Here is a 71,151-nt window from a genome sequence, read left to right on the forward strand (position 1 = left end):
TCAATATTTTATGTAAGGACAAGCATAGGCTTGTTTATAAAATCAATTTTTGTTCTTAAATGGGGTTTGATGGAATGAAGATGGTATTTTGGCCAGACCCAGAAATAACTGAAATCCTACTTTAGGCTACACAAAAATCTCTGAAGGAGATATACCTAAAGAAATAGTAGACAAATGTTAAAAAAGATAAAGTAACATTATATCACAGGTCTTGTTTCTCTAGTCTCTACAGACTTATTTGTAAATTTGGTTGGAGCAGTGACCAAGGATGGAGACCCTTGGGACATTTTTTTCTACTCCTTAGCCTAAATCCAAATCCTGAATCTTATCACTCTCTGGCCTGCAAGGGCAGGGATCTGTAATAATGGGAATGCCCAAGCATAAATGAGGGGGCCGCGATGTCTGGACTGGTTTCCTACTGCTCTAGACACACGGAAGGAGGGAATTTAATAGAAGGACCATGACTATGGCCTTTTAACACACATTGATCCTGACCACTAGCAGGGAGGGAAAGGGCGTGCAAAAGGTAATCTTGTGTGCATCTTTTCTCCTAGAATTTCATGGTTCCTTGTGGGGTTAGGACCAATGAAAGATTACAGTTATGTTGACTCCTCATTGACTTTGACTAGATGACTGATCCATACACAAATCTGCATCTTAATGGTAAGAGTGGGGGTAGAGAGAAATGACTCTGCCTAGTCAAATAACAACTATGAGTGACACAAAATAGAACTTTCATTTTTAATAACCTCATTTTAAACAATATCTTATTGATTTGAAACTGTTTTTGGATAATGTGGATATAGCCTCCCTGATATAGATAATGGAGGTATGAGTCCTTTGAAAGCTGATGGTAATGGGTATACTGAATGAGGGGTTACTTCAGTAATTAGTTCATTCCGTTATCTAATTACTGAAGTAAATAAGTTTCATATAAACTATTCTCAAAGTGATAACATAGTTTTGGAGATGTCATCTAAAATTTATTTGATTTCTGTCTAATAATATATCAGAGCAAGTCATTTTAAACAATAAAGGTTAGTGGAGCCAGAAAGATTTTGTTCTTGCTGTGACTCTGACATGTAGAGCTCTGTGGATCGGGGTGATTACTTAACTTCTATGAGCTCTATTTACAGTTTCCTTAAAATGTAAAATGGTGGCAATAATGGTGTAGCCTGAAAAAGTAAAAACTAACGTGAGCAAAAAGAAAAGTGATGATGGGTTTTTTTCAGATTCACATATCTGACTGCCTATTTGAAAAATGTGAGAGAATTTCTATAGCTACACCTTTGGGACCAATGTTGTTCTAGTGACCCTTCCTTAAACTTGGATTTTGGGGAGAGGAAGCATCTATTATTAAGTTTGTCAATTTACCATAATTCATTGATACCAAGACTTATATAAAACCTGCACATTACTGGAATATATCAAAGTCGGTTGAAATATTATTTCCCTATGTAAAGTCCCAGTAACAGAGTCTCTGTTCATCTTTAATTATTGCTGTGGTAGAGGTATCCTAAAACTATTTCTGAAGAAAACTCTGGCTGTGCCTTAAGATTGTTCCACCTTAGCACAGGCATTGCACAGGAGAGAAAAAGGATTAAGCTTCTCAATTTCTGCTAAGAAAATACACCTCAACTTATTCATCTGCTTTGTTTAATTCTAAACATTTGTCTTTGAACTTTATAAGCACTACAAAAAACATGCACCCCAAACTCTTACCAGAGACCATACCCTTGTCTTGCGTACTTTCCAATTTTTTTATTTTTTATTTTTTTTTTGGGCTTAACAAGAGGAATTTATTTCTCACAGTTCTGGACACTGGAAGTCCAAGATCAAGGTATCTGCTGATTCGGTTCTTTGGTGAGGGCCGCTTCCTAGCTTGCAGATGCCAGCCTTCTCGCTACATCCTCACAGGGCTGGGGTAGAGCCATACTTTCCAATTTACACACATGCTCTAGTTGAAAAGAGTGATTCTCATGAAGGGTTGGTTGAAAGGAAATGTAGTCCTTTCCTTCCTAAGGATAGTCAAGGCTTTCCAAGACATAATGGAAAAGAAAATGAGTTATGATATCAACCATGGGTACCAGAATTCCTCAGAGGGAGTGAAATGTATCGTTTGAATAAATAACTTGATGGGTTCTCCAAGTTTGGAAAATTTGGGGCCATATCTCTTCAAATACTTTTCCTGTACTCCCTTTCTCCTTTGAGGACTCTAGTGACACATAGGTTGTTTGAAGTTGTCCCACACTTCACAGATGCTCTTTTCATTTGTTTTATTTATTTTTTCTCTGTATGTAATTTTGGATAGTTTCTATTGCTATGTCTCCAAGTGCACTACTTTTTTCTTCTGTAATATCTAATCTGCTATTAATCTCATTCTTCCAATGTATTTTTTATTTCAGACATCGTGGGTTTCATTTCTAGAAATATGATTTGGGTCTTTTTTAATATCTTGAATGCCTCTACCTAATTTTTGATCATATGGAAACAGTTATAACAACTACTTTAATGTCCTTGTTTGCCAATTCTAACATTCTTGCAGGTCTGGGTTGATTTCAATAGATGAATTGTCCTTACTATGGGTCACGTTTCTCTGCATGCCTCATAATCTCTGGATGCCGCACCTTGTGAAATTTACCTTGTTGAGTGCTGGATATTTTTGTTTTTCTATCAATGTTTTGGGAAGCAATTAAGTTATTTGGGAGAAGTTTGATCCCTTCTGGTCTTGCTTTTATGATTTGTTAGGTGGGCCAAGAGCAGTACTCAGTCTGGGGTTAAGTATTCCCCACTATTGTGGCAAGGCCTTCCTGAGTACTTTATCCAATGGGCCTATGAATTTTTAATTTTTCCAGTCTGGCTTATGGGAACAGGCACTGTTCTTAGCCCTCCTTTGAATGCTAGACACTGTTCCCACTAATCCTTTCAGATGATTTCTCTCTGGCTTCAGATGCACTGATCCGTGCCTTACTGAATACATGCACATTTCTGGGGTTCTCTCTGTGCAGCTCTCACCTCTGCCCCATGAACTTCCGCTGCCTTGGTTTCCCTGGACTGCCTCCTCATCCCACATTTTTTGATATGTTGTATTTTCACTATTATTCAGTTTTAATTATTTCCTAATTTCTCTTATAACATATGAAAAATGAATTCCAGGAAGATTAGTGTTCTAACTGTGAAAAACAAAACTTGACAATTTTAGAAGAAAATAGTTAAAGGAAAAGCTGCAGCCAAAGGCTTCAGGAGACCCCTTTGCAAATCCCTGTTTTGTCCCATAACTTTGAGCTGTGTTGGTCACCCGGACACCAACTTCTTTCTCTTTAACCTAGACTGCTGGATTGTCCCCCTGCCCTGTACTGCCAGTTGTAACTCAGCCCAGGCAGTAAGCGGGGTAATCATAGAGTACACCTCATTTCATTTCCTTCTTTCAGGAATCATCATCTTGCACTCCCTTTCTCCATTATTTTACATGTTTTGTCTGTTTTTTTAGTTTTTTAAGGTGGGAGAGTAAATCTGGTCTCCATTATTCCAAGTGGAAGTAATCGTAATATCAAAGCATATAAAACAATTTTTCCTTATATTATTATATTATTCCTTATATTATTTTATGTACTTTTTCTGTGCATCAAATATTTTATAATAAAAATGTAAAGTTGTACAAAAGGGAGACTAAGTAAGGAATATTAATTAAAGGAGCATGCTAGACAGATAAAGAGGTAAAACAGAGAAATTAAGTGTGTCTGCAAGCCACCTAAGCCAGAAGTGCGTGGGGCCAAGATGGTAGCAAACAGAGATAATGCATCTCCTTCCCTCATTGGCTGGATCTCCAGAAGGCCTGTGATTTCCCTGCTGGTACTTTCTTACGGGTACTTTCTACTCCTGGAGAGACTTTTCTATGATGAAACTCTTTAAAACTTCCACAAACACCAAGAAGCCACAACCACGCCTGGCTGAGTCATCTGTCCGCCCACTGCTGGGTCACTATCGCCAGTTCTTGAAGACTGGAGCTCTTGGGTCACTGTCACACTTTTCATTATCCACATAGATGATCTCTCTTTGACTTCAGCGTCTCAGTTTCTTGCACTACTTTCCTCCAAAGGTCATCGCTTGCTTGGATTTTTGCAGTAACCTCCTGACTGGTCTCTGCTTTATCATCACCCCCTACTACATCTGTTCTTCACACAGTGGCTGCTTGCACTGATCCTTTTAAAACACCAAATCTTGTTACTTCTCTGCTCAAAATCCTCTCATGACTCCCTGTGGGGACAGAGCCAGGAGCGCAGTTTCCAGGCTCTCAGCCTCACGTGGAAAGGTACAGGCTCGGGTAGTGGATGGCCGTCGGCTGTGGCTAGTTGGCCGTCAGCTGTAGCCAGTTAGCCAATTGGCCACTGATATAACTGCCGCGGCTGCGCTGCGGAGGGGGAGTCGGTCGGTTGGCAGAAAAGCTGAAAGCAGGTCGCACGTCGTCGTGTGACTCCAGCCTCCAGTGAGAGTATAGTGGTATGACTCCCCTGCCTATGGCTCCGTGGGTGTTCCTTTTTGGCCTCACCACATCCTGCGTTCTTATGTGGGGAGCGGGAGCAGAGACCCCGCAGGCTGCCCCGCACGACACATGGCGCAGCGAGCAGGGTGTGGTGCCGCCCAAAACCTACCGAAGCATGGTGGAGCAGTTTGTGCGTGTGAGAGTCCAGCTTTGGGAGGCCCATGAGGAGCGACACCGGGAACGGGAGGCACGGTCTGCCTGGGAGACTGAAGCCTCCAGATGGCACACCACCCTCTTGGCCATGGACGGCGTTGCCTTCATTTTGGTGATGTGTTGTGGCCTTGGGCTCCGAGGGTGGTGGACATCTTACACGGAGGCCTCCACCCACTCAGACACCTGACACAGTGACTAGGATTCCGACCAGGTAGGAATGGAGTCTGACTCTGGGCAGGAGGACGTGTGGCCACCACACAATGTGTGGTGTCCGGTGGCCACTGTTCTCAGGAGCTGGACCCCCAAGGAGGGGTGGGAGGATATGGACGGCTCTCTGGCCAGCGGGGAGAGGGCCCTGCAGGCTCTGGCTGAGCAGTTGCCAGAGGAGGCGAAGGCTACAGCCGGCTGTGTGGGCTGGATGTTCCTCACGGCCTTAAGTCTCAACACGGAAAGTGCGCTTAATGAAATGGCCAGGGTGCCGGACCAGGTGTCCCGGTTGGAAGCACTGGAAGCCCGGGTCCGCCTGTTAGAACAGGGGCCCCACAGTGGAGACTCTGAGGCAGAGGCGGAGGAAGCAAGTGGAGACAATGTAGCTCCCAACCCCCAAGCCCAGCCAATCTTGAAGCAAAGGGTAAAATGTGAGCAATCTTTGGGCCCCCAGGGGTTGCTGCCGGCAACCCAGCTGTGACTGAGTTCACAACCTACACCCCTTACACTCCCCCTGAGTTGCAGGAGCTGGGGGGGGGGGGGCGGTAATGACAGCGCCCTGGAGAGCCAGTCTCTGCTTGGCTATTACGTTTATGGGATGAGGGAGCAGACAACATTCTCTGCTCCCCAGGTGAGATGGAAAAGCTAGACTTCATGACAGTGCATCCATCCCTGCAACAAAGGTTACAGAACTGCCCTAGGTTGGCCCAAGACCAGGGCAACCACACTCTTAACGGAGTGGCTCACTGCTGCGGTACGCACAGTATAGGGACAGGCTGGCGAGCTGCCAGACACTGTGAGTCAATGGCAGTCATATATGGAACTTACGCAAATCATCCGTGAAATGGGTATGAGACATGCTATTTCAACCCTAATATGCAGGGGTCGGATGACGAGCTTTTTACAGCCAGCAGGAGAGATCTGGTTTTGGATACTGCACCTGCGAGTGCTTTTGGATCCTTGGTTGCCATTCTTACATCCTATGTGGGGCGGCGGATCCATGAAGTTACAACTGCCATGGACACCCTAGGGGATGTTGAAAGCTGGAGGCAAAGGAAGTTAAGACGGGAGGTCCATGCAGTTGAGACCTGGATGCCCAAATCAAAAGTAAAGGGGCGAGGTCGCGGGCCTCAGAGAGTAACGCGCGCACAGATGTGGTGTGATCTCGTGGCAGCAGGGGTTGATTGGAAGAAAATAGACCGACAACCCAATGCACTCCTGCTGGAACTTTGGAATCAGTTGCGTCCGGAACTACAATTCCGGAGAAACATAAAGGAGGAGTCTGGCAAAGCGCGACCCGAGTCCCTCCAGGATTTCATGCAGCCATTTGAGGCAACTCCTTTCAGCTTGATTAGGGGTGGGGCCAAGGTACCTGGTCAGAGGGGACGAGCAGGGACCGAAGGCCCCACGTGGAACTGTCCATACATTGGTCCCCTTCGAATGTACAGAGGGTTTTGGCTCTAGTTGACACTGGCTCCGACTGCAGTCTCATTTATGGGAACCCAGAACTGTTCCCTGGACCAGCAATCTGCATTGATGGCTACGGGGGGAAAGACTGTGACTATAAAAGCCGTTTCCTTACCACTGGGTATAGGAAGGCTTCCTCCTCGTACCTACAAGGTTTATGTCTCCCCCATCCCGGAGTATATTCCAGGGGTGGACGTGCTATATGGCCTCAGCTTACAGACGTTGGTAGGAGAGTTCCGTCTCTGGATCAGGGTGGTGAAAGCGGTGACACGCGGGCATGCTCACCACCCTCCTCGAGTGTTGCCACAGCCCTGGCGCATGGTTACAGTGCGACAGTACCACCTGCCAGGAGGACAGGAGGAGATTGGTTGTACAATATTGGAATTGGAAAAGGCACATATTGTGAGGCCAACGCACAGTCCCTTTAACTCCCGTGTATGGCCTGTCAAGAAGCCAGATGGGACCTGGCGAATGACTGTGGACTATAGGGAGTTAAATAAGGTGACGCCACCCTTGCACGCTGCAGTGCCTTCAATTCATGATTTAATGGATCGTCTGACTGTCCGCCTGGGAATGTATCACTATGTAGTGGACTTGGCCAATGCTTTTTTCTCCATTGACATTGCACGCTTGTGTCAAGAGCAGTTTGTTTTTACTTGGGACGGGTGGCAGTGGACTTTTCAAGTCCTTCCGCAAGGATACTTGCACAGCCCCACTATCTGCCATGGGCTCATGGCCCAGGATTTGGCACAGTGGGATCACCCATGCTCTGTGGCCTTGTTTCATTATGTTGATGATATTTTATTAACATCAGATTCTCTTTCAGATTTGGAGCAAGCAGCTCCCTCTCTTCTCTGCCACCTGAAGTCACGTGGCTGGGCGGTGAATGAGGAAAAGGTCCAAGGCCCTGGCTTATCCGTCAAGTTTTTGGGTGTTGTGTGGTCAGGTAAAACAAAGGTCATAACTGAGGCAATTATTGACGAAATACAAGCCTTTCCCCGGCCGACCAAGGTCTCCCAACAGCCGACGTATTGGGGTCTGCTAGGGTATTGGCGGGCGTTTGTACCCCATTTAGCATAAATGGCAAGACCCTTGTATAACATGATAAAAAAGAGGGTTGCATGGGATTGGACAGAGGCCATAGAGCAAGACTTTGTTGCCACAAAACTGGCAGTGCAGCAGGCACAGGCTCTGCAAGTAGTGGACCCCGGCCGCCCATTTGAACTTGATGTTCACGTAACCCAAGACGGGTACAGTTGGGGCCTCTGGCAACGGCAGGAGCGTCTCCAATTATGGAAAGGAGCGGAGGTCCGCTACTGTCTAATAGAGAAACAGCTGGCTGCTGTGTACACAGCCCTAGTGGCCACAGAAGCCATCACAGGAACTGCACGGGTGTTGGTTCGAACAACCTATCCCATCCAGGGGTGGATCCATATGTGGACCCAGGGACCCAAAACGGGGGTGGCACAGACCACCACCCTCGCCAAGTGGGGTGCTTACTTAGAGCAATGTAGCACCCTTAGTTCAAGCCCTTTGAGCACAGAGCTACAACAGGACCTGGGGCCTGTGGAGCTTATAGCCCAGGCTGAGCCAAGCGCTCTGCCTAGAGGGGAGGACTTGGAGCCCTCGCCCTACAAAGAAGAACAGCCCCCAGTACCTGAGGATGCCTGGTTTACCGATGGTTCTAGCCGAGGGGCTGCAGCTGTTTGGACGGATATTGGTGTGCAGCCCAAAACAGACACCATTTGGTTTGATACTGGGATGGGCCAGAGTAGCCAGTGGGCTGAGTTACGGGCTGTGTGGATGATAATCAGCCACAAGCCTGGGCCCCTAGTTATTTGTACTGACAGCTGGGCGGTGTTTGGGGGCCTAATGTTGTGGCTCCCCACGTGGAAACACCAAAACTGGTTGGTAGGGCACTGTCCACTGTGGGGTCAGGCCATGTGGCAGGACCTCTGGGACCTAGGGCAGAGAAAGGAGGTGACCCTAATGCATGTCACAGGTCACTCCCCCTTAGTGTCCCCAGGTAATGATGAAGCAGACGCCCTAGCAGGGGTCTAATGGTTAGAACGGGCTCCTGCCACTGATGTGGCTCATTGGCTACATAGGAAATTACAGCACGCTGGAAGCTGAACCATGTGGCAGGTGAGCAGACGCTGGGGTCTGCCTTTGAAATGGCAGGAGATAGCAGATGCCTGCTATGATTGTGCCATCTGTGCCCAGGACAGCCCCCAAAGGCGGAGGCTCCCCTGAGAGACACAGCAGATTATGCGAGGGAGGGTGGCCCTCACTCGCTGGCAAGTGGATTACATTGGACCCCTACCTAAGGCCCGCAATGCGATGTATGCATTCACAGCAGTGGACACTGCTATGGGGTTGATGTTTGCTTGGCCCTGTCCGGCTGTGGATCAGCGGCATATAGTGGTCACTCTTACACGGCTGTGCGCCCTCTATGGGCGCCCCCAAGTCATTGAAAGTGACAGGGGTACCCATTTTACGGGGCAAGAAGTGCAGCGCTGGGCTGCCAGGATGGACGTGCAATGGTTGTTTCACACCCCGTACAATCCGCAAGCAGCTGGCATGATTGAACGCTACAATGGCCTTTTGAAGCAAGGTCTCCAGGTATCAAAACACCCTCCCATGATCGCAACTGGGCCTCTTGTCTATGGGACGTCCTGAGAGTCCTGAATGAGAGAACACGGAAGGAAGGGCCCACACCAGTAGAAGCTCTGCTACATCGAACGGCCGCTCCCATTCAATTACAAGTTACCACCAGTGAGACTCTGCTAAAGCCAGGCTACGGCAGAAATGGGAACATTTTGCTGCCAGCACCCACATGCTTAAAAGCAGGGAAACGGCAGCAATGGACTTGGCCCTGGCAGGTCAAAAGCCCCCACTCTCGATGGTTGGGCCTGATAGCCCCATGGGGGGCTGGTTTGTCTCATGATTTGCAAGTGACGCCAGGGGTGGTTGCTGAGTGGCCACCGCAAGTGACTGTAGTATACAGAGGTCCCGATGCTGGGATGATTTTGCGGGGAACCTATGTACTCTCACTATGGCCTATTATGGGGTCCCCTGTTCTGTTACATGTTGAAACTACGCAAGGGACCCCAAGCACTGCCATAAAGTTCTGGTACCACAAACCGGGAAAGGTGCCAGTGGCAGCGGCCCTCCTTCCCCAGGACAAAAAGCTAGCATGTATCCTCCCAGATGGAAGGGATTTGCCATTCTTGGTTCCTCAGACTACTGTTTCTTTTCGTCCGTAGGTGCCTGTAGGCTAATATGGAACAACGACCCTCCCGGAAGACGCTTGTCGCGTAGATTGTGAGGCGAGACCCTGTAGGGGTGGAGTGTGGGGACAGAGCCAGGACTGCAGTTTCCAGGCTCTCGGCCTCATGTGGAGAGGTGCTGGCTCGGGTAGTAGATGGCAGTTGGCTGTGGCTAGTTGGCCGTCAAGGTGTAGCCGGTTAGCCAATTGGCCACTGATATAACTCCCGGGGCTGCGCTGGGGAGGGGAATCGGTCGGTTGGTAGAAAAGCAGACAGCAGGTCGGTCGTGTGACTCCAGCCTCCAGTGACACTATAGTGGTATGACTCCCCTACCTGTGGCTCCATGGGTGTTCCTTTTTGGCCTCACCATGTCCTGCGTTCTTATGTGGGGAGCGGGAGCAGAGACCCTGCAGGCCACCCCGCACGACACTCCCCATCTTGCTCAGAGGAAAAACCAAACTCCCTTTATTGCCTTCCAAGCACTACACTCTCTGGCTCCTGTTCTTCCTTCTCTGGCTGCTTGCCCTCGTCTCACCCCTGCTCATCACTCAGGGGCTTCTGATGCTTCTGGCACCTGTCCGGCATGTTCCTGTCTCAGCTGTACTTGCTGCTCCCTATGCCTAGAACATTTTTACTCAAGTTATCTCCATGGCCTGTTTTTATTCTCACCTCCTTTGGGGCTTTTTCCTCCGTTGTCACATTGTTCATGGCCTTCCCTGACCACTTTATTTATGGGCATTTCCAAGACTGGGCTTTGAGTATCAGCCATGCAGGGTGCTGCAGATGTGTCCCTAGACCCCAGCTGTATGACTCCTTCAGGTCTGGACAGCCTCTCTGTGACTTCCCTGCGCTCTTGGGGACACAGAAATCATTTGGTTGCTCCCATGCCATGAGAGGGCCCAGTACTCTTCAAGGCTGTCTGAGGTTCCATCTGCCAAGGAGCTCCCTGCAACTATTCTTACTGAGCTCTCATTGTCTTTCTGAGGCTCAGTCTAGCTCTCAGATACTACAGCTCTCTCTGGGAAATGTATTGCCTCCCTGGGGCTCAGCTTTGAATCAGGGAACAAGGACTCTCTCTGTGGGACCCACTGACATCTTCTCAATGTTTTCCAGTGCTTTTTCTTCATCTCTTTTTCTCCCTTCCCTCCCCCAAGCTGGAGATTTTTTCCCCCCTAGTATGGCTAGGAGTGTAACTTTGCTTTGCTCACTTCTTGTCTATGTTGTGAATCCTTTCCATTTTTCTAAGGGTCTGGGGTTTTGAAATCTAAAACTAGGAGGAGAGACCCCTTCTCTCTGCATTTCACTGTCACATGCTCTTTGCTGAATAGAGAATAACCTGACTGCTTTAACGGGAAGAATGGCCAAGGGATATGGGAGAGGGAAAGGCTTGGGTGGGGAGGATTGTAAAATATTTTAAAAACATAATCGTACTATTGATAATGATATCGACAATAGCAATAATGATATAATTAACATCTATTGAGTACCTAGTGTATTGAGTACCTAGTGTACACTCAAGATCTATTGAGTACCTAAGTGCTCTATATATGACATCTCCACTAACCATCACAACAATTCTAGTATGTGTATTTATTATTATGCTTATTTTCCATAAGAGCAAATTGAAGTTTAGTGAGGGAAAGGGATTTGCTCAGGTTCCATATTTTGCAAATGGTAGGTTTGGGCTTTAGATGAAAGCCTGCTGTGCCAAAGTTAGTGCTTAACCATTGCACTTCCTGGCCTCTTGGCAACACCCCTGGAGCCCCAGGACACAGAGCCATGTAGATGGGCCATCAGTTTTTTCTTCCACACTCCTGGCACCTCATCCAGCAGCAGTGGGGCTGGTCTTCCTCTTACTTCCCTGTTTGGGCAAGGCGGTTTATCACCATGATGTGTCTATGTCAGCCTCTTCCTAAAAACCTGGTTTCCCTCTTCCCTCTCTGCTTCTGCTTCGGGCCCATCTCATCTCCCTGTAGGTTTCCTATTTCTCTCTGTCTCTGTCTCTGTCTCTCTGTCTCTCTATCTATCTCTCTCTCTCTCTCTGTCTCTCTCTCTCCAAATAAAATACAAATTTAGCTAGGAGCTCATACCACAAAAAAGGAAGAAACAATGAATATAAGCAGCAAAAAGAGCCCACGGGTTACCACTGCCACTGGGTATGCGGACTTTGTGGGAAGGGCACTGAGCATCGCAGGCCTCTGCTCTGGGGCCTCCAGGCTTCCTGGTCAGCAGGCTTTGTGCCGAGAAGAGACCCCGCCCCGGACTCTTCTCCAAACAGCAGTGCCTTTTCCAACAAGTAGAATGCCTGTGGATTGAGGCCTCCCAGCTCCAAACTATCTCTAGTGTCAGAGGATAAACAAGCTAACTAAAAAAATTAGGCATCTGACATTCACCATTTAGTACAGCTTAGCTGCACTAGCTAGCTCAGATCAAGATGCTCAGGGACAGTCATTTTGATGGCAGTGGGGAGAAGAGGAGAGGAAATTGGAACATGGGGGATGGCCGCGATGTAGGGAGCTCTGCGAGAGCTCTGGGTAGCTGGGTGAAACATGCCATGTCTCTCTGCAGGTGAGGACTCCATCAGCACCCTGGGCCTGATCCTCGGTGTGGGGCTATCGCTGCTGCTCGTGTCCATCCTGGGCTACAGCCTGGCCAGGTGGTACCAGAGTGGGTACTGCTGGGATGGTGAGTGAGCAGTGGACCTTGTCACCCTAGTTCTGCTGAGCCCCTTCTCTCCTATAGCAGTTGGAGAGTTGGGTGGGGCTGCAAACTCTTTAGCATGGCGTCATGCAAAAATATTTCCTGTGGTCGCTGCAGTGGTTGAAGACTTGAGTGTGTGGCTGAGCACTTGAGGGGGTTGGGTGGGGTACTGGGGCCTTTATCAAGGGAGGGGAGAGTCCTCCCACCCCAGCAAGCAGCTAGTGTCTTCTTCTCTCAGAGCCTACATGAATCTATCCCCAAGGCCTATGTGGGCCCTGAGGCCACACAACAGACTAGACAGGCCAAGCTCCAGGTGTCCCCCACTCTGGCTCCTTGTACATCTCTTCCCCTGCTGTGGATCTTCCTGAGCTTGCTGATGCTTCAGCTTCCCTGGGAGTCTCCTGGAGTTTGCTGTGGTACTCCCAACTCTGATCTGTATCTGCACTTCCCATAGGACCCAGGCGAGCTGGGAAGGCATGCCGGAATGCTGAGAGGTAGAGAACATATCCCAGATTTGAAATTAACTTCCAAAAGCTTCCACCAATATTTGTTGAGCACCTACTATGTGTCAATGCTTTTTTTCCCTAATATGATTTTCTTTAAAATTCCATGCGAGGATGAAATTCTTAGTCTCCATTTTTTATAGATGAAGATGTGAGGCTCAAGTCACATGGTTGGAAAGTGGTAGAGTCCAAATTTAAGCCCAGGCCTACTGCTTTGGGGCTCCAACCTAGGACTCCCTCCTTCCCGCGCTAATCAGTGCCCTTAATAGAGGAATCCCCAGTGGCAGGATCTGCCCTGAAAAAGCTGGTGATTCAGTCTGGGAAGATGGGGCGTACCCATGGGCATGGGGCAAGAAGCAGCTATTGCAGGAACTTGGGACCCTCCACAGCAACTCAGCCCAGCCCCTCCCCGCTTCCCAGATGGGGGTGAGGCAGCACCAGGTGTTCCCAGAGGAGTGACAGGCATCTCCCCCTGGATGTACTAACCCTCTCTCTTTGGATTGTCTTCCTAGGGCCTAATTTTGTCTTCAACTTGTACCAAATCCGGTAAGTAGATTCAGGGCAGGGGTTGGGGTGGGAGCTTGAGAAAGAATCAAAGATGGAATGAAACTTACTGCTTCCCTTCCCTGTCTCCTCCCCATCCCCTAAGCAAACAAGAGAAAAGGAAGGAGCCAGGTTCCATTTAGAAAGTTCCATGAATGAAAACTTGAACATGGACAAGATCATGTAAGACACCGATGATAGTGATCCTCTTAACATTAACCCCCAGGCAGGGATCATTCATTCATTCATTCATTCATTCATCATCCACACATCATTTATTCAGGAAGGATCTATTATAGCAGGTATTGTAGTATTAGTTTCTAAGGGTACAAAGATAAGTAAGCATAGTCTCTGTCTTCAGGCATTTCACTGTCTAGGCCTGATTACAAATAATATAATCTCAGGCATATTATGGTGTCAAAAGAGGGGAGCAAATGCAGACAATCAGGGATTCAGGGAGCAGGAGTCAGGAAGTCCTTTTTGGGTAAGTCGTCTAGACCTCTCTGCCACAGGGTGGTCCTGCTCCTCATCTGGCCCTGAGAGATGGGGTAGCTCCTATTCTGGGAGGTGAGTCAGTAAGTCAGTGAGTCACTGCCAGGAAGTTCTTCCTGTGCTCTGGTCTAGGGAGTCGGTCTCCCAGGGAGAGGCTGGGTTCTCAGCCCCAATGACTTGATTGGATCATCTTTCTCAGGAACTTGAAGGAGCTGGAGGGGGGTCCGCCCTTCACCATCAGTGGCCACATCAGTAGTCCAGATGGCGGCTACATGAAGTTCTCCAATAGGCTAGTCTGATGGACAGAGCATCAACCTTTTGGAACCCAGGACAGGTGAGTGGAAGGTCGGTGAGCTCCTGAGTAAGTCTGATGCCTCAGTAAGGTCCTCAGACAGTCCAAGCACCCAAGCCTAGCACCAAGAGCTGCTTGGAACCCAAAGAGTGGATGTGGTTTGTCCCCCACCTTCTGGGAAGTGGGTGCTGTAGGAGGTGATCTCAGAAACAAAGGCTTAAGGTCATGCTGTCCCCACTTCCTGCCAGCACTGGACTGTTTCTTTTGCACTTGTCCATGTCTTGCCATTCTTTCCTAGGGAGGTTCTATTTCTAATTAGATGGAAGCTTCTAGAATACAGCTTTGTGTCTAAACCCTTTGTTCTGAGATTAAGATTCCAGATGGCCATCCTGTCCAAGAAGCATTACTCTAGAGCTTCATTTCTGAACTTTCTAAGCCCAGGAGCCATGGACTGGCTTCATGGCCAGCTGACCCTTTGGTTACACCTTCCCTCCCCCTGACTTCAAGCCCATCCCTTCTCCACATCGTAGCTGCTTTTTCCTAATCCAAATATTTTTTCCCTCCAGCAGTCCCTCATGGACCCTCAGTTTCTCTCTCATTTCCTCCCCACAGAACACTGCATTCAGCTTCTGGCGTTACTCCCTCTGTCACTCTCCTCTTGCTCAGGAGAAGCTGAGCCAGATGTGATGGTGTAAAGGAATCCTTACCAAGCCTCATCTCTTTGTCACTCTCCCTTTGCTTTTTCTGCAGGAGCAGCCTCCTGACTCAGCTCCTGCCCCTCCTGGGCTCCAGTGGGCTGCCTTCATCTTCCTTGGTTTTCAAGGCCTGACCTGGCCCATTATTGTGGACAATGAGGAGTTGTCTCTGGCTACACCATCTGCCTGCACCATGAGAGTCTTTAGGAGAATCAGGACTCTGGGGACAGATTCTGGCAGAGTAGCAATGGCTTTCTAACAGAAACAAAAGAGGCGGCCATTCGCTAGGGAGGAAGAACTGGTTCCCACTAGGCCCCAGAGCCTGTGGGAGGAGTTCTAGGTATCCTGGAGAACAAAGTCCCCCCACCCACGCTGAGTCCAGTGTGGGCAGGGCCTGGAGACCCCAAAGGAGAGCTCTGCCTGGAGTATCCCCAGTCACTTCCCTTTGCAAGACTAGCACCAAGAGCCAGCAAACCAGTCCTATCTTCAATAGGCAGTCATGTAGGAATGGAGGTGATTCCAGATACTGTCCACCACCTAGATCTATTTTCCCTGCTGCTGACCAACCTCAGAGCCTCCCAAACAATTTTGAGGGCAGTGCTGAGAACATTCTAGAACATGTTCTTAGTTTTAGGTTTCTGTGATGGGACGGGCATGGGGGTAGGGGGAGCTCCATCTCCTGGTGTTCTGCATTTCCTATGTAAGGCCGGCCCTGAGTTGGGGAAGTTAGACCAGAAATAGTGGGAGTGAGGGAGAAGAACCCAGGCTAGGCTAAAAAAACCTAGATAATACACAAGGGAAATCGAGAACCAAGTGCATCTTGGTGGACAGCAGACCAATTGTGTTTTGAGTCATCACTGCTTCCTGCTGGGCCTGAGATGGAGCGCTCACTGGATGTCATCTTAGTAGGTTCTTAATGCAGAGTTGCTCAATCTAGGGAAACTGAGTTCCTGGGGCAGCTGTGGATGGAGCAGGGCCTGAGAGGATCCCTGCCACTGCCAAAGCCTGCAGTTAGAACTTTAAGCCACTGGTCTCTCTGCTGATGTTGCAATAAAAAGGCCAACAAGATGTAGGAGCCCAGGACCGGTATTGGCGAGGAGGAGCAAAGTCATATTACTTATCTTCCTATCCTCTTGCCTGAGGCCTGGTTTTTTCTTGCTTTGGGTTCTAACGGATTGCAGAGGAAGGAAGAAAGGAGAGGGGACTTATCAGCTACTACCACCTCGCTTTCCACCAGGGTCTGGAGGCCATTCTCCCAGTATAGCCAGACTCTTAATATACAGACTTCTGGATTTGGAGGTCTTCAGCTGGGCCCCAACTCTTCTATCCCTGAGTAGGTGGGGGTGGGCAATTGTCCCCAACCGCTTTGGGTCCCTCCCTTTCTTGAGGGCCCATTGAGAGAGGAGGAGCGGGGGAGGGAGGGGAGATGGGCTGACTTTGGCACCCTTCCTTGGATTTCAATTATGAGGGCTGAGCTCCATTCCTTAACCCAGGGGGTATCCAGCCTCAATAAAACCTCAACTATACCCTGCTCAACATGAATCCTGGGTCTGCAGCCCATGCAGGGCTGCCCTAGGCCCCTGCAAGTGCTCAGGACTCAGCAACCTTGGAGAAACTTGAAAGGATGGGGCTCAGAGCCCAGGTGGTCCTGGCCCCAGGGTTTATGACTTCAGGTAAGGAAAAAGGGACAGCTGCAGAGGGCTGGGAGAATGGAGGGTATTTCCCATCCTTGGGAGCGGAACTGAGACTAGGCTGCTTCCTCTTTCAGAGTCCTCTGACGTGTTCCCTGTCCCCTCTGCCTCCCCGTTATTTTCCTAACTTCCTTAATCATACTGATTTTCTTTACCCTTGGGCCCCACCGCAGGATTCTACAGGTTTCTGTTGGGGGCCCTAAAGTGGTAGATTTCACCTCATTCCGAAATGATTAGAGAGCAGATGCTCAGAAGTCTGGCTACAGATCTGGTTGGGCTGGGCACTAGATGGGCATCCAGACCCATGGCCATGCCAGGCCCTCACCCAGAACCTCCCTCTTCTCTTCATTCCACTGGCTCCAAGAGCCAGGAGGTAGTCACGAGAGCCAGCAGCGCTATGTGCTGGCCGTTTCCAGTCCCTTTGCCAGGGCTGTTCTCCTGCCTGGGCCTCTTCCCCCTTTACTGCCCCCCCCACCCCCAGCCTCCATGGTTGGCTCAGATCCCATCCTTCCTGTGGCCTCCCTCAGGACTCCAGACTTGATGCTACTTATTTTGATCCTAATTGTAGATAGCCATGTTTCCTCCATTTGTGCTGTTCCCCAACCGGGCTGAGCCCTTTGTAGGCAGAGTTATGTCCCATAGGTTTTTAGCAGCTGCTGAAAGTGGAGCACATAGGAGGTGCTCAGTAAATGCCTGCTGAGTAGCAAAGAAACATACAGTGTGGCCATGGAAGGCTGCCTTGTCCCAGAGAAAGATGCCCAGGTGAGCTGAGAAGGAGCAGAAACTACTTGCATGATATACAGTCTACAGAGTACAATGCATTTCCATGCATGTTGCTGCATCTTGAGTCTGTGGCAACCTTCTGACATGAGGGTTATTATTGGCCCCCTTTTACATATAGGGAGGCTGAGGGTCAGAGAGATGGCGTGCTTTGCCTAAGGCTGTACAGCCAGCCACTGACTGACCTGGAACCTGGGTAGAGTCTGAGGCCTCACAGATGCAGCCTGACCTCAGGGCTTAGTGGGATGAGGACTGAACACTGTAGAACAGGGTCAGGCTGTGTGGCCACAGTCACTGCACCACCCTGGGCATATAGTTCAGCAGCTGGCAATCCAGGGATGAGCTGCTTCTCCAGGGTACCTCTCTTACCTGAATGAGAAAAAAAGTCTTATGTGGGTTTTTTTGTTTTTGTTTTTTTAAATCTCTGTATTCTCAGTGTTTAGCATAGGACTTGGCATATGGTAAGTGTTCAATAAACAAAAGATGTAAGTACAAAGTGTAATTATTACTTTGTAACTTAGGAAGTAGCAGTTGAAAGGTGACTGCTGTAGTTCCTTTAGACCCCAAAGATCTAGGATCCTAGATATTACTTAGCCTTTCTTTAGCCTTAGATTTATCTGACCAACATCTAAACTGGATTATTCCCAACCAAACCTTTCTTTACTAGGAAGGCAAAACACTAATGTTTGCTGAGCACATATTTAGTGCAGGACAGGGCTCCATCTGCACAGCCTCACTCATCCTCAGTCTCACAGGTGAGGGATCAGATGCTCAGGGTCCAGTGAAACGATTTGCTCAAGGCCAGGCAAGAATGTATTTTCTTTATAATCCTCTGTCACCCACTTCTATCCTCTGTCCAGATTAGTGGCTTCCCTGAACTCTCAGGCCTCCATAGAAGCGGGCTCCTCTGTCTGTCTCTAATCTCTTTTCCAGGTTCCCTGGTGTGGAGAGAAGGGCTTATCAGAAGTCTAGGTTCCCCACGTCCTGTCCTCAGCTCTGAGCTTCTTACTGATACATTCCTCATTCTTCCTTTTATTGTTTATACTCTCTTTGGCCTCCAAACAATTAAGTTCTGCCCATTCTTCATGCCAGCTCTACTTTCACTTCTCCACGGTGCCTTCTTCAAGACTTGTGGATCTTGTTGTCTTCTGACTTTTGATTACAAATACTGTCTGGCTCTCCTAACTTAATTACTGATGGTTCCTGTGTATTCATTCGTTCATGCCGCTTCTGTAATACACCAGGAACCACGCTGGGCACCATGGAGGAATCCATCTGCTCTTGAGATTCACCTTACTCTCTTCTGTTCGATGGGTACTTCTTGCAGGCAAAAGTCAGGTCGCAAACTTTTCTGAGCTCTCTATGGTGCCTTATATGGCTCTGGCCAGAGCCAGGAACTTTGAAGGAAATTATGTTGAAGGATTCCTCAGTCTCTTCAGGGAATCTTGGGTTTTGCTTCATTCTTAGTCCAATCCTGAGTGCTCTGAAAACCACAGTGTTTGATTTTCTCTCTCCATCCTCAATCATGTTCAACTCTGTGCCCATTGTGAGATACTGCTCTGGAGACAGAGCACCCACAGTGACTTTTTCTATTTAAGGGATAACCTAAGGGATGGTAAAAAAAAAAAACCATGAAGAGGCTGGGCAGGGGAGGAGGGCTCTGCTTTCTTGTAGGTTCTCTTTTGGTCATAATGACCTTGCTCCATTCCAGTGGCGTGGAGGGTCCAACATATACAGAGCCCCTCTTTCTGCGCCAGGGGTCTGAGAACCAAGTGGGAGCTGATGGGAGTATCATTTCTATATTTTTAAAACTGCTTAGTGATCAAAAAACAGCAATAGTTAAAAAGATCTGGTACAAAACAGGAAGTCAGTGGCCTGGTGAATTCTCACACTTGGGGGACCAGAAGTGAAAATGTTCTATCTGCCCAGAGTAGCAGCAGCCAATAAACAACAGGTGAGGTGGGGCTGGAGGCCCAGGCTGTGATGGACTCTCTGTCTCCTGGAGTTTTTACCTGCAGAGCCATGGGGCTTGTCTCCCCTCCCCAAAGCGTAGGACGAAGTTTCTCACAGGAAAACGGAGCCATTGGGAGGGAGATGTGTGGAAAATGTAAGACATCTCCTCTTTCATTTTAGCCCCAGTAGCTGGCAGCCCCCAGGGAACCTTGTTTGTATAAGGCTGTCACTGGATGTGGGGACTCTGAGGTTCCTTCCAGCTGTGAGGGTATTTCAGAGCATGAGTGACTTCAGTTCCATAGTGCTGGGGGATGGGAGTGGGGGGAGGTAGGAAGAGGCACCTGTGTGTGTGTGTGTGTGTGTGTGTGTGTGCGCTGCACAGGTGAGCCAAGGAGGAGAGGGATCGTATCTTGTTGCTCACTGTATTCCCAGAGGGCCTGCCCCTGGCAGGTGCTCAATTAGTGTTTGCTGAAGGAGTCAACAGCTACATGGTGAATGCTGCAAGGCCCTTGCCTTGCCTCCTGACCACATCCCCTTGCTTTAGGCTTCCTTTTTTTCTCTGGCCCTGAGTCCCTGTAACTCTCAAGAGCTGTAGGATGAAAATAGCAGGCATGGGAATAACCATGGTATAATGTGACTAAGCTAAAAAAGTGACATGCCTGAAAATAAAATTTAAAGTCAAATTTATGTACAGCCTGCTTTCTTTTCCGTTTAGCCTGATCTCTCCCAAGTATCCACGCAGCCACAGGCTACCATTACTACCATTGTTAGCTCATGTTTGGGAATTATAGTCCTTCAAGTGCTTTCACGTGCTTTTCCTTGTAAGGAAATCACGCATCCATGTATTCATCAAAAATTTATTGAGCAACCTATAGTGTCTGTCAGGCATTGGTTGGGTGTAAGGGACACAGAGACAAATCGAGAGGAGTTTCTGCTAAGCACTCACAGGGAATTGAGTACTGAATGTAGTACCCTCAGCGACAGCAATATGCCCAGGCCATTAAGACAGAAGTCAGACTGGTGATTACTCCCTCTATTTGGCACGTGAGAAGAATAAGGCCCAGAGCTGACACACAGACTGATGTCAAAAGAACAGATAGTGACTGAGCTGTGTGAGCCTAGAACCCAGGTCTCCTGAGTTCCAGTCCAGCCCAGTTTTCTTTCCACTCCCTGGGTCTGTTGCCCTTTCCTGCATGCCACTGCGCCATGAGGAGGCCACAACCTGGCCAAGGAAGGCCACTTAGGCTGAGGGGACTCATGGACTCTTCCCTCCACTGCACTGTGCTGCGTGGTGCTCTTTCTGCTATTTGTGTTGTCCCTTTGCTTATAATCTCTCAATTTTGGGGAGACTCTCCCAACCCCATTTAGTATAATTTAATAAATCACATATTTTACTCCTTTCAATTCAGTCCGACACACGTGTGTTTAATACCTCTGCTGGGCCAAATGCCCCTTCTCTGCACCCTGTAGACCTCTGTGTACACCTCGGTTACAACCCGTGCTGCAGGTCCTCTGATGCCCTGCCTCACACCCCTTTAGCCTCACCTCTGATTCCAGCCAGTTCCGAGTGGGCTCTAACTGGCTTTGTGCTGACAGGTCTCACGTCCAGTACCCACTGCACGTCACTTGTTCTCTGCCCTCGCTCTTCCTGTGCATCAGCAACCTGAGAGAGCAGGGGAGTCAGCACCTCTGGGGGGGGGGGGGCTTCAACCAGTGGGGTTCAAGAGCTAATGGGTCCGAGTTTCTCCTGGCAATGCTCAGGGGACAATTGGAAGAGGCCTCTGGATGCTCCCAGGAGCATTCCAGTGGGATCCAGGCCCACTGCTCCCAGCAGGACTAGATTGATGACACACCCTTGTTTTGCTTTTCCTCCTCTCCTGCTCTCTCACTCTCACTCCCTGTGCTCATCTTTCAAACAAACTGTCTGCCAACAAGTCCTTGAATCAGGTTCTGCTTCTGGAGGAAAAGTCTAGGCTGAGACAGCACTTACCACCTTATATGGTAAGTCTATCTTTATTCGTTTATTTACTTGCTATTTATTCATTCAACAACTGCAAACTGAGTGTCTAGTATATGCTCTAAGATGTAGGAATGCAGGAGTGAACAAAAGAGATAAAGTCCCTGCCTTCACATACCTTTTGTTTTACTGGAAGAGACAAATTATGGGCAAATAAACACATAAATAGATCATATAATTTCAGGTAATAAGTGCTCTGAAGGAAAAAAGCTGGGGCTAGACAGGGATGGAATGGAGATGGAGAAAATACTCGGACAAGGTGGTGAGCAGAGACTTCTCCAAGGAGGCTCCATTTGAAAAGACGCTTACATAAAATGGGGAAGGAATTCAGAAGAAGACCTGGAAAGAATAAGAGCAAATGACCTGAGGCGGAAACGAGCTTGAAGCAGAGAGGGCAAGGAGGAGAGTGCAGGAGGTGTGGGGAGAGTCAGCAGATACCAACTCATTTGAATTTTACTTTTCATTTGGATCAAAAGCAAAGGAGGGGGCTTTCAGCAAAGGACTAAGTTCTATATTATAAAGATCATGCTGGCTACTGTATTAGAGTAAGTATGTTGTATGAATTACACTCTAATAGACTAAGCGAGCAGAAGTGGCAGCAGCAGGAAAGTACGGGAATGAACAGGGCTGCAGGTGAGACATGATAATGGATTGGATTGGAATGACAGTGCGGGTGGTGACAAGCGGATGAATTCATGTTTGGAAGGTAAAGCTGGTAGGACCTGATGATGGATGAGGTGTGGGGTGTGAAGGGATGACTCCTGCTGTTTGTCCTGAACAACTGGGCGAATGCTCACAACTTACTCAGGCAGGGGTGACTGGGGGACAAATGAACGTGTGAGGAAGCAAGAGTTTTGTTGTCGACATTATCATTTTGAGATGCAGCCAGACATCCAAAGGGTGCTGCTGGGGAGGCAGTAGCGTTCACGGGAGTTCTGCTGGGATGTTTGGGTCATGGGCATCCAGATGACATTTAAAGGTACAGATCGGGTGATAGCAGACAGGGGCAGTGAGCAGTGAAGGGTTGAGTTTACTAGAACAAGCAGCAAATCACCAAGTTCTTCTCTGCAGTAGCGACTCTCAAACTTGTGTGTGCGGCTCACTTGCAACTTGGTCATCTGTAATGTGCTTACTGAACAGATCCCGGGGACTCGCATTCAGAACTTCTGGGCCTTGGGGAGAGATTTAGGAAGACAAGCCCCCCAGGTGATTCTGAGGCATGTGGTACTTTGAGAAACTACTCTGAGCGGGTAGATAGATGGGAGTATGGGGAAGTGGGGGGCAAGGAATACTGCCAGGGTTGGGGTGACCAGGTAGCAGGATCCTGAAGGATATTACTGTTCTCTCTAGGGCCATTATGAGGCCTTAACCTCCACTAACCCCTCCTTCCCTGTGCAGGTAGAGGTATACAGGTGTGGCACCCTGTATGCAGACCTTTGCCCATCATGTACCAGTCTGCACCAGGGGGCCTACCCATGCCCACTCCAGAGCTTACCATCTCTGCAGATAGACTGACCTACTAAAAACCCTCAGGTGCTCCCTCACAATAGGCTGCAATTGTCTAAGGAATGACATGGCACCAATGAGGCTCCTGGCTGGGGTCTGCAAGACAGGTGCCCAGCGCAAGAGCAAAGGGATGATAGCCTGATTTCCCTGAAGGCAGAAGTCGTCAGGTAAGTATTCTAACCACATATTGGCTGCAGGGGGACTTGGTCGTCTTCCCCTCACTTGTGTGCTTATCTCCACACTCAGAGTGTGGGCTCACCCATCAGCTAAGTGCTAGTGAGCACAAACGCTTTCACATCCAAATCCCCAGCCCTGAGCCCTCACTCAGTTCCAGGTCTGCCTTGCCAACTGCTGGAGAACATTTTCCTTAGCTGACTTGTCATGTCAAAGCCAGAAACCACTGTCTTCCCTCTCCTCCCCACCCCGATACCTGCCTCCCTTCCGTGTGCATATTTCACTTCTCTCATCATCCATGTTTGTGTGTGATTAGTACCTCCAATTTCTGCTTCTTTCACTCCAGGCTATCTTTGCATCTTGCCAATTCTCCCATCAAAATGTTTGTCACTTTCCCTTCATTCCCATTGTCCCTGCTCAATGTTGTCATTTAATTGGATTATTGTTTAAGCATCTGTTATGAACTGAATGTTTAAGTCCCCCACCATATATGCTATAGCCCTAACCCCTAATGTGAAGGTATTAGGAGGTGGGGCCTTTGGGAGGTGATTAGGATTAGATGAATCATGAGGGTGGGGCCCTATGTGAGATTAGTGCCCTTATGAGAAGAGAGAGCCAGAGTGCACTCTCTGCCTCTTCTTCGAGCACAGGGGCTCAGGCATGCTCTTTCCCATCTCCCTCTCCTCTTCTCTTCCCTACTGTCTCTCTCTCCCTCTTTCCCCCTTTCCTAACTCCTTCCCTCTGTTATGTGAGGACAAAGGGAGACGGGGCCATCTGCAAGCCAGGAAGAGAGTCCTCACCAAGAATTGAATCCTCTGGCATCTTGATCTTGCACTGCCCAGACTCCAGAACTGTGAGAAATGAATTTCTACTGTTTAAGCCTGTTGTTACGGCAGCCCAAGCTGATTAAGACAGTCTTCTACTTTGGTTCTCTGCTATTAAAAGCAAAATTCCACTGAGTAAATTTGAAGATGTAATTCACCATATTAAGCAATTCGTGAATTGGGCAGCATCCCATCTAGCAACTAAAAGGGTGGTCTGAGGAGTTGTACGAAATGGAAGGTTTTTATAGAAGAAGCATAGGGCAAGGGAGCTATTAACAAAAGAAAGGATTGTACTTTAGACCAGGACATCTCTTGGGGGGGAAGGGGGTAGGGATGGAGAGAGCCTACATGACAGATTACCTTACTGGTATCTGACCAGAAAATTCCAGACTATGTGTTGGGAGAACTGAAGCAGCAATTAGGCCAGGCATTACATCCAGGTTTGGTAGCCTGGACTTTAGCACAGGTGTGCCACTTTGCGTCTATGGTTTTCTCTTTCACATTGCCTCCCGCCTCCGTCCCTGTATGGAGTATTAGTTTCTCTCGTGGCACTTATCACTGACCGTCATAATACATTTTTTACTCTGTTTATTAGCTTGATGTTTATCTTCATAACCAGAGGGTTCCCTCCATGAATCTGTGCTCCTTTTGTTAACCACTCTGGACCTAGAACTGTACATCATGTCTGGCACATAGTAGGTGCTTAATAATGTATTTCTTGAAGAAATGAAATGACTACAAGAAATGCCTTCAACCAGGTCTCTGCATTCTCCTTGTCCCTTCTGACTCATTCCAACGTTGTCTTTTTAAAACACTTAATTTCAGCTGACCCAACGCTTCCTTGTCAGAGTATTTATTGCCTCCCGCCCCCCACCACCTGGTTTTGAATGTTTATGGAAGCTAGGTGAAGTTAAGATCAAGCTTTTAGTGAGGAAGGGGTCATTAATAAAAATACATTTAATTTTAAATTGTGGATTTGCTTTAAAAGAACCCCAAACTCAGGAGCATGACAGGAAATAGATGAGTCATGCCTCCCACCGCTTAGTGTCCTGTACGGGGCTTGATAAAATCAGCCCTAGCTGCTTGAAGCTGCCTCACGTGGTTACCAGGGTGCTGCCCCAGGTGGGCCCAGCCCACGGCGCCCCTTTCTCTGCTGTTCAGGACTCAGAGAACTTCCACCAGCAGATCGGTGTGAGCTCTGTTGTGTGATCCACCATCCCCAGAGATTGTGTGCATTCTGTGACAGTGTGTACACTGGGGTAGATGGGGAGTGATAGAGATTTGTGGGGAAGACAGGGCAGATTCTTTGACTACAACTATTTACAAAGTTGGGAAAACACAGTTCAATAGTTTCCTCTTCAGTCAATGTTGGTCCATTTCCCCTCTCTCCTTACGAAGAGGAAGTTTCATTAGCTCATAGAAGTGCAGAATCACACATGCTTCAGCATGGAAAAGCCCTCGAAGGAAGTTATTCAGTTTAAGAACAAGTGGGGGCTTTCTGTTGGGGACTTTAATCCGAATTCCCGAGAAGCCTGGAAGTGTCTCACTGCCCACTGTTTGGAAGAACTCTCTCAATTTCCCCCCCAATCCTGGCTGTGCTGGACAGTTTGAGAGGAGCTTAAAAGCAGGGGAGACCCAGCACAAACTCCCCTCATTCTACGGAAGGGAAGCTGGCACAGCCTGCAGTCAGAGCTCACGTCCTCAGACTCCCTTCTCTCCTTCCAGCTGCTCCGTGTTTCCTCTCTTCCAACCACACTGGCCCTGGTTCCCTGAATTTGATGCTTATTTATTCTCTGAATCTTTATATTCACCTCTCAGCCAGTCTTCATCCAACTTGCCTCAGGGGCTTTCTCCTTGGGGCAGAAGCCATCTCCAACACTCATTTCCAGGAGAAAGTGAACAACCTCACACCTCTTACCAATCTGACAGGAGGCCTCTGGGGCAAAAGTCTGAGCAGGTCCCAAATGGTATGCTATTAGTCAAGTTCTCTGAAGGTGACAGGATCAGCGCTTCCCCAGAACTGGTTATTTTCTCAGAGTGAAAGGGGCAGAGGTATCATTGGCGATGATACAGGGGAAGAGACAAGGTGTCCTCAGTCACCTCCTCAAGGACCAGGCTGGGACAAAGAGCAAAGTGCACCAGACTCAGGCCCTGAGCCCTGGGTTTGCTTCACCTGCTGTGCTGAGCTTCAGGAGAGATTCAAACCCACACACGTGTGGCTTTTCGTGGAAGGAGAAGGCTGCTTCAGAAGAGAATGATCGCTTCCGCACTTATGAGAAGCACCCGTGGACAAACCTCCAGGTTCAGGGGAGCAGGTGGTAGGGCTCCAGGAAGGTCTAGTTTGCTGTCTTCCTGGAAGGGAGGGGCTACCAGGGTCTCCTTTCCAAGTTGTCAGAATTTACACCCAAAACATTGTGTTAAGTTTTCCACGGTTTCCTTCTCAAGTCTTCTGAAAGAACTGCTTGCATACACTTTCATTTACATGCGTTTTCATGATCTTTCATTACATTACATGCTCTTCATGTACGTCTTTACCTTATGTTCCATTCATTGCACATGCTTTCACTACATACATTTTCATTATCTCTTTCATGTTTCACCTGTTTCCAAGAAAAACTGTCCACTTCCCTTACAGCCAATGACAGCTATTTATGCATGGACCACCGTGTGCCTGGCACTGTGTGAAATTCTTTATGTGATCTCATTTAAACTGCATGACATCCCCATGAGGAATTATTTCCAGCTTATAGATGAGGAAACTTGAACTTAGAAAGGATCAGTAATTTGCCCAAGATCATAGACAATAAATGTTAGCATGAAGACTGGTACGTGAGTCTGTATGATTTGAACCCGAGTCCTCAGTCTTTAAAGATACATCACATGTCTTATTATCATCCTCAATTATCAGCAACTTGAGTCCTCCACCAGACACTGTGTCATCAGAAATCTGACTGGTTTCACAGGATTCCTGTGATCCTGACAATTTATTGGAATAAAAAAATACATCACTCATTTACAAATCTTTGTGTTCAAGGCACTCATAGCCACTCCCTCGGTGGAACCTCACATCCCTAGGAGTGAAACAAGTCAGGCATTGTTTTCTAGTTTTACAGATGAGGAAACAGAGGACAAGTGACTTTCCCAAGGTCACACAACTAGAAAGAGCAGAATCCGAACTAGAACTGCTAGGCTTTTGAAATACTCAGAATTCTTTTACTGTACTATCCTGCCTCTTCAATAAATAAAAGAACAAAATAAATAAATAAGCCCTCCAAGGGAACCCTGAGGAATCTTCCCGAAAGCCTAAGTTTCCAGAGGGAGTTGTTACCAGGCTGGGACTTAGAGCTTGGCAGAGTGGAAGAGTTCTGGCTGGATTCCCAGGGCCAGAATGTGTCTTCGCAGAACGCCACAGAGAAATGCAGGGCCACGGGATGACTGAGGGAGTATACAGCCCAGGCCTGTCACTCCTCTCAGTTCCTTGCCCGTGGACTGTAAACCAGCTTTGAACTCAGACTCCAAACTGACTGTGGGGAAGCCAGGCCCACACCTGCCCCTTTCTGGACCCAGTGTCCAGCTCTCTTAGCATGGTGCCATGGGTTTCTGCTTGATCTGTGAGCCCTGGGCATGTGAAAGAAGCTGGCTCTGTGCAGACAGACATGAGTTCCACAGTCCACTTCCTCCCAGCCCAGGATCAAACACGGTTGGAAATATCACCCCAGAGGTCAACTTGGCTATCACCCAGCATGGAGGGCCCCTTATTTCACAGATGAGGTAACTAAGGCCCTTTGAGAAGTGGCTGGCCTAAGGTCACGCAGCTAAACACTGAGAGCAGGGATCCCAGCCCAGTGTCTTGTCCTGTGGGTCTGTAGCTGAATGGCAGCAGCAAACTCAAGTGTAGGTCCCAACCCTGACTCTCTGGGGCAGACAAACTGGTGCTCAAACCCAGAGGCTGCCTGGAAGGCTGCGTTTTGACCAATACAAACAACCGTGGTTCTCTGGTACTGTCAACAAATGATGGGGGCAGCAGGGTGGAAACAGTGAGGCTTGGCCACTGCAAGTACCTGAAGGGGGTGCCACTCTCTTTGCTGGAAAGAGGGAGATGTCTGCAGATGGACATGAGACATCCCCAGAGGGATGGGTTCTGAGCCAGAAGCCCCCTTCTAGGTCTCAGCTCCTTTCGTCCTCCTGTGGCTCCGTTACGATGGTTGATTGACTGGCTGACCAAGGCAGAACACACTTTAAGATCTTCCATGACAAGCTCCCTGCCTGGGAGGCCTGCCATGGGGGAGCTTCTCCATGTGACCATCCCAGACTAGGAGTCAGTTGACCGTCCCAGAGATCAAACTTCGTCTCTGCTCCCTCTTTTCTCCCTGGAAGTGGCCCCTGCTGTGCGGCCCTGAGGCCTGCATCCTCCCAGCCTCCAACAAGATGGAGGCTTAAAGGGGGAAGTCTGAGTCTGAGCTGACTTCAGCTTGGCGGCTTCACCATAACTCCAGCAAACCCCACGATTCCCCTAAGCAAATAATCCTTATCACACAGGAAGAGTCTTGAGGAGGGAGGAGGTCTCTGCGCTGCCCTTCTCAGCTCTGCCAGAGTCTGCAGGGCCCTGTCTACAGAATAGGCTACCCACACACTCATGCTAGTCTAGCGAGATGGCCTCCTCCTGCTCACGTACCTTAGCCAGCCCTGCTGGGCCTGGCCACAGCTGGCCTCACTGGGCTTGCAGAAAAGTGCTCAGACTGGCATCATGTTTCACGTCTGACCCCTGGGACCCCTCCTCCTAGTCCAGCAAGACCAGGCTGAATATAAAGTCACCCCTTAGCTTGAGTCACTCATTCGAGTGCAGACTGGAGATCAGTGGCAGGGTGACCAGGTCTGAGTCAAAGCTGCCGAGCAGACTGCCTGGGGCTGCCACACAGTCCAGAGGGGCAAGGTCACGGGCAAAGCTCCAGTCAGATATTCCCAGGTCACCACTGCTGGTCAAGCTCAGGAGTGACCATTCTTCAGTTGGTTGGTTCCACTGTCCAGTTGGGGTCCCTGAGGGGTCGAGAGTCGTTTCTGGGGGATCCTGTTTCAAATAGCCCTTGGCCAGGGCTGGTGGAGGCCTGCCCTCCTCAGCATCCAGGCATGTCCTGAATTGGGGGCCAAGGCCATCTGTTGAGGAGCACTCTTCCTCCAGGCAACCTGCCTTGGCAGCCCCCTCCTCTGTGTCTCTAGTCTGTTTCAGATAGCCCTGGAAGGCGGCCATGGCTGGGTCTTCCTCCTCAGTCACTTCAGGTCCTAGGGGACTGACACGGCCCAAGGCTGAGCCACCCTGTACATCCCCAGGCTGCAGTTCAGAGTTTTGGACTAGGCCAATGCCACTGTCATCCTGGCCCCGGCTATTGCTCCCCACCTGCTGCTCCCAGGTGGGCCCTGTACCGAGACTCAGGCTTGGCTCCTGCAAACAGATCCCACTGTCTGTGCTGTTGCTGCTGCCACTATTGCAGCCGCTCTCCAGCTCCAAGGGTGCCCCCTTTCCCAGAGTCCCCCCAGCCTGGAGGTGGGGGACAGGGAGCAGGAACTGGGGCTCTTCAGTCTGCAGGGATGGCTTGGCACTGCCAAAGCCACTGTCCGTGCTGCCATGCAGCTCTGAGTTCCTCAGCTCTGGGGACACCTTGGGGAAGGCCTCTTCATCAAGGGGATGGATGGTGTCTTGGGTCTCTGAGCAGGGAAGCTGGTTGATGAGGCTGAAGGGACTAGGCTCCTTGAAGACCTGGAGAGGAAAGGGCAGAGTGGGTGAGGCTGAGGGTCACCTGTAGGAACCCACCCCAGTATTGCCAGGGGAGGCCAAGGGTCCAGGAGGGGAGCTCAAGGAGGTACTGTTCCAAAGAAGGGGACTACAGAGCCTGGAGTACACAGCTACTTGTTCTTTTTGTTTCATTTTGGAATTGAGTTTCCCACCTAATGCAATTCTCAGTTTGGCTCAGGGCAGATTCATAAGAAGCCTGTATTTGCAGAGCTCAGATGGAATGACAGGTAGAATGGGAGCCTGCAGATAGTGGTAAACGTTCTCAGTGGCTGTGCTTTTCAAACTTGAGAGCAGACTGAACCCATCTAGATCTAGAAGTATGTTTCAAACTCTTTTGACTAAGACCCGAAATAAGGAATGTGTTACATAATAACCTTTACATAATTGGCCCATAAATATATAACTCATATATAAATAACTGAAGCCAGTATAACAAAATAATACTTATCACTACTTGTGTAATGTGATCTCTCCTACTCTATCCCATCCCATCCCATTTCATTTTTTAAAATGATGGACATGAGACACCAAATTAATTTCTCCATTCCTTGAGTTGTAACTTGCACAAATACAGGACGGCTGTAGTGTCGGGGCAGTGGAACGAGCACAGAACTAGCCACTGAGGAGGACATCAACCGCTGAGCACCCCAGGAAATCACCGAATGCTGGCCTTTCTGTCCCAGCCACACTAGTGTTCTTTCTGCTCTGGAACACACCAGTACAGTACTGTCTCAGGGCCTTTGCACACGTTATTTTTTCTGGTTGGAATACTCTTCTGTCAGTGCTTTGTATGGCTGTGTCCTCCTCATCATTCAGCTCTCAGCTCAGATGCCTTCCTGATTACCCTACCGTGTTTCCCCCAAAATAAGACCTAGCTGGACAATCAGCTCTAATGTATCTTTTGGAGCAAAAATTAATATAAGAACCGGTCTTATTTTACTATAAGACCAGGTATAATATAATATAATATAATATAATATAATATAATATAATATACCAGGTCTTATATTAATTTTTGCTCCAAAAAACGCATTAGAGCTGATGGTCCGGCTAAGTCTTATTTTTGGGGAAACGGTAGCTAAAGCAGTGCTCCAGACTGTCTCCATATTAACTTATTTCTTCCTAGCACTTAGTTCGTGGAATTATTTTTTAATTTGTTTTCATCCTGTCCCCCAACATGCACATATACACACCAATCATTCCCCAGCCCACAAAAGAACATAAATTCCTTGAGGGCAGTTGCTATCCAGTTTTCTTCACCATTCTGTTCCCAAAGCTAAAACTGAGCTGGCACATAGTAGGCGTTGATGGGGTTTGTTGACTGCCTTACTGACGCACTGTGGCACACTTGTCCTCATTCCTTTTGTATATGACGACTCGAATGCAACGCTTACTGGTTGAATTCCTATTAATAGTACATGGTGTGGCAATTAAGGATATGTATTCTAGAGTAAGACTTCATGGGTTCAAATCCCAACTCTGCCTCTTAACAGCTGTGTCACTTTGGCCAAACTATTTATCTTTTCTGTGTTTTACTTCCTCACCTGTAAACTTGAAACAATGACAGCACCTCCCTCCTCCTGTTGTGGTTCATGCATGTAAAGTGCTTATAACAGTGTCTGGTACATAGAAAGCACTCAATAAATATTTGGTGAATTGAATTTTACTCTCCAATAATTCTCTAAGGAAGTATTATTATCTCTATTTCTTAGAGGAGGAAAAGTAAACCTCGAAGAAGTGATTTGCCCAAAGTCACACAGCAGTAAAGAACAAACCTGGAATTTGTATGTAACTGAGCTGATTTCAAATCCCCACTTGTCCACTAATATTTACCTTAATATATTGTTGAAAGATCAGATTAAAGCAGCTAATGAATGAGAAGAAACTAAGTAATGTGAAAGAGCTCAGTGCACTATAAGTTATTCATAAAGTTAATAATGCCCATGATCATTAGATGAAGGAATTGGGCTGTATTTATCTTGAGGAGGAAAAAACTCTCAAGGACAACTCAATTTTGATCCAAACGAACAGAAGAAACAAGGAACCAGAGGTTGCCTGTCATCTCCTTTGGCATCGTTGCATCTATGTCTATGTCACTGGTTAGCATTAAGTTGTTTATATTCTGGCTGCCCACCAGGCTGTAAGCAAGCCCCTTGGGAGCCAGGGCCACCTTGATCAGCATGTCATAGGTGCTCAGCAACTGTAGCTCAATTGCCAGCACGTTTACTCTTTGCCTACATGCTTTTCCTGATTGCTGACTAAGGGTCTCCCATCTAGTGTACCGGGACCACCTTCCCCCACCCCTCCGCTCTCTAGTTATCCATCCTGACAGCAGGTTCCACGGTGCATTCATCTCTATACCACCCATTCCAGCTCTGGGCCCTGCACATAGAATATGCTCAAAGTATTTGTCAAACAGGCAATGTACAGGTTTGTGGGCCTGAATCTCCACACAGCACAGAGAAAGAACAATGAGCTACACACTTCAGCTAGACATGAGGAAGAACTTTATAAGCCCCTAAGGCTGTAGGGGCTGCCTATTCCCAGTCTCCTTGTCCTATGTCTCTACCCAGGGCCCTGCAGCCAGGAACACAGTTCTTTTTGCCAGGACAAAGATTCTAGTCTCGCCGGGTACTCCCTCCCCTCTTCTCTCCCTGCCTCCCGACCATCTAGACTTCTTACTCAAAATAATTTCAGAGGGTCTTTGTCTCTCTCTTTGTTTTTCTCCAGAGACCCTGGGATCCCTCTGGAGGGTCCACTTCCATCTGTAAGCCAGTTGAGGGGGATGTGGCAGGCAACCTTTGGAGCAGCCTGAATCCCAGGCCAGACACAGGCTGAGGTTTGCAAATGCTGCTCAGTGCTGCAAGTGGAGCTTTGGCGGCTAGCTTACCATGAGTGCAGCCTTTGTCAGCACTGTGCAGTAAGAGGAGACACTTGGGGAAGGGTCAGAGAGCCTGGTTTCCTCCACGAACCCTTCTCTGCAACCTCACCTCTCTCCTCTGTGCTCCCACTCTGAGGGCAGCCTACGGGCTGGCACTTCCAGCCCTTCATTCTCCCTCTTCCAGAGCGCTCACCACCAGCATTAGGGGTGGGAAAGACTGGGGTCCCTCCCAACTCTTCTTCCTGGCTGTGTGACCCTACGCCTGTAACAATCTCTCTAAGCCTCAGTTTCCTCACTTGTAAAATGAGGATAACAAATGTACCTGCCTCAGAGGTACTAACACACAGAGGCTGGTCCATAGCCAATTATTAGTAAATAGTAACAAAATGATGTGTGGGCAGGGTTTGGGACTACTCAGTACATATCTTATCTGGGCCACTAGAAGGCAACATTCTCGGCAGTGGGCTTTGCCACCGTGCTTAACGAAGGTGCCTCCTGATAATGTCAGGGCTGAGGGAAGGGAATGTCTGTGAGGGAGCACCTGTCTCCTGGAGTCCCGGTGTGGCTGGGAAGGATGGGGCAGTGGCCTCCCTGTGCGACTCACCAGAACAGTGGGCAGCTTCCCCTGGTGCCGCATGTACAGCTGGAGGGTCAGGAGGTAAGCCAGGGGTCCACAGAGCAGCAGGACAAAGGTGAAGAAGATGCTGAGGTTGGTCATGGTGAAGTCTGTAAGCCCAGAGAGATGCATTTGTAGACGGACATCACGGGGCACGGAGGGGCAGTCCCCGGGGATCCCACGGCCACTCCTGGAGCCACTCAGTGAGCTACCTCTAGACCATAACTCTAGATGTGTTCTTGGGAATCCCTGCCTGGCCTCCCAACCTTGGCCCTGAAGGATTTCCTGGGCCACTAGAAGGCAACATTCTCGGCACTGGGCTTCGCCACCGTGCTTGACAAAGGTGCCTCCTGGCTTGACGAAGGCCAGAGCTGCTAGCTCTCTGCACTCACACCACAGCACTTAGAGCAGCAAGTCAGGATGGTACAGCAGGTAAGGACAGAGGCTTTGGCAGCCAGACCTGGGTTCAAATCCCAGCCGCACCACTTACTAGCTGTGAGGCTGTGAATAGATTACTCAGCCTCTCTGAGCCTCAGTTCCCTCATCTATAAAAGGGGAAGAATAATGGCACTTCCCACATGATACGGTTGTGAGGCACACAGCACTTGCCATTTATCAAGTCCTTTACTTATGTTATCTGATCCTTAAAACAATCTTAGGAGGGAAATACTATTATCATCTCTATTTGTATAGATTGGGGTCCTGAGGTCCAGAGAGGTTAAGTAACTTGCCCAAGGACATATATCTCATAAGTGGTAAACTGGGGATTTGAACCCAGACCTCTATACAAAACTAGTTCTTATATCAGACAGTGAATGTAGAAAAAGCTCTTAAGGTTGCCGGGCACACATATGGTGCCTTACTCTACTTAAGTGAGAGGGAGGCTTAAATGACAGTGAGCTTGTTAGTGTCCTTCATGAACTGAAGTATACTGTAGAAATGTAAGGACTCAACTTTGGTCTTTGCTGGACCCCGTTCCCACTGGACTGGGCGGACCGGCTGGACTGGGCGGACCCCAGGTATGCTGACTATTGGCATGATTCATTGGGCATTTGACATATGTTGTCCTGAGTTGCTAGTAACAGCTTCCTCTGGGCACACCCTGTGCCCTCAGCCAGACAGTGTGATCCTCAGGGCAGGACCATGGTCTTCACATCCTAAATCCCCTGTCCCCGCCCCTTCCCAATGCTTGGCTGAGAGCCTGGCACAGTATTTGTTGACTTTAGCAGCTGTGGTGAGGAGTCAGCTAAGTTCTGCTTCCTCTGAGGAGGATGGAGTTAAGGAGAATGCCCTTCATGCCCCCAGTTCTAAGAGGACAGCAGAGGACTATAACAAACAGGAACTACCACAGCTAACTGAGGTTGGACTGGGGGGTTCCTGGTAAGCACAGCTGTGCTCAAATTGAAGAACCCACAGAATCAGGAGACGTGGTTCTGCCACCATGCTCTAGGAAGTAGCTTCTATGCACTGAGCCTCACTTCCCTTATCTCTAAAATAGGGACAGCAGGAGCTCTCTCCCAGGGCTGGGAGAGGATAGAGAGCTATGTGGGCGAGTGCCTAGCGCCATGCCTGGCATCGGCCCCTTCTCGGATTGTGTGAGGCCCTTCCTGCCTCCCTCCCTGTCGGGACGGCAGCCTGACAGACTCACACTGCTGGGAGAGCACGATGCACTCCTCCTTAGACCATATCCCCTTATTCGCTCGGGTGGCCACAGACGGTTTCACCTTGACACAGAACTCTCCCAACTCTCCAGGGGCTGAGAAGCTGAAGTTTTCATGTTTTACCTTCTTGTTTGTGAACTGAAATGAAAACAATGACAGCAATAAACAAAATACCCTTGTTTCATGACACATGAAAACTGGGAGCTGGAAGGGCCTATAGAAATGACCCAGGCCAATGATCGGTGTTCTTTACCCAAGATAACAAACCCTGTGTTATCGGCACAGCCCAAGATCGCTGTGATCACCATGATTCGTTCTGTATTAAAAGAGTAGAAGTATTTCATAGATGCTGAGAACCACCCCAGAAAGGGCTGGACTCTACCATGGTGGAAGGGAAAGAGGATGGGTTTTGCAGATTTCAGGCCTCCCATTTAAGGGGGTGTCCTTGGACAATTACATAGTTCCTTGGAGCGTCATTTCCCATCTATAAAATGGAATAAAGTATCCACCATCAATAGTGATAGGAAACAATAGTCACAAAGTGTCTCCTGTGGCGCCTGACACCTAGTAGGCAGTGTCTTCCCTGCCCCCTGGCAGGAGCACTGGTTTGAGGGCAGAGATCATCTAAACGCTCTTCCCCGCCTCTATGACCTCCCTGTACTCTGTCAGCAAGCTCCCCAGCAGTGCACAAAAGATGCTTCCAGCTCAGGTGGCAGGGAAGTTGGGGTAGCCCAGGTCCTGTGGCCTTGAGAAATCCCATACCTTATAGTGTCCTGGCACCTTTCGAATTGCAATCTCATACTCCCGGAAGTGTGGGAAGATGCTTTCATATGTGTTGCCTTCAGGGGCCATCTTGGGCCTCGGGGGCTGGATCTTTCCAAGGATGACACCGTTGTGCATCTCTAGCTTCACACTGCCAACTGTCAGATTCACTGAGCAGGGAGACAAAACCATAAGGCCTGCAGGCTGGGGGCGCCTGGGCACACCCCCCCACCCCCACACACACCCCATGCCTGGCCCCCAGGGTCAAGCTTTACTCACCCTAAAACCTGGGCCACAGGTTTCCAAACCTAGCAGAATATTAGGACTTTCTGGGGAGCACATTAAAAATACAGATGCCCGGGGCCTACTCAAGACACAGTGAATCTGAATTTTTAAAGCTGGGCCCTGGAAACATACAATATTTTAAACACACTCTCCAAGTAATGGTTCTGCAGCCAGCTTGAGCACTGGCCTGCAGGCAGGTATTTGGGAGCTAATGACCTAGACCATCCTAGATCACCAGTTCTGACTGAATTCTACCGAGCAGCCTCATCACACACAGAGAGCACAGTGGATCCCAACCTGCAGAATGGAAGAACCCCATTGAGTTTGGGGCTTATTCTTTTCTCCTATCTCTGCAGAGAGAGACTCCCAACTTTTTCTCAGTAACACCTGTCTGCTTCAAAGCCTTATACCCTGATCCCTGGGAGTTCATCTCTAAAGGGGTAGGGGCTGATCCAATTCTGCCTGCTGCTTGCTACCCTATGCTGAGTGCTTATGGATTCGATTCCTCTCCCCAAACCCTCCAAGTACACATGCCTGGCCCTTGTGACTCAGCTGGCCCTTACCCAAAGACTTCTGTACGATAAACAAATCCAGTTCCCTTTTAAATCTTGAAAAACTTGACTATTTTCATCTAAGCCATCTCCAAAGTCCTGACTCAGGCTTATTTGAGTAACTAGGTCCCTGGCCCGAAAGCCAGGCTGTCATGGCAAGCTATGGGAACAAAGAGAAAAGTGCTAGACTAGAGTTTCTGGCTAGAAGGAACCCCAAAAGCCATGTTCTAGGCCCAGGGCAGGAAAAGTACCTTCATCCTTGGAGAAGCGGGTGCTGGTGCTGGTCCAGTTGGAGTGCTGGTTTCCATCCACTGCCCGGACTTTGGCTCGGTAACCATTGTTGTGGTATAGGTCCAGGGTCACCATGGTGAGATCACAGGACAGCATCAGGGTCTGGCTACAGCTGGGGATGGACTTCCAGGGCTCCATTCCATACCTGGGGAGATATCAGGGGACAATGGTAGAGGGACTTGTGTTCAAACCTGTCTCCTTCAAGAGGGAAACAAGAGGCCAGGGAGGCGAGCTCCCGTGATTGTACGGCCCTCAGGGTATTTCTCTAGTCCGGGGCATTGCATTGTAAGGGGATCTGCCTTGGTTCTGGGACCCTGTACCAATTTCTCTGTGGTCTAGAAGGCTCTTAGATTGAAATATGAGTAGCTCAAATCCCAACTCTTCCAGGAAGACTTGCTCCTCCCTGCAACACAGCATAATTTCTCGCTTCTCCCAACTATATCTGCAGGTGTTAGGGTTTCCTTGTTTTCCAACCATATTATGGGTGCTTTTCCTGTTTTTCCAATAACATGGAAAAATATTGAGGGTAAAGGCAATACTGTGGTTTTTCTCACCACAGAACTCCCAGCACACTGCTCAGCACATATGAGACTTAATTAGTACTTGTCAACTGATGGATATGTGACAGGGTCCTTCCTGTGTCACTTCAGTAACAAGGTAGGTATCTTCCTGTGCCAGGGCAGTAGAAGGGGATGGACTCACCCACTCCCTCCTTCACCTCCCTCCTTCCTCCATCCTCCCTTTTCCTTACACCAGGAGCTCCACTTCATAGTAGGTACTTTCAGACTGATTCGGGATGGGCGTCCAGTGGAGGATGTGGTGGAAAAATTCTGCTTCAAACCACACAGATGGAGGTCTGGGAAGTTCTGTTCCTGGGGAAAAGAAGTGTGTCAGTATCAGAGCTGGCAGAGCCCACCCCCAAGGGTAAAGATGATGATGGTGATGGTGGCAGGCATTCTAACAATTCCTATTCATTGAGTACCTTATTCATGTGAGTGCTCTGCTGAGTACTTTACATATATTGTCTCATTTAATGATCATGACAGCCCTACATGGCAGGCATTTATTGCCCCAATTTTACCGGAGAGAAAATGAAGAATCAGAGAGGTTAAGTGACTTGCCCAAGGCCAATGGGGCTAGTTAGGGGAAGAGTGGGACCTTGAATCCAGATGTGTGTGTTTCCAGAGCTCGTGCTGTGTCCTTAAATCACTGTCCTGTGCAGTCTGTGATCAGAAGCAGAAGTGGTGGCTGAGAAGAGCCAGGCTGAGTCTGATGTCTCCCAGGTGAGGAGGCAGGGGGTGACGGCTAAGGTATGTCCACAGTGAGCTCTGGGATAAGCTAGTCCCGGGCTCTGCCCAAACCCTGTCCCACTCCAGCCCCATGGCAAGGCCTGCCCCCAACCCCCACACCTGGCCCCTTTCCTGGCTCCAGCCCAAGGCCCCCGCTCTGGAGTTCTTTGGGTACACAAATATCCTGCTTGTTGGTGTCTGCCTGTTTTTCTTCACAAATCTCCTGGGCGACCCCAAGCTGAGCACTTACCCCATTCCATTCCCCAGCTTGTAGAAGGGCTTTACCTATAGCCAGATGCCCAGCTCAGGCTGGGTGAGAACAGACAAAATGAAGCAGTTCTGGTTCTGGACTGGGCTGAGGACATTTCTACAAAGAGCTAGTACACTTGGCTCCAAGGTGAGATAATAAATACCAGTGCCATCTCCATCTCCTGTTTTCCCCTCCCTCCCAACACACACCATTCACCATGGGAAATGCCAACTTCTGGAGCCTCAAACTAACACTTGCCCGTGTGCTGTGGGCAAATTACTGAACCTTGCTGAAACTGTTCTCTCATATGTAAGAGTGCAAATACACTCATGTTAAGAGTCTTTCCTATCACGTGCAATGAAATAGGTCAAAGCCAACACCCACACGCAGTTCCTCTTCTGTCTTCCTTGGTCCCTTAATGCCTCTCGTCTGTCCGTGACTCTCTCAGGCTACTCTCTCTAACCTCTTACCATCTGTCTAATAATGCTTCTTTTTTCTGACTGTCATTCTCACTTAGAAAGTACATCTGTCCCTGTCCCTTGCTTTCTTTCTTATACTGTCTTTGATCTTCAAGTCTGTGTCTTGATTTCAAAGCATTAAATGGAAAGTGAAAAATGCAGTGGGTCCTTGTGGTGTTGGGGTGCATATCCCCAACTCAGCTCTCAGTCACGTGAACGGCTGACTGCATGTTTATTTGTATTTTGGAGGGTGGAAGCAGTTTCAGTCCCTGCTCGACCTGCCTCTGTTCTTGGTCCTTCCACCTCCCGGCCCTTTCATTCGCTCTCTTCAAGGTTGACTCTTCTCAGTTGCAGAAACTTTCCAAGATAGCTGGCTGGGTTAGGAGACTGAGCTAAGGGGTAGGAATCGGGAGAAAGACGGCAGGTGGCTGTGGGAGTGCATTAGGGGCTAAGGAAGGCACAGGGATGAGGCGGGAGATGGGCATGACGGGTGTAGTGGAGGAAAAGAGCTGGGGTGGAGGGGAAAGGCACAGTTAGTTGGAGGGCTAAGGGAAGTTAGAGTCAGATGGGGAATCAAAGTAATTCCCCAGAGGGACAAGCAGTCCCATCATTTGAACTAGAACAACAAAAAAAGCCATTGATAAATTTATGACTCGTCAGGAAGTGGGTGGGCGATGAGTTGGGGAAGAGGGTCATTTAACTTCTCTCCCTACACACCCCCACCCCTCCAAGCAATCTCAGCTTCTTCCACTTCCACACCGGGGTGATCCTGAAACCCAGGCTTGCCAGAATGAGGAGATTCAGGAAGAGGGCGATAATGGGTGACCCTCTCCCCAGAGGGTCAGCCAGACGGGGCTCCCTGTGGGACACAGAACTTTGATGCAGGGATGCCGACCGCGGGAGGCGGGTCAGGCCACCCACAAAGCGCAGCCGGTCCGGCGCGGAGAGGGCAGGGCAGGGCCGGACCGCGATCCTTACCGTGCGCGCAGGAGCGGAGGCGCAGGCTGAGGAGCGCCGCCAGCAGCACTACCAGGCGCGGCAGCATCCTGGGCGCGCCGCATCCTCCGGAGCCGGGGACTGAGCCGAAGCCGAAGCCGGGCTGAGCGCCTTCTGCCGCCGCTACTTGGGACGGACTGAAAACTGGCGGTCGGCACCACCCACGCATCGCGAGGCTGACGTCCGCGGGGCGGGGCCTCGGTACGTCCCGCCCCCGAGGCTGCAGCTGCTGCGCCCGGGAGCCGGTGCAAGGCGGCGTACCCGCGGCAGAGCACGGACCCGGCTGGCTGGGAGGATGTAGGCGCTGGGCGGGTTCGGGGCTCCGGCCAACTCTACCCTCCCCGACCCTCTGGCCCCCCAGTGCGATCGAGTGAAAATGGTCTGGGTAGCCTGGAGGTGTGTGTGTGTGTGTGTGTGTGTGTGTGTGTGTGTGTGTGTGTGTTGGGGTACAGGTAGCAAGGGATAACCTTGCCCCTTTAGGTGTAGACGATGGGGTGAGGTTGTCAGAGATTTTACCGGATGAGTAGGATGGGGATTAGAGCTGTGGCCCTGGCAGCTTGGAGTTGGGGAAGGAGATCGTCCCAGGCTCTCAGGGGACGTGTGCGAGGACCCGTGTGTGAGTCTTGGTGTCTGTTGTACCTTAGTGTAGGGCTCTGAGCTAAACCAACTGTAAAGTAGGCAGTGCTCTACTTGACTTAGTATTTTTAGAGGCGTGCCCATGCTGTCTCCTGGCTGCTTTGGCTTCTCTTGCTTGCCTGAAATCTCACGTTTGGAGTTGGGTTTTTTGGTTTGTTTGTTTGTTTGTTTTTTCCTGTTGGGTAATAGCACTCCTGGAGAACTGGGTGACACAGAGTAACCTATACCTCTGTGTCACTTGATTCATCTGAGACTTCATTCCAGATGCACCAAAAAGTGTAAGGGAATGGGAGACAAACATTGCGTGCTTCACTTTTGTTGGATGGTGACATTTGCTTCAGAGTATGTGTGTGTGGGGGGGTGTCCCATCCTGTGTCTGAGAGTGTGGGACTACAAAAGGCCTCACTTTTTGATGATGCTCTTGGAGGTCAGGGCTGCCCCTGCTACATGGATAGTGGAGAGTGGTGTATGCAGGCCCAACAGGACACCTGGTCAGTCAGGGCTGCCCTTAACGGACAGCTCTTGTTGCCAGGCCGTCAGATCAGCAGGAGGAAGAGCATCAGGGTTTCAATGTGTGATGAGGTTTTTTGCACCGTCTGTTGCCCAACTGAAAAATTAAGAGGCTGATTGCTCAGAAGTACCCAGGCATCACCCAATGGGTGTGGCTGCTTCCTGAAATGACTTTTTAGTACCACTGACCTTTTTAAGGAGTATACTGTGCTGTTTCTATCTAAATCTTTTCTTTACTTTTTTTGTCGAGTTATAAGAGTTTAAAAGTCTTACCGCATTATTGTTTGAAAAAAGGACCAGGATTCTCAGTTCACTCACATGACAAATATGATGGCACACTCATTATGAGCCGGACGATGTGCTGAGGCTCGGATAAAATGGTGACGAAAACAAGATCACTTCCTCCAAGAAATCGCCATCTAGCTAGAGACAGAAAGTGAACAGAGATTTACATGTGTTGTTGTGTTAAGTGTTCTGCAAAGGGAAGCTAACATGGGGACACAGGAAAGAGGCACTCCACCACAATTGGGCTGGAAGATAGAGACAGCTTCCTAGAGGAGGTGACATCCACGCGGAGACTTGAGTGATAAGTCGGAGGTAGCTGGGTGCAGTCAGATAGGGAGGGTGTTCCAGACAGAGGGAAGTATATACTTAGAGATGAGGGAATATGGCGCTTTTGAAGACTGCTGCAAAGTGGGTTAATTACCATTCTTGTTTTAAGATGAGAAAAACCCCGTGGTTGACATAGGTTAATGTTCTGCCCAGGGAAGAGCCAACATTTGAATGTAAGCTATTCCAATGTATCCTGCTGCCTCATAGAAAGTACCCAGACTAGGAGTTATGTCAGACATATGATTACCATATCTTTTTTTCCAATTCATACGTTTGTTTTGGTTTGTATTCAGTTACTCATTCTCAGTGTTCTGAAAAGTCCACCATACAGTTCTGTGATTTCTGGTATTCATACCAGTATTGGAACAGATAATAGAAAGTAATTATAATAGTATATTTTGTTTACTGAGCTCTTCCTGTATATCAGGCACTATGCTAAATACTTAACATATTGTAGCAGAGACTGACTAGATGGTTAACAATCCTATTTGCTATTCCCGGGCACACAGGACAACTATATTTCCTAGCTTCCCTTGCAATTATGTGGAATATGAGACTGAGTTTTAACCATTGTAAAGTTGAATTGATGGGTGCCACTTCCTGGCCTGGTCTCTCTGTCTTTGCTATTTTGTCAGCCAAGTAGAGGGGGCCCAGTGGAGGATTCCACTGAGTCTGGAAAGAGCTTCGGTCCTTGAATCATCATCTGGAGGGGAGTCGTGCAGGAAAGACACTTTCCATCTATGTCAGCCCATGACGAGTGACAAGTGAGCTCTTTAGCCACTGAGATTCTGGAATTTGTATAGCAACTAGTGTTCACAACTCTGATTAATGCACAGGCGTTGTCTCATTTAATCCTTATTACCACCCTGCGAAATTGGCATCATTATCAGTGTTTTACAGATGGCAAGTTAGAGATTATGTCAGAGATTATACTTTTACCACCATATTAACACTGCCCTTCCCAATCTTGGAAGAGTTCTTGGAAAAGACAAATGTTTAGTGAGTTGAGATAGTGAAGGTAGGGGAGGAGGAACAGCTCAGGACTGAGTGTTGTGGGTAAAGGGAGTGTGCCGAGCCCCAGGGAACCTGTGGGCAGAGCTGGGTAGACATCTTGCTTCCATGACCACACTGGGAAACTTTTAGGGCAAATTTTGAGGTCTAGATGGTTCCATTGTCTCGTTTTCACTTTACTTCTTCTTGATCCTCAGGTCGGTGCTTCTAAGCAGGCCTTGCTGGGGGGAGGGTGGGCATCTGAGTGGGGAGGACGTCCATGCTCAAGTGTGGTAACAGGCACAGCTTGTAGTTTCTGTCCCTGGCCTGGTGATTAGGGAAGTTCCAGACCTTGTGATCACTTTGTCAGAGCACATAACAGGGAGAGAGCCCTAGACAGAACTGACCCTGAGAAGACAGAGAGAAGGAAACTGCCTGGGAGCGGTTGGTATTACTGGGTCAAGGAGAAGCACAGACGTGAGATGAAGGGTCACCAAGGGCCAGCCCCAGCCCCAGGAGGAGTCTTCTTGCTGTTGCTGTGGAACCTAATTAACGTCCACCTCTCTTTACTGCCTGCCTGACTCCCACCTGGCTGCATATAAAGAGCTCAGAAAGGACAGATCCCCTTCTGAATGTCCCTCTCTACTCAGGCTTGAATGGGGAGTTGTCTGAATTTTAGCTGGCTGGGTGATAGGCGTTCATCCCTGAAGTGTTTGCAGCAGAACAGAAGGACACGACAGATTAACATTTTAAATAGAAGAGAAAACCCAGAGCGAGGAGGTGACTAGCTAGCTAGGGTGACTCTGCACTCCTGACTGAAGTTCAACTCTCCTTGCCTGACACACCACAGCAGCTAAGCTTGTAGAACTATGAAGATTATATGAGGGTGCTGTCCATACCCATTAGCCTGGAATAAAGAGGAAGAAATACTGATCCCCCAGGAGTCGGACCTCCCTTGCTAATTCCCTTGAATCAGCAGAGCTGGGGCTAAGAGCCTTCTCACGTTTTCAGTCTGCCCAGATTTTGTTCTTGTGAACCTTGCCAAGGTTCACAAGGCTGCAGGGAGGAGCCTGTGGGCCTTGGAAACAGGAGACCCAGTTCTAGCCCCAACTTGGCCTCTGCCAACTGTGTGCCCAGTACCAATACCTCTATTAGCCATTGACAAGATTGGAATAATTCTAACCTTCCTGGGCTATTGTAAGGCCAGATACAAAAATGTGCTGACAACTGATAAGGCTTCCCAAATGAGAAGGGTTGTGGTTAGTAGAACTATTCAGCAGGAGGGCCTCACACAGACTACGGGGAGCCTGCCCCCTTCTGATGTCTGCTTTGTCTGTGTTCACTTGTCTTCTTTCCAGGCTGTATGTTATTCTGAGCCCTACGCTGCCCGAGGATGACTGGGGCCTTTGACTGTACTTGGGACTCCCTCCCCACTCCAAAGTGAGTTCTAAGAAAATCATCTTTTCAGAAAGGGTGAAGACCTAGTCCATTGTCATTGCTTGTGAACTTGACATGCAAGAGGTTAAGAACAGAACATTGACAAAAATATCCCATGTGATTTCAAGAAACAGCTCTGTTTTCCTTCTCTAGTCCAGATGACTTTGACTTCTCCAGTTTTTAGGGTTGTCATTTCCCTTTAGTTCTAAATTTAACAGCAGTCTGAACCCCTGATTGCAGGAAATCCATCTGCTCTTGGGTTTCCACTCCCAGATAACTTCTGGGGTTGTTAGAGAGCCATCCTGCCAGTCTCATAGCTCCTCTCTTAGTGTCTCCTGATGGTGGCTTCTGGGCCGTGGCTGCTCACTGCAGGTGTGGACACAGAGCCCACAACATTTTTAAATGCTGTTGGAAGCCTGTGAATAACAAAGTACCAGAGAGATACTTTACAACTACGTTCAGAAGTAGCCACTTGGCGCTCCCACCGGTTCAGCACCATTCTGAAAACCTTCCTTAAGCTTCTGGCAGGCATTGTGGCAGGGTAGCTTTCCACCTTTGAAAATCTCCAGGCCTCTCTGTACACCTTTCTTATCCCCAAAGAGAGGAGGGGACTTCTTTCCCCTGCTTAAAGACCACTTACTATTATTATTATTATTGTTATTGTTATTGTTATTATTTTCTTTAAGATGATTCACAGCAGGAATATCAATATCCTTTAAGGAAAATTCCTAGTCCTACTTCAAAAGTATAGTCTGGCTCCAATGGTCCAGCTGCTGGTCTATTTCCTTTCATCTTCCTTAGCCCTAGATAACAGCACAGGTATGACAGCAGCTGCATGGCCCAGTCCAGGGCCTTGCCACAGGCATTCCTCCATTGAGGGGAAGAGACCAGGTCTGTCTGCTCCTCCTGCCCTTGTCTGGGATCCTGGTCATCTGTGAGCAATACCTGGACAAAGAACAATGATTTTCAGGTGTGGGATGGACTGGACTACACTCAGACTTGGGGAAAACTTCCTCTAACTTCTCAGGGCTATGGTTCCATTAAGGAGATACTCAGCTGACATTGCCAGACAAAACCTTTCACACCTTAGTATAGGGTGCCTGCCTTAGATGTACCGCTGATGCCCAGGGCTGTGCCCAAAACGATGGGCATGTACTTACTTTATATTGACATGACGAAGAAGGTTCACAAGGACAGAAGGAGGCTTCAACCTACAGACAAATCCTTAAATTACTCTGTGACACAGAAATTGTGTGTAACCCCTTGAGTCACAGTTTTTCAGCTTCAAGAATTTAAAAATCTATGTTCCACCATACTCCTGGTAGCAGCAAGAGTGCTGGATGGGAAGACCTAAGACTGGGCTTCAAGCTCCAGGTTATCAGTCATCATTTGTGACTTTGAGCAAGTCACAAATTCCCCAGGTCTCAGATTTCTTAGCTGCAAAATCAGGATGACACCTTTTCTTCCAACCTGTTGGGGATGTTGAAAATGCATATAAGTAAACATTTGTTAAGTACGCGAAACTAGGCACTGTGGCATACAAAAATTAGTCACAGACACTGGCCTCATCAGGTGCATGTACTTTCCGGGGATTTAGACCTGTAAATAACTTTGATATGATATCAAAAGGACAAGCTCAGATACAAACTGTTTTGTAAACTTTAAGTGTAATACTCATGCCGGGTATTAGTAACGTGTTACTTCTTTTATGGATGGGTCTCCTTTTTGTTCACTGCCAGGCCAAGCGTATCTCGCCTAGCTCACAACTCTAAACCTCTTTTCCGTGTCTCTCATGGCTCCGGGAGATCGCGATGCCCTGCTTCTGTTTCAGCACTTTCCCCAGAACATACTGGAAACACAGCTTTTTGTCTTTCACAGAGTTAGTGACAAGTACAAGAAGGGTAACTAACTGGAGGTCAGCTGGGCATGGTGAACGGTGAGTGTGCATGTGTGCCCAGCAGATGGGTGTGTGGGAAGGGGCATGGAAGAGGGAAGCTCTAGAGTTGTAGGGTGGAGTGAAGTTCTTATAATTTATAAGAAAACGAAAGCCAGAGAGGAAGAGCTCATTCAGATAATGGCAGGTTCACACCTCACTCTCAGATTCATTCTGTGGCCATCTGACCTTTTGGGACATAAGAACAAGTTGGTTGATGCTCTTCTCACCTTCTTCCAAACACATTTTCACAAGCCAACATTTGGGTGCTGATGCAGGAAGGTCCTGCTGGTCTCTCTTGTCACCAGTAACCTCCTTTCTGCCCTCACTAACCTGCCTTTCTCTCCTACTCCAGCCCTTCTTCTCAGAACACTAAGGAACCCAAGTGGAAAATTCTCAGGACCTATGAGGGCAAAATTAACACCTTTTCTTGCAGCTTTTTAGAGTTCTTGTGTATGGTGAGGTTATTTTTATACTTCTTAAAACTTTGTTTTAATAAATAAAATTTTAACACATAAAAATTCTTTGATTAAGTAATAAATGTTCAGAAATCTTGTATAATTTTTATCAACATTTTGATGCACAGTGTGAAGTTCCAAACAGGTGACTCATGTTTAATGTTATAAATTGTAGCAATTCTAAACCTAATTTCAGGAAGCGGAGGTAAGCAAATGCTCTGAGGGTCATGAAATTCTTGTAGGTGGTCACTACTTTGTCTGCATTTGTAAGTTAACAGAGGGGTTACCATGTACATGCTCACCCATCCATTAGTCCTAGGAGATGCCACCATCCAACCTCATAATGAGATGCTTCTTCTGACTCCTGGTCCAGTAGACTCTTTTGTTAAACCATGTTCTTGAGCTCAGGATTCCATTTAATTTTCCTCCCCAGGCCAACTCTGGTCATCACATACTAAAGCGTAAGTCAGTAACTCTGCTCCTCTGAGGTCCCACTTTGATGACAAAGTCCATAATTGCCATGTCTTCCTCATGGCCCTTCTCCCTCTTAGATCAATGGCTCAAATCTGCTAACATTCACTGAGTACTTGCTATGTGTCAGTCACTGCGCTAAACACCAGGGTACAAATGGAAAATATACTGTGTTTGCTTTGGAGGACGTTTAATTTGAAAGAGGGAGAATGGAAACCCAGCGTTTATTATTATGCTGGGTAATGTGCTTTTCTTACTTTATCTGATCCTATATGAGATAGTCTTTTCCTATTTTACAGAGGAGGAAACTGAGTCTCAGAGAGGTTATGTGATTTTCTGAAGATTACTCAGCAAACGGCACAGTCCAGGTCTGTCTGACTCTGCTCCCCGGGTTCCTCCTTCTCTCCACCCCTACTTACCCATAAGCCCTAAACAGAAAGAAGCAGGTGGGATGATTCCAGCTGTGGGACAGTTGGCAGGCTGCCAGGCAGAGAACTAGGTAAGGCCTGCTGGCAGGTGTTTGGGTGCGACTGTGTCCCCCTGTGAGAGACCCAGAAACCAGGGCAGCCAGGGTAGGGTTCATTAAGATTCCACCAAGCCTCTGGCATCCCACGGGTTTGAGAATGACTAGAAACCTTGAGAAATGCCCTGGTGGATTTATGCTTGGCACTGAGACCTGTGGAAGAGGTGGCTGGGCTGATGGCTTTGGAAACAAAGCCCTTTTTTTTTTTGTAATTAAAGTTTATTGGGGTAACAATTGTTAGTAAAGTTACATAAATTTCAGGTATACAATTCTGTATTACATCATCTATAAATCCCATTGTGTGTTCAGCACCCAGAGTCAGTTCTCCTTCCATCACCATATATTTGATCCCCTTTACCCTCATCTCCCACCCCCCTCCCCCCTTACCCTCTTGTAACCACTGAACTATTGTCTGTGTCTATGAGTTTTTGTTTCTCATTTGCTTGTTTTGTTCTTTTGTTGTTTTTGGTTTACACACCACATGTCAGTGAAATCATATGGTTCTCTGCTTTTTCTGTCTGACTTATTTCGCTTAGCATTATAATCTCAAGATCCATCCGTGTTGTCACAAATGGTCCTATTTCATCTTTACTTACCGCCGAATTGTTTTTCATTGTGTATATATCCCACAACTTCTTTATCCATTCATCTATCGAAGGACATTTTGGTTGTTTCCATGTCATGGCCACTGTAAATAAAGCTGCAATGAACATTGGAGCACATGTGTCTTTATGGATAATTGTTTTCAAATTTTTTGGGTAGACACCCAGGAGAGGGATTGCTGGGTCATACGGTAATTCTATTCATAATTTTTTGAGGAACCTCCACACTGCCTTCCATAACGGCTGCACCAGTCTGCATTCCCACCAACAGTGTATGAGGGTTCCTTTTTCTCCACAGCCTCTCCAACACTTGTTACTATTTGTCTTGTTGATTATAGCCATTCTGACTGAGGTGAGGTGATATCTCATTGTGGTTTTTATTTGCATTTCTCTGATGATCAGTGATGCTGAGCATTTTTTCATATGTCTATTTGCCATTTGTATGTCCTCTTTGGAGAAATGTCTCTTCAGGTCCTCTGCCCATTTTTCAATAGGGTTGTTTGTTTTTTTGTTGTAGAGTTGCATGAGTTTCTTGTGTATTATGGATATAAGCCCCTTATTAGAGGCACTGTTTGCAAAAATCTTCTCCCATTCAGTTGGTTGCCTCTTTATTTTGTTGATGGTTTCTTTTGCTGTGCAGAAGCTTTTAAGTTTGATATAGTCCCATTTTTAGCTTTTACTTCCCTTGCCTTTGGAGTCAAATTCATAAAATGCTCTTTGAACCCAAGGTCCATAAGTTTAGTACCTATGTTTTCTTCTATGCCGTTTATTGTTTCAGGTCTTATGCTTAAGTCTTTGATCCATTTTGAATTAATTTTGGTACATGGTGACAGATAGCAGTCCAGTTTCATTCTTTTGCATGTGGCATTCCAAATCTGCCAGCACCATTTATTGAAGAAGCTGTCTTTTCTCCACTGTATGTTTTTTTGGGAAGCAAAGCCTTTATCATCCTGTTCCCTGCAGTTCCTAGCTGACTCCTCTCACCCCAGTACCTCCATTTTCCCCAGAGAAAGGCACTCTGAGAATGTTTATTCATTCAGCAAACAGTTTTCGATTGCCTTTCATGTACCAGGCTTCATTCTAGGTAGACAAAGCAGCCTAAACCCCTGCCACATGGAGTGTCATTCTGGTAGGAGGAGACAGATATAAATAATCAGTAAATTAGATAAATATGTAGTATGTAAGATGGTGATAAGTGCTACAGGGAACAACACAGTAAGGATAGGAAAGAGGGAATGCGGTGAGGTGTTACAATTTTAAATAGGGCGGTCAGGAAGGCCTTACTTATCCAGTAGGTGACATTTGTACACGGACCTGAGGAGGTGGGAATGAGCCATGTCAATATGTAGATGAAGAGCATTCCAGACAGAGGGAACAATAAGTGCAAAGGCCCTGGGGTGAGAGTGTGCCTGGCATGTTCAGGAATGGCAAGGCTAGTGTGTGGCGGGAGGCCAGTGAATGAAGCTCATCTAGCTGTAGGTTGGCTTGTCCGTGGGGAGCACCGCCAGTGGCTGACAGACAAAGGACTTGAGAACTCTCAGCCTCTCTCTCACTTCCCCTAGAGAATATTCATGGGCTCTTTTTCTTGCAGCTTTGGCTCCGCCTCCAGCATCTGAGTAAAATTCACTTCCCCTATGCACTCATACTCTAGCCTTTTACCCTCACCATCTCCGCTCTTCTTCATTCTCCCCTTTCTTTTTTCCTTTGTGATTCTTCCCCTTCCCCCAAATATGAAGTGTCTCCTCCTGGAGGAGGTTGATGAGAGGAGGGTTGGGGTTAGAGTGAAGAGGAAGGTCAAGCCTGGGAGCTGTATTTGTTTCTTGGGGCTGCTGTAAACAAATTACCACAAACTGGCTGACTTAAAGCAATGGAAATCGATTCTCTCACAGTTCTGGAGGCCAGAGTTTGAAATCGGTTTCCCTAGGCTGAAATCAAGGTGCTGGCAGGGCCCTGTGCCCTCTGGAGGCTGTGGGGGAAGAATCCTCACTTGCCTCTTCCAGATTCTGGTGGCCGCTGGATTCCCTGGCTTGCGGCAGCTCACTCCAGTTTCTGTATCCATCTTCATGTTGCCTTTTCCTCTGTGTACGTGTCAAATTTCTCTCTGTCTCCTTTTAATAACAACCATTTCTTAAGAGCCTAAATGTGATTGCATTTAGGACTCACCCTGATAATCAGGATAATCTCCCACTGCAAGATCTTAATTTAATCACAGCTGCAAAGACACTGTTTCCATCTAAGTTCACATCCACAATTCCAGGGATTAGGACATAGACATCTTCTGGGGAGCCATTTTTTCATCCTGCCACAGAGGGTGATCATTTTTTAATATTCATTTCTATAGTCATTCGATCAGTCCTTTATTCAACATAAGTTTATTGAGCATTTACTCAATACCAGACACCGAAGGATGCTGGGATAACACTGTGAACAAAGCAGAGCCTTCCTGGAGCTTCTAGTTTAGAAGGGTAGATGGATGTTAATCAAGTAATCACCCAAAGAAAATGCAAAATCGCAACTAAGTGCTATGAAAGTCTGTAATTAGGTCTTGACCTGATGAGAAAGGCCGAGGAAAGCTTCCATGAAGAGGTGCTGCTCGAGTTGAAATCTGAGGGACAAGTTGAGGTAAACAGGTAAGAGTGGAGGGGAGAGTGTTCCAGGCAGAGGGAACAGATGGCAGAACTGGGGCATGACCAATACCAGTGGATATGCAGGACTTGGGGTGGGGTCCATGGGGAGAGGAGTCTGGGTTCCAGGAACTATGTGGGGTTCAATATAGTGTGCCTGCCACCACCCTTTACAGCAGTCCTAGTCTGTGGTCGTTGTTTAGTATCCAGGGACCTTCCTTCCTGTTCCTCTCTCAGGCCCCATCCTTCAACTTCCTGGCCCATGTGGCATGTGGTTCAAAAAGGAAATCCCCTGAGCTTGGTGTTAGGGGCAGGTCTCTAAGCTGTGGTCAACAAAAACTTCGTAAGAGTCCACTGTGCGGCAGATATTGTGTTGGGAGTTATAGGGCACAGGATGAGAAAATGATGTAATTCTAGTCCTTTAGGCAAGAGACTGTAAGGTGGAGGGGAAAGCACTATGGTTTAAGTGCTGAGTAGTCTGTTGACCTTAGTTGACTCTTACTTCTGCTACTTACTGGCTGTGTGATCTTGGGAGAATGACTTCACCTCTCTGCACCTCAATCCTTTTCAGGAGCACCTAACTCAAGTCAACAAATATTTCATGTTTGCCCCACCGTGTGCTAGGTGGTCATCCAGGTGCCGGCAACCCTCAGAGACCTGTTTGATTGGGAGCAGAAGACTGAGATTTGTCGTTTCCTCTGTTGGGAGTCCAGCTCCAATTCTGCTGCCTGTAGTGCTTGATCCAAATGGGTTCCCGAGGCACGTACCACCAAGTGGTTTCTGAACAGGGGCCCCACACCAAGCACGGAGCTCCAGGAGATGGCAGTCAGAGAGAGATGTACGTCCTGAGAGTGTTGACCCATCTGGCCTTCTTTCTGCTCCCTCTTCCCTTCCTCTGCAGAATATTTGACACCGTCTACAGAGAACCTTTCTTGATGACCACTAGCCATTCTAGTCTTCCCGAATGACCCCCAGGTTTGAAGAGTACTGTTTTGACCAAAATTTTTCATCTACCACTTTATCAGCCACTATTATCGAGCTCCTCTTCTTGATTTTTTGTACTGACAGTGATTCTCACATTTTCCATCAAACCATCCATGTGAAAAGCCCAAAGTGGAGTCAGACAACTTGCCAGCTCACTATACTGTATTTGACAAATCACTTTACATCTATTTACAAGCCTTAATTTCTATGGTAAAGTGAGGATATAAATCCCTGCCTTGTCATCCTCCCAGGGCTTTTGTAAAACTCAAATAAGATTTTGCCCCCAGTCCTGTTTCTACCCCACTGCAGTGCCCAACAAGAGGCCTAAGGGTGGGGATGAGGAGGCAAAACTTTGAGTGTTGAGCAGTTGAACTCTCTCTAGTTGGCTGAAACTTACCATTCGTTGGTAAGTCCTCCTCCAGGGGCGGTTGTGGGGGCAGATGGGTTAACCGCCCAGAAGTTATCTTGTTTGGTTTCTTTTCCAACCATAGCAGCTTTTCAGTCTTCAACTCACTGTCTGCTCTCTCGCCTTTTAACATCTGGGTGGGGGATTTTGTTCATAGTGTGAAACAGACTTGTAGATCTCTCAGGTCTTCATAGATGAGAGATGTTGTTTTGTCCTTCGGTTGGGAGGGCGCTTTCTGTGTGAGCAGAGGCATTCGATTGTGACCCCTCATGCCCTGATGTTGCTGTAATGGCCAGGGTCTTGCCATCTGTGACTGAGAGCTCAGGCATCCATGGGAAATTGTGGAATTGGATTCTGGTGTGGGCTGTGGGGTAAGCTGATGTGAGAGCCCAATTATTTACACAACCAGGCCCACAGGGAAAGGAGGATAGGAAACTTCAGAGATAGGCTGAGAAATGTGTGAAGAGGAAGATTCAGAGCAGGGCTCGCCGAGCATCACAAATCTGGGTGGACAACGAATGTATTTGGAAATGCACTCCAATTTTTAGGATATGGTGCACAAGGCATACACAAGAATATAATATGGTTCACAAGTAGAGTAACTCTCTGAGTCTCAGTTTATTTATCTATGAAATGGGTATAATAGTATTCACTACGTAAAGTTATTGCAAGGATTGAAGGAAATAAAATACACAAAAGGTGTTTATCATAGTGCATGGTATATCGAAAGTGTCCAACAAATGTAAGATATGGGAAGATCTAGTTCAGGTAATGGTAGAATAGTTTGTATTGGAATAGCACTCTAGCTAATAACAGTGATAACTCTGAATAAAATATAAAAAATCCCAACTAGGAGAAGAGACAAATCTCCCATGTAGAAGAATTCCAAATCATTTGTGTAAATACTCGACCCTCAATGAGGGGGTAAGCATCACTCCTCACTCCTTAAGTCCGGACTGCACATAGTGACTTCCTTCCAAAGAGGACAGTATGAAAAGGGAGGGAGGGGGAAGAGTAGCTTTATACCAGAGAAACCTGATAAATATGAACTCAGCCAGGCGATCAAGGTCAACATCAACAGTGTTTAGTTATATTGGTAGTACCTACCCTTGATATGACGTGGTGAAAATTGCACTTAACCTCTGTGGTCTTCCTCCCCAAAACCTATAATCCCGGTGTAGCCATCAAGAAAACATCAAACAAATTTCAGAATTCTACAAAAATACCTGACCAAAACTATTAAAACTACCAAGGTCATCAAAAACATGGAAAGTCTGAGAAACTGTCACAGCTAAGAAGAGCTTAAGGAGATATGATGAATGTATGTAATATGACATGACAACTAATATAATGTAGCACCCTAGAAGAGATCCTGGAACAGATAAAGGGAATTAGGTAAAAGCTAAGGAAATATGAGAAAAGTATGGACTTTAGTTAATAAAAATGTATCAACATTGATTTGTTGATTGTAACCAAATGTTCTCGTATTGATAATAGGGGAAATTGGGTGTGGGGTATATGAGAATTCTCTGTACTAGCTTCTCAATCTTTTTGTAATTCTTAAACTGTTGTAAAAAAATCTATTAAAATATATATCTATATCTAGAGATACACATAATATTTACATATCTATAACATCTATCTATCAATCATCTAGCTATGAAAACATTTATGGAAATGTGTTAACAATTGATGAATCTGTGTAAAATATATTGTTCTTTGTATTATTCTTGCAACTCTTCTGGAAGTTTGAAATCTTTTTTTTTAAAGTTCTATAATCTGCAAAAACAAACAAACAAAAAGCTCCAACTATTTTGAAGACACTAGAGAGCAAGCAAAGCAGACAGAATCCAGAGGGTCATGCTATTTAAAAGGAAGAAAGCAAACTAGAAGGTCACTGAGAGCTCATCCCAATTCATAGTGGAATGTGGGGAACTAGAGTTCTACATAAGAGTGAGTCTTAATGGGGTGCCAACTGAGTCAGTGATCAAGGTTTGGAGCTGCTAGAGCAGCTGGAGATTGAGAAGGAAAAATTGGGGTAAGAAGGGAGCCACAGACTAGGGAGCCCCAAATCTGCCTGCAGATTCCTCTTAAATCTTTATCTGATTCCTCTACTGTGCATCTAAGGATCCAGTAGAGAGCTGGAAATTGTGATTCAATTTCCTTAATGAATATCAGAATATTCCAACTTTCCATTTATTCTTCTTTGAGTTTTGCTAAACTTGGGGTTTTTTTTTTGGAGGAATTTATCCATCTCAACCAAATTATCAAACGTGTTAGAATAAAGTTGTTCAAACTATAGCTTCATTATTTATATATTGTCCATAGAATCTGTAGTAATGTCACCTTTTTCATTCATTCCTGATATTAATAATCCTTTTTTTAAATAAAAATTAGTCTTGCTAGATATTTATCAAGTTTATTAATCTTTTCAAAGAATCAACTTTTGGAGATATATATATGTATATATATATATATATGTATATATGTGTGTGTGTATATGTGTATATATATATATATATACATACATATGTTTTTTGGTGCCTCCTGGCATCATATTATATATATATTTTTTTAATTAAATTTTTTAAATTAATGAAATTTTTAAAATTATAGGTGTGATCAAAACATATGGTGAATGTATAAATTTAAAAAATGTATTATAGTCAAAGACACATTGCCATTAAGCCCCCCAAATAATCCCCCTTGCTTCGAACACACTTATCCAATCATTATTTCCACTTTCTGAAGCAGTTCTGTACGTCCTTTTCTGTGAGTGTCTTTAGTTGTGCTGTTATGGCTGCCTCAATGTCCTGAATTGATTCAAAACGTTTACTTTTCATGCTTATTTTGACTTTGGGGAAGAGCCAGAAGTCGCACGGTGCCAGAGCTGGTGAATAAGGTGGATGAGGACACACCATAGTGTTTTTGACAGAAATTGCTGTACCAGAAGCGATGTGTGACATGGAGCGTTGTCATGATGGAGGATGAAATCGTTTGCCCATTTCTCAAGCTGTTTTCTATGCAAATCATTCCTTAAACACTCCAATAAGCCCTCATGATATTCAGAGTTCACCATAGTGTTCCTGTGTACAAACTCAGCTCACACAATTCCATAAAGGTCAAAAACACAATTAACATCACCTGATGTTACTCGTGATCTTGATTGACGTGCTTTTTTTCACAGGAGAACTGGGTGATTTCCATTGAGAACTCTGAACCTTGGTCTCAGGATCGTAATCATAGACCCAAGTTTCATCTCCCATGATGACATGTCTTAAAAAGCTGGAATCTGAAGCAGCATGATCACACAACTCCAAAAAAATTGACAAATGCTGTTGCTTTTGTTTGACAGTTTGATAAAAGTGAACTGGCATTTTAAGATTCTTAACCATAGAGCTGGAAGGACTATGGGTAGAGCTGGGCCCTTTGTTGGCTCTCTGGTTTCGACTTCCTGTCGAACTCTGTGGTAACTTCCTGCAGAGGGATGTGAATGAAGGGAGAAGCCATGTTGGGCACTTTCTTCCTTTTCCACTTGGGTGGCTGGTGGGCAGTCCTGCTGCGAGTGTGCTTGCATGCCTTGGTGGTTCTGTTTCTTTTTATTTTTGCAAATAAACTGTTTTCTTTTGGTGGATTACCTGGAGAATTATTTGGCCAGTCAACGCAGTCAAAACGTGTGGAACAAATTTCACACTCACTTGCCTTATGTTCAAATCTGTTGTTAAAATGCTTTGAACAAAACTAAGAGATTTTCAGATCCTCAGAAATTTCCTTAAAAGTCAATCACCTGTTGTAAGGAATAGAATATATGAAGGGCTGCCTGGGGACATTGGGGATGTAAACTCTCACAGTGGCTGGGATATGTGCCTGGCCTTGGAAGGATCGGCTACCCTCCCAAGGACCAAGAAAACAACAGGATGAGGAGACAGGCCCTCGCTTTAGCGCACCTGGGCCGAGCTCCGATACAGCTAATCTCGTACCAAGGACCGGCCCCGGCTCCTAGCCAGATCCAAGACCAGTTCCTTGTGTTGCTGACACGTATGCTTATTGGCTTCTTGCCACTGTTGGTAGTGAAATCCTCAAAACCCCAGAAAAACCGAGGCAGGCACGATTGTTCCCTGGGCCGCCTCTGCTGCTGCAAGATATTTTGCCCATGCTGATAAAAGGTTGGTGCTGCTTCTGCGAATCTAATTGACTGGGCCCTGGTGGTGTGATGAATTACCTCCTTGCTTGTTAGTGGCCTAATGATATATTCCCCTAATCTCTGTCTTGTCTTACTTACTTTCACTCTGTTATATTAACTCTTTAACCCCTTCACCCCGGCTTGTGGTGGTGTGTCTTGCGTATCCAGCCTTGAAATTAAGTCTGTGCACAGCAATCGATAATACTTATCGATACACCTGTTTGATCAAATTATTTCACTTACTTTTTCAACATTCTCTTGGATTTTTGATGTTGAAGGATGTCCCCATCTCTCCTCATCTTTAATCAACTCACAGCCATTATGAAATCACTTGTAAACCATCTTCACGGTCACTGCAGCATTACCATAAATTAATTTCAACATTTCGTGTGCTTCTTTAGCACTTTTTTGCAGTTTGAAACAAAATTTCATGTTAATGCATTTTTTCATGATCCATGATTTATGGCACACTTTAAAACACACCTTCTGTCACCCATAACTCACACCTGACTGACTGCACCAAACAAGTTGAAACTTGTCACACACTGTTACTAAGGTTTGATGCACCACTTCCCATATTGAAGATCCCTGCCTTTCTTTTGGAAGATACTCAGCAGCAGCATTCACTGTATTTTTTTATCATACCTCATACAACAGTATGTTAGTTTCAGGTGTACAACAATGATTCAATATTTGTATATATTGAAAAATGATTACTACAATAAGTCTAGTAAACATTTGTTACCAAACATAGTTACAGAATTTCTTTCTTGTGATGAGAGAACTTTTAAAAAGTCTATGTTTTCTATTCATAAACTTCTGCTCTTATCTCTATAACATCTTTCATTCTTCTTTCTTTAGGTTTGATTTGCTTTCTAAAAAAATCATCTTGAGATGGCAGCTTAGATCACTGATTTTCAGTGTTCCTTCATTTCTCATTTATGTATTTAAGATTTTAAATTTCCATTTAGGCACTGTTTTAGCCACATCCTACAAGTTTATTTATGTAAATAACTTGGTTAAAAATATTATTTTAATTTTTATCATGATTTCTTTTGACCCTTGGATTATTTATTAATACAATATTTGCTTTCCTGGCAATTGAGGCCAATTACCTCTTTTTGACTAATTTGTAGAACATACTCTGAATGGTTTAAATTTTTAAAATTGAGGTATAATTAACACGTAACATTGTGTAAGTGGAAGGTGTACAACACATGCCAAAGAATACAAATACCAACGAATTTATATCATATCGATCATAGTCTCTGGCCAAATGCAATGACCATAGAACTAAGAAACAATCACCAAACATGTGAAAATGTAAAACCGTAAAATAATGTTTGACCAAAGTTTCAAAGGATGAATCAGAATAGGAGTGTTGATTTGATACATTTATATATCACAATAGGATTACCATGTTAGCGTTAGCTAACACCTCTATCATGTCACATATTTATCATTTCTTTTTTGTGGTGAGAATAATTAAGATTTTGTCTTTTAGTAACTTTGAAGTTTATAATGCAATATTGTTGACTATAATCACTATGCTGGGCATTAGATCTCCAGAACTTATCTACTAATTGCAAGTTTGTATCCTTAAACAATATCTCCCCATGAATAATTTCAATTTTTGAAAGTCATTGAGGGTTGACTTATGGTCCAGCATATATGGTTAATTGTGGTATTTGATATTTTTGATGCTATTGTAAATGATATATTTTTTAATAAATTTCTATTTCTGATGATTTGTTGCTAGTATATAAAAATAGAAGTGACTTTTGTATGTGGCTCTGCCACCTGTTACCTTGCTAAACTCAGTTATTAGTTCTAATAACTTTTTGTAGATTCCATCAGGTTTTCTACATACCGTGTTTCCACAAAAATATGACCTAACTGGAAAATAAGCCCTAGCATGATTTTTCAGGATGACATCCCTGAACACAAGCCCTAATGTGTCTTTTGGAGCAAACCTTAATATAAGACCTGGTCTTATTTTTGGGAAAACACAGTAGATGTTCATGTTGCCCGAGAAGACAGCTTTACTTCTTCCTATCCAACTTGGATGATTTTTATGACTTTTTCTTGCCTGATTGTCCTGGATAGAACATCCTGATTGTCCTGGATAGAACATTTTACTGGATAGAACATCCAATAAAATGTCGAATTGAAGTGGTGAGAGGGGACATCCTTGTCCTGTTCCCGATCTTGGGGGGAAACATTCCATTTTTTGCCATTAAGTATTATGATAGCTGTAGGTCTTTTGTGGATGCTTTTTTTTTTTTTTTTTTTCCCAGGTTAAAGAAGTTCCCTTCTATTTCTAGTTTTTATCTGGAATGGATGTTAAATATTGTTTGGTGTTTTTCTACATCTATTAAGATTTTCATATAGTTTTCCTTTTTAAATTTGTTAATGTGGTGAATTACACTGAGGGATTTTCAAATGTCAATTCAACCCTGAAGTCCTGGGAAAAACCTCACTTGACCATGATGTATTATCTTTTTAATATATTGTTGGAATCAATTTGCTAAAGCTTTGTTTAAAATTTTTGTCTCCATGTTCATGAGGGTTACTTTTTTTCTTTTTTTTGTGTGAATATCTTTGTCTGGTTTTAGTATTAGGGACATACTGGCTCATAAAATGACTTGGGAAATATTCCGTTCTCTTCAATGATTTTGGAATAGTTTGTGTAGAATTAGTATTATTTCTTCCTTAAATGTTTGATAAAATTCGCCAGTGAAGCCGCCTGGGTCTGAATTTTCTTTATGGAAAGGTTTTTAACTATAATTTCAAATTATTGAATAGATATAGGACTACTCAGGTTATCCATTTCTTTTTGAGTCAGCCTTGATAATTTGTGTTTTTCAAAGAAAATTTCATCTAAGTTTTCAATATTTTTTGACACAAAGTTTTTCATAACATTATCTTATTATCTTTTTAATATCTATATATCTTGTTCAATGATGTCACTTCACTCATCCCTGATACTGATAATTTGTGTCTTCTTCATTTTTATCCTGATCAATCTGGCTAGAGGTTCATCAATTTTATAGATCTCACAGAACCAGCTTTTGGTGTAATTGATTTTCTTTATTTTTGATTTGTTTTCTATTTCATTAATTTCCGTTTTGATCTTTACTACTTCTTTTTCTGCTTACTTGGAGTTAAACTTTCTTTCTTTTTTTTTTTAGTTTCTTAAGGTAGAAGCTGAGCTTATTTACTTGATACTTCTTTTCTAGTATAGGTATTTAGTGCTATAAATTTCCCCTTAGGTATTGCTTAACAGCATCCCAGAAATTCTGACATGTTGTATTTTCATTTTGACTCAGTTCAAAGTACTTTCTAATTTCCCTTTCCATTTCTTCTTTGATCACAAGTTATTTAGAAGTGTAGGATTCAGTTTCCAGACATGTGAGGATTTTCCAGATACCTTTCTGGTACTAATTTATCATACAATTCCATTGTGGTTAGAGAACATACTTTGTATGACTTGGATCCTTTGGAATTTATTTAGACTTGTTTTATGGCCCAGAATATGGTCTATCTTGGTATATGGTCCATGTGAGCTTGAAAAGAAGGTGTAGTCTGCTCCTGTTAAGTAGCATGTTCTATAAATGTCAATCAGGCCATTTGATTAATAGTTCAATTGTACTGTATCCTTATTGATCTCCGACTTACTTATTCTTCACTTACTGAGAGAGGGGTGTTGAAATCTCTGAGTATAATTATAGATTTGTCTATTTCTCCTTACAGTTCTCAGTTTTTACATTATGTGTTTCAAAGGTACATGAACATTTAGAATTGTTATGCCCTCTTGATTAATTGATCCCTCTATCATGATATGGACCTTCTCTATCTCTATAACAATCTTTGCTCTGAAATCTTTGTCTGATATTAACATAGCTTTTACATTAATTTTCTTTTTGACTAGTATTAACATGGTCTATCTTTTCCTTTCCTTTTTCTTTTAACCTTTATATTAAAGGTTCTTTTTTTTTTTTTTTTTTTTTTTGTAGGCAGCATATAGTTGGGCCTTGCTTTTTTATCCAGTCTTACAATTTTTGTCTTTTAGTTGGGGGTATTTAGACCATGCCCATTTAAAGTACTTATTGATGTCATTAGATTTGAGTCTCTTTCCTGCTATTTCTTTTCTTTTTGTCTCATCTTTTCTGTATTCCTTTTATTTCTTTTTTTCTGCCTCTTTCGGATTATTTTTAAATCTCCTTTGTTGGTTTATTAGCTATAAATCTTTGTTTTCTTTTGTTTAGTGGTTGCTTTTGGATTTATGGCATACATCTTTAACTTATCACAACCTACCTTCAAGTGATATTATACTATTTAATGCACAGTATAAGAACTTTAAATAGTACACTCTCATTTTTCCCCTCTCCTTTATGCTCTTTTTGTCATGCAATTACTTTTATATGTATTCTAAACCCCACAATACATTATAATTATTTTTTATTTAACAGCCCATTATATATTTTTTAAAGATTTAAATAATAAACAACCTCTGTTTACTAATATAGTTACTACCATTTCCAGTGCTGTTTATTCTGTTGTGCATATCCAGGTTTCTACCTGATATCCTTTTCCTTCTGCCTGAAAGATTTTCTTAAGCATTTCTTGTAATGTGGTTCTGCTGGTGCAAATTCCTTCAGCATTTGTATATTTGGAAATTTAGGGGTGGCTCAGTTGGTTACAGCACAGTGCTCTTAACACCAAGGTTGCTGGTTTGATCCCCACATGGGCCACTGTGAGCTGTGCCCTCCTTTAAAAAAATGTGTTTATTTTAACTTACTTTTGAGAGATATTTTTGTGGACATAGAATTTAGTTCGACTGTTTTTTCCTGTCAGTTCTTTAACAATGTTATTCCATGGTGAATGATAGTCTTTTTGCTTGCGTTGTTTCTGATTAAAAATGGTGTCATCCTTATCTTAATCCTTCCTTTATATGTTCTTCCTTGACTGCATTTAAGATTTTTCTCTTTAACATTAGTCTTGAGCAATTTGATTATGATGTGTCCTTGCATAGTTTGCTACATGTCCCTTGTGGTTGGATTTTTGTTTGTTTGTTCATTTGGTTGGTTTGGACCTCTGGGTTTACAATTTTTGTTAAGCTTGGAAAATTTTTGGCCATTATTCCTTCAAATATTTTTGTTTCCCCATCTCTCATCTCCTTCAGGGTATCTTTCAACGACTCTAATTTTAGGCATATTGAAGTTGCCCTGCTCTTTTCTTTTGTGGCTGTGTTTTCCACTGTGTTTCATTTTGGGTAGTTTCTATTGCTATGCCTTCAGGTTCACTAATATTTTCTTCTATAATGTCTAATCTGATGTCAATCCCATTCAGTGTATTTTTTTTTCATTTCTGACATTGTAGTTTTTATCTCTAGAAATTCGAGTTAAACTTTAAAACCTATTTTGCATGTCTGTACTTAATTTTTTGAACGTATGAATTACAGCTATAATAATTGTTTTAATGTCCTCTGCTAATTCTAACATCTTTGTCAATTCTGTTTTGTTTCAATTGATTATTTTATCATTATGGGTTGTGTAGTCCTGTTTCTGTGCATGTCTTGTGATCTTTGGTTGTATGCCAGGCATTATGAATTTTACACTTGTTGGGTGCTAGAAATTTTTGTATTCCTATAATTATTCTTAAGCTATGTTCTAGGATGTAGTTAAATTATTTAGAGAAAGTCTCATACTTTCTCATCTTCCTTTTGTTATTTGTTAGGTGAATTTGGAGTATTATTTAGTCTAAGGCTCATTGTTGCCCTGTACTGAGGCAAGACCATTAGGTACTCTACCTAATTAGGTACTCTACCTAATTAGGTACTCTACCTAATTCTCTGTGGGTTGAGTTTCTCCAGTCTGGTAGTGGGAACCGGTACTCTGTGTGAGTGTCAGGAACTGTTCCCTCTAATTATTTCAGATGGTTCTTTGCATGACCTCAGATTGTTTCTTCACATGGACACACTAATCAGTACTCTGTTGAACACTTGGAAGGAACCCTTTTCAGATCTCCAAAGTTCTCTGTAGCTCTCTCCTCTCTGGTATTCTCTCCTTTGAACCTTAGCTGCCTAGGCTCTACCTGAGTTCCCCCTCCCTATGCTATGTCTTGAAAACTTTCTCAAGGCAGAATGTTGGGGCAATCATATGACTCAGCGTGTTTATGTTTTTGGCTGTTGGGGTCACTACCTTTTGTTGCCTGGTGTTCAAGGTCTTAAATAGCATTGTTTCATAGGTTTTGTCCATTTTGGGTGGGAGATGTTTCAGGTGAGAGGGTAACTATGGTCTCTGTTACTCCATCTTGGCTAGAAGTGGAAGTCCTTACTTTCATTTTTGATGATTATAGACTTCTAGGTTGGCAGTTATTATCTATCAGCACTTTTAAAGATACCGTTCCATTGTCTTTGGGTTTCTATTATTTCTACTAGAAAAAAGAGTATTAGTTTTCTAGGGCTGCCATAACAAAATACCACAGAACTAGGTAGCTTAAACAAAAGTAATTTATTTTCTCAGTTCTGGAGGCTACAAGTCCCAGATCAGGGTTGTTTTCTTCTGAAGCCTTTTTACTCGGCTTGTAGATGGCTCTCTTCTTCCTTTGTCTTTACATGGTCTTCCCTCCGTATATGTCTGTGTCCAAATCTCCTCTTCTTATAAGGACACCAGTCATATTGGATTAGGGGTTACCCTCATTTTAACTTAATTACCTCTTTAAAGACCATCATCTTCCGAGGTCCTGGGGATTAGGATTTTATTATATGAATGGGGGCACAATTCCATTTATAGCAAAAAGTCAGCCATTTGTCTTATTCTTTTCCCTTTTGAGATTATGTATCTTTTTTCTTCTGGCTTCTTTCAACATTTTCTATTTGTCTTTGTCTTTAGAAGTTTTACTATAATGTACCAATGTATAGTTTTCTTGGCATATATACAGTTTGGGGTTTGTTGAGCTTCTTAAGAATTCTGCTCATTCACTCAAACACTAATCATTTATTCAGAATTATCACATAAAATGTGAGCTTTATTTGTGTGCCCAATTCCATAGAGTTTGTGTGCCCTGGTTTCCTACAGCTGGCTCCGTGACTCTTCTATTTTGAAGATTCATCCCTTTCCAATTACTGTAGTGATGGCAGTACTAACAAACCACAGCACTTCTAAAACAATATTTTGCAATTATCTCATATTTAAATAACAATGTTTTCCTTCATTAATAAATTATATGATAATAAATAAATAAATAACTGTCCTTGCATCCCTGGGATAAATCCCACTTGATCATGGTGAATGATCCTTTTAATGTGCTGCTGAATTCAGTGTGTTAGTATTTTAATGAGAATTTTTACCTTTATATTTATCAGGGATATTGGCCTGTAGTTTTCTTTTCTTTTAGTGTCTGTCTAGTTTTGGTATCAGGGTAATGCTCGTCACATCAAATAAGTTTGGGATTTTTCCCTCCTCTTCATTTTTTTGGAAGAGTTTGAGAAGGATTGATATTAATTTTTTTTTTAATGTTTGGTAAAATTTACCAGTGAAACCATCTGGTTCTGGACTTTTCTTTGTTGGGAGATTTTTGATTATGATTTAGTCTCTTTCTAGTAAATAGTCTGTTCAGATTTTCTATTTCTTCCTGATTTAGTCTTGGTAGGTTGTATATTTCTAAGAATTTCTCCATTTCTTATAGTTGTCAGTTTGTTGGTGTATAATTGTTAATAATAGCCTCTTATGATCATTTGTATTTCTGTGGTATCAGTTGAAATGTCTCCTCTTTCATTATAATTTTGTTGATTTGGGTCCTCTCTCTTTCGTCCTTGGTTAGTCTGGCTAAAAGTTTGTCCATTTTGTTTATCTTTTCATTCCCCCCTCCTTCTTCTGCCTCCTCCCCCGCCCCCACTCTGCCATTCTGGTTCAAGCCATTGTTTCTCAGTCTAGTTGTATAGGACACAGCTCCCTGGCCCTTGTACTCCACCCAAGGGCAACTCACAGCAGCTCACTGGCCCATGTGGGAATGGAACCTACAACCTCAGCATTAGGAGCACGGCACTCCTACCACCTGAGCCACCTGGCTGGCCCTGTTTATCTTTTCAAAGAACAACTCTTAGTTTTGTTAATCTTTTCTACTGTTTTTGTATTCTCTATTTCATTATTTCTGCTCTAATCTTTATTATTTCCTTACTTCTGCTAACTTTGAACTTAGTTTGTTGTTTCTCTAGTTTTGATATGTAAAGTTGGTTGTTTATTTGGGATCTTTCTATTTTCTTAATGTATGCATTTATAGCTATAAACTTCCTCCTAAATTGCTTTCTCTGCATCCCATATGTTGTGTCTCCATTTTTGTTTGTCTCAAGATACTTTTTCACTTTCCCTTTAATCTTTTTTGATCCGTTAGTTGTTCAGGAAAGTGTTGTTTAATTTCCATGTACTCATGAGTTTTCCTCCTGTTATTGATTTCTAGTTTCATACCATTATGTCAGAGAAGATACTTGGTATGATTTTAATCTTCTTGAATTTGCTAAGAGTTGTTTTGTAACCTAATATATAATTTGTACTAGCAAATGTTCCATGTACTCTGGAGAAGAATATTCTGCTGTTGTTAGAAAGAATATATGAGTATGTTCCACATATGTCTGCTAGGCCCATGAGACCAATAGTGTTGTTGAAATCCACTATTTGCTTACTGATTCTCTGTTAGATGATCTATCCATTGTTGAAAGAGGGTTATTATTGTATTGCTTTTTATTTCTCCTTTTAGTTCTGTTAGTGTTTGCTTGATATATGTAGGTGCGCTGATGTTGGGTGCATACATATTTATAGTTGTTATATCTTCTTGATAGATTGACACCTTTATCATGTAATGAACTTTTTGTCTTTTTTTTTTTTTTTTTTACCATTTTTAGTTTAAATTCTATTTTGTCTGATATAAGTATAGCTACTTCTGCCTTTTTTTGGGTTACCATTTGCTTGAAATATCTTTTTCCATTCCTTCACATGCAGTCTCTGTGTATGTTTAAAGCTAATGTCGCTTGTAGACAGCATATCATTGGATCTTGTTTTATTAAATCCATTTATTGTTTTTTTTATTAGAAAATTTAATCAATTTACACTTAAAGTAATTACTGATAAGTAAGGACTTACTATTGCCATTTTATTAATTATTTTCTGACTGTTTCATAGATCCATTGCCTTTTGCTTTTTATTCTACTATCTTCTTTTGTGATTTGGTGACTTTTGTTATCAGTATGCTTTGATTCTTTATCATGTTCTTTTGTATAACTAATACATGTTTTTCCTGAGGCTCACATAAAATATCTAAAAATTAGAATACCCTATTTTAAACTGATAACAACTTGACTTTGATACCATTCCTAAACTTTACACTTTTACTTCTCCTCCTCCTCACATGTCAGGTTATTACAGTTCATACGTTCTTTTACACTGTGTATCTAATAACAGATTATTATAGTTATGCTTATTTTTATAATTTTTAATTATTCAATTAGTTATGTTATTTTTAATACATTTGTTTTTTGACTTTTAAACTGGAGTTGTAAGTGAATTATGCACCACAATTACCATATTAGAAAACTGACTTTGACTGTATATTTACCATTACCATTGAGTTTTACACTACCTTCACGTTTTTTGTGATGTTAATTAGCATCCTTTTACTTTCTTTCAAAGAACTTCCTTAGCATTTCTTGTAAGGCAGTTCTAGTGGTTATGAACTCCCTCAGTTCTTATTTGTTTGGGAAAGTCTTTATTGCTCCTTCATTTCTGAAGGACAGTTTTGACAGGTATATTATTCATGGTTGGCAGGTTTTTTGTTTGTTTGTTTTTTGTTTTGTTTTTTAATTTTGAATATATCATCCCATTCTCTCCTGGCCTGAAAAATTTCTATTGAGAGATCCACATTAGTCTTATGCCTGTGTATGTGACTTAACGCTTTTCTTTTGCTGTCCTCAAAATTCTTTGTCTTTGACTTTTGACAATTTAATTATAATGTACCTTAGTGTAACCCTACTCAAGTTCAACCTATTTGGGTTGTTTGGACATCATGAATCTGGATGTCCATTTTCCTCCCCAGGTTTGGGAAGTTTTCAGCCATTATTGCTTTAAATATACATTCTGTCCCTTTGTCTTCTTCTGAGATTTCCATAATGCAGATATTGTTTCTTCTGATGGTGTTTCAAAAGACCCATAGGCTTCATTCAGTATTTTAAATTCTTTTTTTCTTTTTACTCTTCTGACTGGATAGTTCAAATATCCTGTCTCCAAGGTCACCGATTCTTTCTTCTGCATTGTTGAATCTGTTGTTTAAGCTCTCTATTGAATTTTTCAGTCATTGTGTTCTTCAGCTCTAGGATTTCTCTGTGTGTGTGTGTGTGTGTTTTTTTAAATGTTTTTACTTTGTTGAACTTATTATTTTGTTCATACATTAATTTCATAATTTTGTTTAGTTGTCTGTGTGTTCTTGTGGTTCACTAACTTTCTATAAGAGGATCAATCTAAATTCTTTGTCTGACAGTTCATAGATCTCCATTTCTTTAGGGTTATTTATTGGAACTTTATTAGTTTATTGGTAGTGTCATGCTTACCTGATTTTTCATGATCTTTGATTTCTTACATTGGTATCTGCATTTGAGTAAGCAGTCTTCTCTTCCAGACTTTAGAGGTTTGCTTTGACAGAGGCAGTTCTTCACCAGCCTGCTCAGCTTGGGGTTTTGGACATGTCAGCTGGTAATGTCCTTGGGAAGGTGGGGCTTGCTATCAGGGTCTATTTTTGGCTGAAGCCACTGCCCACGCTATGAGGTTGGAAGGGGGCTGCCACTGTCTGAGAATAGTTGGATAAGACTACTAACTTGATTCACTGCCAAAATGAAGGTATAGGATGGGTTCTGTGGTTGTTTCAGTTCTTTGGGTTCCAGAAGGTTGGTACTGGGTACTATATTCAACAGTAAGTGGGGCTATGATTTAACTTCTCTGCATTGACAGGGAAGCAGAACAGACCCAAGGCCTGCACAACTTGTTGTATGGGGACCCAAATCAAGCAAGATGTGCACTGAATTCCCTAGCTAGCTGGGGTCACTTGTTCTAGTCTTCAGAGAGGGAAAGTCGTGGGCTGTGTTCTCTGTTCAAGTGCCACTATAAGCAGGGTTTTAGAATGGGCTATGCAACTTCTCATATGTTCTGGTTAGGTTCCTTGGTTAAGCAGGCTGAAGGCCGTATTCAATAGTAGGCAGGGCTATGAACTAATTTCCTTATCCAGGTGTGGTTCCAATATAGGCCCCAAGCCTGGCTCGTATTTGGGGATCAAATTAGGCAGAAATATGCACAAAGTTTCCTGGCCTGATGGGTCACTATCCTAGCTCTGCTGATAGGTAGGGCCGCTGACCAGGTTCTCTGCCTAAGTGCCACTATAGAGTTGCAGGATGGGCTACAGAGATTCCTGGGAATTCTGGTTAGGTTTCCTGGTTGGGTCAGGTTGGAGGCTCTATTTAGCTTTGGACAGGGCTATAGATTAGCTCCCGTAATGGTTGGGGTTGCAGAACAGGCCCAAGGGCCATCCATGGTTTTTGCTTGAGGTCTCAAATCAGGCAGACCTGCACACTATTGAGTTCCTTTGTCAGTTGGTACCACCATCTGGGCTGTGCATATGAGCAAAGACATTGGTTGGGAATACTGCTTGGGTGCTACTAGTAGGAACTTGGTCCTCCAAAATCTGAGTGCTGGTTGTTGCAAGCCCCTCTCACCTCTCCATCACAATCTGATTCCCATTGGTCAAGTTCCACTGATTCCGCTGTGATCCCCTTGAAGCAAAACCAGAGTGGGACACTCAAGAAGTGACCCACAATTCTTGAGGAATTGAATGTCCACCCAGGGTTCTCTTTTCCCACTGGAGGAACCGTAGGCTCAGGGGAGACCACTCAGTGCCGTGCTTCACTGGCCTGGGCGAGGGGCAATGCAGTGAGTGTGTAGCCACTCCTCTTACCTTCTAATATGGTCCGTCTCAGTCTCTTTGGTGCAGGGTGGTGCTTCAGCCTCACTCCCATGTCTTAGGATTCTCAGTGGTGTCTTGTCCATAAATAGTTGTTAGTTATCCTTGAAAGGAGAGAGTGAGATCAGGAATGACCTATGTCACCATCTTAGTAACATCACTCTATCCCGGTCTGTTTTATGCATAGGTTAAATATTTTTTAAAATACGGCTTTAATCATACTGCAGACATAATTCTGTACTTGGCTTTTATACTTTATATTATATCATATGTATATATGGTATACATATGATACATATATGGTGATATGCATATGTACATAATGTACATGTATACCATACATGGTATGATATGTATTTTATCATATGTATTTTTCCATATTATCAAATGATGGCTAAATTTGATAATATTACTAAGCATTGAGCATTGTGTTAATTTTTTTCATTAATTATCTTGCTTAATATCATAATACTATCATGTAAAAGCTATCATCATCCTTACTTTACCGAGAGGAAGTTGAAGCTTAGAAAGGTTAAACAACTCGTCTAGGAAGTGGTGACGCTCATATTTCCAGCCCAGATTCATTTGAGTTCAGAATACAGGTTTTTAACCACTACTCTATACCTTAATAATTTTTAAAATTGTGGTATAGTCACGTACAGTAAAATCTACAGACCTTAAGTATATAATTTGTTGAGTCTTGACAAACATATGTACATGTAACCACAATGATTTTTAATGACTGCATAATTCTCTTCTGAGTCCTATTTATATTTTTAGCTTTGTAAATAAGAGGATACCCATTGGTACAATCCCCGATCTGTCTTCCACTCAAGCCTACCCCAGACACCCCTCCCCAACCTTTTCACAATCTGGCTACTAAAAGTTTAACATCTGGCATAGCAGGGCCTTCAGGACCGTTATTTGTACGAGTTGTTCAATGTTTTGAATATTATTTCTGGAATTACCATCATCTACCTAGCCAATTCCTTTCTTGCTTGACATTAGACTAAAATTCTTATTTAAAATATGGTAATGAACATCCTTGTACAACAGAACCTTTGTGTGGCTCTATGATTATTTCCTTAGAATAGATTTCTAGAAATGAAATTACTGGTTTAAAAAGCATACGATTTTTAAAACAGCTTTTGATATACTCGTATCATTTTTGTGTGTAAAGCTTTCCTCTTTTTAAGATAATTTCCTTAAAGGAAATTTCAAGAACTGGGATTATTGGAGCATAAGCATATTAAAGGTCTTCGATGTACATTAAGGCTAGGGTTTTTTTACACCCTGATCAAGCCCTCACTCCCTAGCTCACTTAATGGATTTGGGTTTTGTGGAAGACTAGCTTTACTTGGGTTAGACTAGCTGAGGGTTATGACCATGTCTTTTCCATGGCCAGTCCCAGTGAGGAGACAACTGGGTCCCAGTGGCCACTCCCCAACTTCTGGCTCGGTAGGGTGTTATCATCTGGGGAAAAGAAGGATACTCATAGTTCTAGGACTCCTCTTTGGTTTTTTTTCTCCCTCATAGAAGAGACATTGCCTATCTCCTCCTGTTCTTATAGGACACGTTGCAGAAAGGCAGTTCTTCAGTTCAGCTTTGTGTCCCAGAAGCTAGCACAGAGCCTGGCGCATATTAGTACCCAATAAAGAGTTATTAAATAAATAAAATGACCACCTGCTATGCAGGAGATGCTACTCTAAGTTTGTTCACATACATTATCTAATTTAATAACCCTAGTAATCCCGAGAGGTTGGATTTATTATCTCTATTTTGCAGATGAATAAATTAAGACTCAAAGGAAGAAACTTACCTGAAGTCACACAGCTAATAAAGTTGCAAAGTCAAGATTTGACTGCAGACATAATATTTCTTTCCATTATCATTGGAATGTAATACGTTGGTCACACCGTTTTTTAAAAAGTGAATGGTAGTGCCGGTGCTAATGTTGAAGGCAGACATTGAGCGTTAAAGGAGAGGACGGTGAGTCAAACACTCGGGGAGAGGGACAGGGCTTGCTCCTCCTTTCTCTCTCATTCTCACTATCACTATTATGGTCACTGTCACTATCTCTAACTCAGTCTTTGTGTCTGTAGAGGCCGGTGAGCTGCAAAGAGAATCATCACCCTCACGTTACAAGGTTCTTCAAAAGAAGGCTTAGGTCTAGCGTTAGGCCTGACGGGCGTCGGCATCAGAAGCCGCTTGTGCACAAGTGCAGGCTCCTGGGCACCACCAAAGCTATTAAATCAGACTTTCAGAGAGTCTAACCCCGTCAGAGCTGCACTTTAACCATTTCACCAGGTGATTCTCAAGCACAACCTCAAGTTTGACAATCGTCCTAGAAATAAGGGTCCGTGGTCAGAGCTGCGGGTCCAGCAGTAGGGGTTGTAGTCAGGAATAGGTATTCTCTGTTCATATTTGGGTCACCAAGGTACACTGAGACTGTCCAGTGAGACTGAGGGCCCTGGGCCTATCACATGCAGTGGTGTCACATCTCTGACACACAGAGACACTCTGTGCTGTGATATGACCAAATCAACAGTCCCATCTCAATTGACATTTGGTGGAAGCATGATGTCATGCCAGTTACTGATCAGACTGCCACTGGACAACAGACCAGAGAAGTGTTGCCCTGAAGCATGAGTTTATTTCTTTGCTTTTTCTTCATGTTCATAGGAATGTTCTTTGACCTCCACTTGACTTCTGGAACCAGAAATTTCAAGGGCAGAAAAGGGGGTGGAGTGGGAAGTAAGGGAAGGTTGGGAGAGGCACATATAACTTATCAAGAGAGGAACTAGGTGGGGCCCGTGTTTTATTAAGAAATGACTGAAGGAAAATGTGAACTGTGGTTGTTCTGGGTGAAAAAGACTCTGGGGGTTAATTGATTAATTTTACCACTAACATTTCTGTATATTCAGATTTGCTTTAAAAAAACATGGAATAATAATACCTACTATTAAGTTACCATAACTCATTTCATCTTCACAACCACCTTATAATGGAGGTTCTATTTTAATCCTCTTTTATAGATGAGTAAATTGAGGCACAGAGATACAAAGTAATTTGCCCAAGGCTACACAGGTAGTAACTGGAAGGGGCAGAATACAACCCAGGCAGTTTGACTTCAGGGGCT

At 45.0% G+C, this 71,151-nt stretch overlaps 2 protein-coding genes across 3 annotated transcripts; one reads left to right on the forward strand and one right to left on the reverse strand.

The window, feature by feature from the left end:
- Positions 1 to 2,853: 2,853 nt before the first annotated feature.
- Positions 2,854 to 18,654, forward strand: SMIM35 (small integral membrane protein 35). Its single transcript, XM_074335411.1, has 4 exons — positions 2,854 to 12,324; positions 13,355 to 13,388; positions 14,077 to 14,211; positions 14,920 to 18,654. The coding sequence occupies exons 1-3, from the start codon at positions 12,189 to 12,191 to the stop codon at positions 14,174 to 14,176; spliced, it is 270 nt and encodes an 89-aa protein (XP_074191512.1). The 5' UTR covers positions 2,854 to 12,188; the 3' UTR covers positions 14,177 to 14,211; positions 14,920 to 18,654.
- An 8,106-nt stretch (positions 18,655 to 26,760) lies between these two features.
- On the reverse strand, positions 26,761 to 39,797 carry IL10RA (interleukin 10 receptor subunit alpha). Of its 2 annotated transcripts, none has more exons than XM_019716198.2 (7): positions 39,623 to 39,797; positions 37,399 to 37,519; positions 36,608 to 36,792; positions 35,521 to 35,690; positions 34,746 to 34,896; positions 33,086 to 33,207; positions 26,761 to 29,564 (listed from the first exon to the last, which is right to left on the reverse strand). In XM_019716198.2, exons 1-7 carry the CDS (start codon positions 39,687 to 39,689, stop codon positions 28,638 to 28,640), a joined length of 1,743 nt encoding a protein of 580 aa, XP_019571757.2. In that variant the 5' UTR covers positions 39,690 to 39,797; the 3' UTR covers positions 26,761 to 28,637. The 2 variants fall into 2 exon arrangements, with proteins under 2 accessions (XP_019571757.2, XP_019571758.2); XM_019716199.2 differs by having other exon boundaries at positions 37,399 to 37,513; positions 39,623 to 39,784.
- Between the last annotated feature and the right edge of the window lie 31,354 nt (positions 39,798 to 71,151).

The sequence above is a fragment of the Rhinolophus sinicus genome, linkage group LG06 (genome assembly GCF_036562045.2).
Source record: "Rhinolophus sinicus isolate RSC01 linkage group LG06, ASM3656204v1, whole genome shotgun sequence".
NCBI lineage: Eukaryota > Metazoa > Chordata > Mammalia > Chiroptera > Rhinolophidae > Rhinolophus > Rhinolophus sinicus.

Excerpts from the sequence above, each read along its gene's own strand:
- SMIM35 (XM_074335411.1), top strand. The coding sequence starts at position 12,189 with ATGCCATGTCTCTCTGCAGGTGAGGACTCCATCAGCACCCTGGGCCTG. Across the intron at positions 12,325-13,354 it reads GAGTGGGTACTGCTGGGATG|GGCCTAATTTTGTCTTCAAC; the intron begins GTGAGTGAGCAG and ends TTGTCTTCCTAG. Across the intron at positions 13,389-14,076 it reads TTCAACTTGTACCAAATCCG|GAACTTGAAGGAGCTGGAGG; the intron begins GTAAGTAGATTC and ends CATCTTTCTCAG.
- IL10RA (XM_019716198.2), bottom strand. The coding sequence starts at position 39,689 with ATGCTGCCGCGCCTGGTAGTGCTGCTGGCGGCGCTCCTCAGCCTGCGC. Across the intron at positions 34,897-35,520 it reads AGGTGCCAGGACACTATAAG|TTCACAAACAAGAAGGTAAA; the intron begins GTATGGGATTTC and ends TTTTCATTTCAG. Across the intron at positions 33,208-34,745 it reads CATCGTGCTCTCCCAGCAGT|ACTTCACCATGACCAACCTC; the intron begins GTGAGTCTGTCA and ends CTGGGCTTACAG.